At 50.4% G+C, this 58,797-nt stretch overlaps 1 protein-coding gene across 1 annotated transcript; it reads left to right on the top strand.

Moving 5' to 3' along the window:
• The first annotated feature begins 23,330 nt into the window (after window positions 1–23,330).
• RAC2 (Rac family small GTPase 2) lies at window positions 23,331–39,826 on the top strand. Its single transcript, XM_052639964.1, has 7 exons — window positions 23,331–23,454; window positions 25,546–25,617; window positions 33,778–33,895; window positions 34,595–34,657; window positions 34,980–35,139; window positions 38,350–38,482; window positions 39,089–39,826. Exons 1-6 carry the CDS (start codon window positions 23,420–23,422, stop codon window positions 38,478–38,480), a joined length of 579 nt encoding a protein of 192 aa, XP_052495924.1. The 5' UTR covers window positions 23,331–23,419; the 3' UTR covers window positions 38,481–38,482; window positions 39,089–39,826.
• The last annotated feature ends 18,971 nt before the right edge of the window (window positions 39,827–58,797 follow it).

Genomic DNA, 58,797 nt, shown 5'->3' with positions numbered 1-58,797 from the left:
GGATGTACCAGAGTGGAGGGCAGCTGAGGGGGCAGAGCCAGAGGAGTCCCCCAGGCCCCTCAGCTCCCTGCTCTGTAGACTAGGAAACCGGTTCAGAGATGCCTCACCCCCACCTCGCCCCCTGGTCACCACCAGCAGGCAGGGATTCAGCCCAGAGTTTGGTTCTGACTTTTGGGTTACTCTGGTTGAGGTTGGGTCATCTCCCTGGGATATCAGTTCTACTTATTTTGGAGGCCACTCCTCCAAAATAAGTTTCTGTCAGTCTTCAAAAGATGGAAACCCAGTACTTCAGAATGTAAATTTGAGTCAGCCTCAGTCTACCACCGTCTCATTTTTTGCTCAAAAGTCTCATTATAGAGCTTTAATAAAACATTCAGTTTACACATGTCCTCGAGGGTCCCTCAGTCCCCTTTTCTGCAATCCCTGGTCTAGGAAGGTCCCACATGCCATGGGGAAATGAGCCTGTGCACCACATCTACTGGGCCCGAGCTCAGCAGCAAGAGAATTCAGCTCAATGAGAAGCCCGCACACCACAACTGGAGAGGAGCCGCTGCTTGCTGCAGCTAGAGAAATCCCGCGAGCGGCAATGAAGACCCAGCAGAGCCAAAAATAAATAAAAATTTAGAAAAATCAACATATGCTCAGATGCTTGAGACCTCAGCAAGGGAGACATTGTCCTCCTCTCTGAAATGATGTCAAGATATATTCCGGGCTTCAGAGCTCTGGGGTCAGTCTTTAGCAAAGTGGTTATTACAGGAAATAAGGAAACCACTTCTGTGTTTGCTGTTGAAGGCATGATGTCACTCAGTGGTCCTTACATCAGGAGTACACAGAGCTTTCTTCTAGCAGGGTGTTAGGAAAATACAACTCACTGGGGAACTCGTCTGTTTCCGCCTTTCCAGTAAGGAGAACTGAGTAACTTGCCCTGTTTCCCTTTTTACTCCAGCTGCCAGGAAACTCAGGCAAATCTGAAGCTCAGTTTTAGCATCATTTGCCATATTTGCCTTCTTCTTTTCTCCTGAACCTGAGTTTCTACTTTCATATTCCTAGATTTTTGTATACATGGGAGTCTGGGAGATACAGATTCTCAACATGAAAGAAAGGGAAGAAGATGGAATAAAAATCTCAGGCAAAACCCAAGTGTAGTGGTCAGGGGAGACCAAACTTAGTTTTGGCCACCAGCCTGCTGTGTGTCCTTGGGCCACTCACTCACACTCTCTGATTCCTTCTGACCTCCTGACCATCTCTCAGTCTCCTCTGCAGGCTCTCTTTCTCCACGTGTCCTGAAGTGTTTGTTCATACATATTTATGAAGTGCCAGTCTGCTCTGCTGTGTAACAAATCACTCCAAAACCTCCTGGTGGATCTAAATGACATTGATTTTGCTCACACATCTGTAATGTAGGCAGGGTTCAATGGGGACAGCTGGTCTCAACCCCAGGTGGTCTCAACTGGGTCAGCCCAAGACTGGTCCTGGGATATCTGACGACTCTCTATCTTACATGTTTGGTGACAGGTCTGTGGGCTTGAACATCTAGAACTCCTTGGCATCTCTCTCTTGCTCTCTGTGGCCTCTCCACATGGCCCCTCCAACATGGCAGTTCCAGGGTAGCCAGCAGCTTTGGGAGCCAAGGGATGTGGCCCATGGAAGAGCCAGGTGGAAACAGTCGCCTTTTATGAGCTGGCCCTGGAAGTCTCTCTGTGTCACTTCCACCACAGTCACAGGGTCACACTGGGAGAGGATATGTGGGTGGGAGACTGGCGGTGCCCTCTTTGGAAAACACCAGCTGCCACTCTTCCTCATGTCAGTCAACACATCGGGCCCTGCAGACGTGGGCACAGTGGCTTGTAGCAGGCTAGCAACCTTTTCTTTATCGTTCAAGGCCTGCACCCCCACACCGACATTCCGTCCAGTGCTCTGTTCTGACTCCTGACCTACATTTCCAGTTTTCCACCTGACAGCTCCATTTGGGTGCTTTCTCAGCTCAGTGGGTCTCAAAACTGGCTCCTTACATGTTTTCCAGCCCAGCAAAGGGCAACACTGCTTCCCTGCTCCCACCTCACCCCCAGTCACTCAGGTGGGATCCCAAGTGTCAATTTTGACCCCTTCTCTTCCCTCCTCCCTGCCTGGACAATCAATGTTCCCTAGAGCCTGGTGTCTGGAACGACTCTCAGAGCCATGGGCTCCCTATTCAGGAGTGCTGCCTCCTTGCTGCCACCTCTCTATTCGGGCCATCATTGTCCTTCCTCTTGTGACAGGCCAAGTAGGTCCTTTGGCCTCAAGCCTTGCCCCACCCTTACCCTGACCCTTTGCCCTCATAGTACTTAGACTAATTTTTCTAAGACATAAATCTGCTCACACCACTCTTCTGCCTAAGAACCTTTAGTTGGCTCCCTTTCGCCTTCAGGACAATAATATTTGTTTTCATTGCTGGATCATAAACTCTAAGGGGCTGGTTCTAACTCATTAGCCTGAGGAACATGGTGATGTTAAGTATTTGTCGAATGAATAAATAGCTGGGGTGGGTGTCAGGGTTTGACGAAATCTGTTCTCAGGACTTTTTGATCCCCGACCTTCTATGTTTTACAACTGTAAAGTCCCTTCTAACCAAAAGGCAGGTGGCCAGCCGGCACCTCTTCTCCATCTGCTAACCGTGGTTTCAGAGATGGTAATGCTCCCAATGGGGCCCTGGGATGAAATGAGAGCCATTATTTCTCTCTGAGGTTGGTCATCCCCATGTGATCACGGCAGCTTTGGTAACCAGAACCTTCAGTCATCAGGAAGCCAGGCCCCTAGGCCAGGCTGGGCCATAAGACTCATGTCCAGGGATGGTGACATAGATCAGTTTGTGATGGCAACAGGCCTGCAGTCCTGAAATCCCCTCAATCCTGAAATCTGCTCAAAGGCCCCTTATGGTTATAGAGGAAAAAATGGTGGCAGGGCTTTTTATTCTTTATCTCCTGTCCGATTGCCTTGGTTGCCCCTCAGACTCTGCTGTTCGAGTCACCAGGCTGTTGGGAGTGCTGAGAGGAGGCCCCATTTGGTTTCTTCAAGTGACCCCAGGCCCACAGGGCCCTGAGATGGTCCTGGGACAGATGAGGCATGTGAATTGGCTAAAGTCGTCACTGAGTAGGGATGGACAAAGACTTCTGACCCCCACCTGCTAGAACTTTCTCTCTGGGCCCGGGTCTGCAGGCCAGGACAAGGGGCCTCATGGCTGGGGGTCACTCTGGGCAGGGGGTGGAAGGCATGGGATGATACCAGGCAGTCAAGCTTCCCCTGCTTCCTCCGTCCCCCTTGGCTGTGTGACAGGAACTAAAGGCCTTAGTCACATCAGCCTCAGTCTCCAGCTCTATAGAATGGGCTCGTTTGCCCACCCAAGACCAACCCAGAGTGCGCTCTTCGAGGCTCAAGGGCTCTGGGCTCCCAGTAAGTGGTTGGAGCCTGGCAGACACGGCCAGGTCCCCACCAGCTGTGGCCCACTTTCCCTTCCTGGGCCTCTTTTTCCTTCTCTCTAAAACCTGGGATCATGTCAGCACCTCCCACGAGGGAAGGTGTGAGGAATTTCATGAAAGAATCCACAAAAAGCAGCCAATACCCAGCCATGGGGAACCCAGGAGGTTCTGACAACCCTCTTCCCTTCCCTCTACCTTGGGTTCCTCTGAGACCAAAACCGGCCCACGGGCTCCACCCTGTGGTGACTGAGGGGATACCACTCAGAGAAGCCATGGCCTGGAGCTCCTCTGAGGGGTCTGTGTGGGGGTCAGGGTTGGGCGCTGGGAATAACGTGGCAGCGGTGGCCCAAACCTGCGTTCTTTTTCATTCTCCATCACTTCCCTCCCTGACTCTCCATGCTGGCTCAGGGTGGGGATGGGGGTGGTGGTGAAATGATGTCTTGGGGGAGATGGGTGAGGGGTAAGGAGGTGCTGGGATGGTAGCTAAGGTCAGGACCAAGGGAGGCAGATGAGGTCATACAACTGCTGGATGAGATTTAATCTTTATTTCAAAGGTAAAAAACTAACATTACTTTGATATTTTTTTCACCATGACTTCTTGGCACCTGATTTCCAAAGCTATCACCTAAAGGTTAATTTATCTTGATCAGTGACTTTGGCTTCCCTTTAGCACCAGAGATGACTGCCTCAAAGTGTCTCACCCTAGTCCAGCCCCTTTTGGGGGGTAGTGGGGGTAAGTTGGGGGAGGCTGGACTTCAGCAGGAAAAGCCTCACAGGCGGCCTCTTGACTCCATCCAGTGACCAGCCCACCCTCCCGGCCTCCGCCCATCATCCACCATCCTTTCTTTCCTCCATCCCTTCGCCATCTGTCCATCTGCCAGGGTGGTTGAGAACCTGCATTCTCCATTTAGGTGGGCTACATTTGCTTCCTGGCTTCCCATCCTGGGTGACCTATGTGTCCATTCAGCATCTACAGGTCCCATTTGATAGAGTTTTACCTTTAAAAATCATTCCTGTAATACTTGAATACATCGTTAAACAATCCATTGATCCTTGATGTTCACAAACATTCAGTGAAATAGTTATGATTATCCTCATTATACAGATGAGAAACTGAGGTCCCCAGGGTGAAGTGTATTGTCCAGGGTCCCAGGGTCTGTGAGTGGTAGGGATGTGAGATCCCACAACAACCACATCTGTCTTTTCATGTCACTGCCTCTGCTCAAGACAGAGTGAGGTCCAGCCGTGCCCTGGACAGCCAGTCAGATAGGGCAGTCCATCCTCTGATGGTTCTACGGGCAGGTGATGAGTTCTTGGGACAGGTATGCTGGCCATAGCTGTTCCTCATTAATGGATTCTGGGTGCGGATAACCAGTGAAGGGACCAGAGGGGAGGTTATGTGAATTGGCTTGGAGGAGAGAAGGCAGAAGAAGGAGGGGGATCGAGTGGTGGGAACAGCATATGAGGACCACAGAGTGAGGCTGAGCAGGTGACCTCTAGGCACATCTGTAGGTCGGAGCGCAGGCTGTTAGGTGAGAGAATCTGTGCTTGTGGCTTTAGTAGGGGGCGGGGAGATGAGCTTTCAAAGAAAAATGGCTGCTAGACTGTGGGAGGTTTTGCATGCCAGAACACAGCATATATTTCTTATCTTACCCGACTGATAATAGATCAGGAAGGAACCACCCTTGGTAGGAAACCTCTCTTGTGCCAGACACTGTAGAGGGGTGTTCATGTCGTTTGTCTCCAGAGCTCCTCACCACATCCCTTTGAGACAGCTATTGTGATCTTGTTTCATAGATGAGTGAGGCTGAGTACCCTGTGGATCACACAACCTGATGTGAAGAGCTGGGAGCCAAGCCTACTGCTAATTTACAGTTTAGAAAGGTTGCTCTGACAGTTATATATATATATATATATATATATATATATATATTTTTTTTTTTTTTTAAGGACTTGATAAGATAGATTAAAAGTAGACGGACACAAATGATTTTCAACAAAGAGGCCAAGACTGTTCAATAGAGAAAAGTATTATTTTCAACAACAGGTGCTGGGAAAACTGGATATCCACATGCATGAGAATGAAGCTGGTCCTTTACCTAACACCATCTACAAACATTAGCTCAAAATGGATCAAAGGCCTAAATGTAAGATGTAAAACAAGACTCTTCTTTAAAGAAAATATAGAACAGAATTTTCATGGCATTGGATTTGGCAATGCTTTCTTGGATAAGACATCGAAGGCACAGGTGACAAAACAAAAAAATACATAAATTGGAGTTCATGAAAATTTTAAGAATTAGTGCAAAAACACACTATCAACAGAGTAAAAATGCAACCCAGGGAATGGGAGAAAATATTTGCAAATCACATATCTGATAAAGTATTATTGTTGTTCAGTTGCTAAGTCAAGTCCGATTCTGTGACCTCATGGACTGCAGTGCACCAGGCTTCCCTGTCCTTCACCATCTCCCAGAGTTTGCTCAAACTCATGTCCATTGAGTCAATGATGCCATCCAACCGTTTTATCCTCTGTTGTCCCCTTCTCCTCCTTCCTTCAATCTTTTTCATCATCAGGGTCTTTTCCAATGAGCTATCTCTTCGCATTAGGTGGCCAAAGTATTGGAACTTCAGCTTCAGCATCAGTCCTTCCAATGAATATTCAGGGTTGATTTCCTTCAGGATAAGGGATTAGTATACACAATATATACAGAACTTCTAAAACGCAACAACAGATAAACATACAGCCCAATTAAAAAATGGGCAAATGACTTGAACACACATTTTTTCCAAAGAAGTTATACAAATGGCCAGTAAACACATAAAAAGATGCTCAACGTCGCTGATCATCAGAGAAATGAAGAACTACAGTGAGATACAGTCTCGTATCCATTAGGGTGACCATTGTTTTACAAAAGCAGACAAACAGGAAACAACAAGTGTTGGTCAAGATGTGGAGAGATTGGATCCCTTGTGCACTGTTGGTAGGAACGTAAAAGGTACAATTGCTGTAGAAAACGACAGGGAGGTTCCTCAAGAAATTAAAAATGGAATTACCATTTGATCCAGAAATTCCACTTCTGTGTATAGACCCCAAGGATTGAAAACAGCCTCAAAGATACCCACGTTTGTGGCCGCATTATTCACAATAGCTGAAATGTGTAAGCAACCCAAGTAGCCATTGATGGTTGCATGGATAAGCAAAATGTGGTCTATACACGTAATGGAATATGATTCAGCCTTAAAGAAGAGGAAATTCTGCAAAACGAAGAATTTTTTGAAGTAATTCTGCAAAATGAAGAATGTCTGCAAGCTCCATCCACGCTACATGGAACGTGAGGACATTAGATAAGTAAAAAAAGTCCCAAAGGGACAAATACTATGTGATTCCACTTATATGAGGTCCTTTGAGTAGTCAAGATCATAGAGACAGAAAGTAGGACAGCGGTTGCTAGGGGTTGGGGGGAGGGGGCGGGGAGTCACTGTTTAATGGGGACAGAGTTTCAGTTTTACAAGGTGAAAAGAGCTCTGGGGGGTTGCTGGATGCACATTATGAGTGCATTTAATACCACGGAACTGTACACTTTAAGACAGTTAAGACGGTGATTTTTATGTGCATTTGTGGTGTGTATTTACATATTACAAGTGTATGTGTATATTATATGTGTTTATACGTGACATAGTATCGCAGGTTGACACATTTGGAATTCCGCAGCGAGATCTAGCTTGCTGTATGCATCCGGGCATCGTCACCATGCAGATGACCACAGGGTCACGGAACTGTGTGAGGTCACGGTGGCTTTGGAGTGAGAAAAGGACTGAGATCAGATCCCTGTGGAGCACTGTGTTAAAGGTTCCAAGCTGGATGAAGGGCCCAGAGATGAGAATGAGGTTAGACAGGCAGAAGGCCTGCAGGAGAGAGGTCAAGGAAGGCCAGGGCAGGATTTAGAGACATCAGCTGTTCATGTTTACCTGGCATCTGCTCTTCCTTAACCAGAGAGGGTCTTAGCTTTCTTTTGGGACCAGCACACTTCCACGTTCAGTCCAGGTGATTTATGAGGCTGACCTCATCCGTAGCTCCAGGAGGCAGGTGGAGAAGGCATGACCCAGGTGCAGCTAATAATATTCCATCCCCTGGCTGTGGTGACTGGTTCAGCAGTAGTCCCATGACTGAAGTAGGGCCAGTGAGATTCAGTCCTGGGACTTCTGCCAGAACAAGGAGGAAAACAAAACTTTCAGGTGTGATTTCTAGCTGGGTAGATGATACAAATCTGGAGCCTCCTGTACCACCAGAAGGAGCCTGAGAATTAAGCCAAAGCAGAGGGTGGTGAGTGGGGAGGTGCAGAGCAAGAAAGGTTGAATCTGGATGATGTCTTACGAGGGCGCCCAGGTGATGCAATGGTAAAGAAGCCACCTGCCAGTGCAGGAGACACAGACGATGTGGGTTCAATCCCTGGGTCGGGAGGATCCCCTGGAGGCAGAAATGCTCACTCCAGTATTCCTGCCTGGAAAATCCCATGGAGAGAGGAAGCTGACAGGCTACAGACCAAAGGGTCGAAAAGAGTCAGACACGACTGAGGCCGGCCCCACGGATGACATGATATGAGCTTCTGGACCCATCCTTGCCTGAAGCCTGGACAACCATCAATAATTCCCTTTTTGGCTATGGCAAACATTAAAAATTGTCTCACTCAACACTATTCCCAATCCATCTTCCCCTTTCCTTCCTCTGTGACAGAGTCTGGAAAGCTAAATTATTATTTCCGAGCCAAGGGTGGCCATGTGACATTTTATGACCAATAAGGAAGTCCCTGGGGAAGGGTGCTCCTTCCTGAGTAAAAGGAAATTCTCATTAAGAGAATGAATTTGGGGTCCTTTGCCCTTCCGCCTGCTTGCTGCTTGGAATGTGCCTGTCAGGCTAGGGCAGGGGGGTGAGTGTGTGGCCACGATCTGGCAGATACGTGGCAGCAAGCTGGAGATACATGACAAGCGCTAAGGATGATGGGACCAAGACACCGGCAGAGCCGAGGCTCCAGACGGCATCACAGGACTCTTGCTTCAGGCCTGGGTGGCCTCTTCCCGACGTTTTGCTGAATAGGCAATAAGGCCCCCTACCTGATCAAACTGACTCATTGGGAAAGACCCTGATGCTGGGAAAGACTGAAGGCAGGAGGAGAAGGGGATGACAGAGGATGAGATGGTTGGATGGCATCACCGACTCAATGGACATGAGTTTGAGTAAACTCCGGGACTTGCTGATGGACAGGGAGGCCCGTGCTGCGGTCCATGGGGCCGCAAAGAGTCAGACACGACTGAGTGACTGAGCTGACTGACTAACTGACCTGATCAAGCCCCTGCTGCTGGGTTTCTGTTACCTGCAACAGAGTGGAGTCTGCAGACACCTGGAGCTCGGACAAAGGACGCCAAGTAAATGCGAAGCAAGTATGCTTAAAAGGGCAGGGAGTGCAGCCGAGTGATGCAGACAGGCTGGGAGAACGGAGCCTGTGATGGAGTCCTGGGTGAGCCCACTTGCCTTCTCTTACCCTCCCCTCACTGTGCTTTTCTGTCCTGCTCGTGGCCTTGGCTGCAGCTCCCCTTGGTCAGTTCTGCGGTGTTCAAGGAGTCGTTCCTGGAGCCCCACCCACTCACAGAGTACTTCCTGTGATTTTTTAAAGCACCCAATTGTCCACCTTAAATTCCTCTCTACTGGAGATAACTAGGGTGGTTTTAGTTCCTGCACGAAAATATGACTGATACAGGATCAAGACGTGGCCCTTGGGTCTAGGAATCTGGAAGTCCCAAATGACCTTTGAGAGAATGGTTTCAGTGGAGGGGTGGTGAGGGGCAATCTGTCTTGGAGCTCCATTGGTGCCTTTGAAGAACATGGCCTAACACATAGACGCAGGCCGGTCTCCAGAAGTACAGTGCTGCGGGAGAGCCTGAGTGTGCAGACTTAGCTCCCAAGTGCGTCTTTGGCTCACTGGGGTCTCTTGTCTCCAGCCCTTCTAGGCCTAGTCCCTGGACACCTCATCTTTGTGCATTGACGTCTGGGGTCTGGTCTTGCTACAGTTGGGCCACAGAAAAACCAGATTGCAGGGGTGAGGGGTTTCCTAAGAGGTAAGGCCAAGAGATGGCTTGGATAGGGGGGTAGAAGCTTGGGGGAACACAGGCAAAGCCCCAGGGCTGTTCCTGCCTAGGTTGGGAGGCTCAGTGTGGGAAGGGGTGGATGTGGGAAAGCAGCTGGAGATGCTGCAGAAAGAACAGAGCAGCACCCTAGAGGAGAGCAGAGGGACAGACGATGAAGAGGGAGACCTGGCCCGGCGGCCTCAGCCTCCCGGGTATTTAGGAGTGTTTTTTGGCCCTCACATCACTGGCCTCGTGCTCATGGCTCTCTAGCAAGTGAAGGGGGTGGGCGTGACCACACAGCTGACTCCAGGTCCGTGAGTCGGGAGAGAAGGAAGTTGGAGGAGGACCCATCTCTGGCTGGGTTAGAGTGAGATGGGAGTTGAGGTCTACTGAAGGAGAAGGTGTGTGGTTCCTGAACAGGTGATGGTCAGAGGGCCCCGGGCGTGTGTGAAAGAGCACCCTCAAGGGCTCAGTAAGGGGATGGCTGAGACCTCAGTGCCTTGCCAAAACTGAAGTTGAAGTTGCCCCAGTGGACTTTCTCCGACCACTGTGTGCAGCCCATGAATGGGCTGGGTAGGGGGTGGAGGGTAGGGAGGTAGGCAGGCAGCCAGTGTGTGGTTGGGAGAACAAAGTAGGGAGAAATTAAGGGTGCTTTGGGTAACTTGAGCAGGAAGAGCAATCTGAGAATGAGCTGCTGTCTGGGGTGTGGAGAGGAGGACAAGAAGGGGGCCAGGGCAGGAGGCCGAAGCTGGGTGAGGGTGGGTCTGGGAAAGCCTGGAGAGGGGACAGATATCTCTCCCTCTCCCAAGATATTTCATACTCAGTGAGAAGAATATGGTAAGAGGGATTTTCCACGCTTATATTTCTAGTCTGGCTCCTTCCCTTGCTCCAGGCACATCATCCAACTCCATACTTGACATTCTCATGTCCAATAGCCTTCTCAACCGAAATTTCCAGAATGGAAGCCTGAATTCCCCATCCTGCAAACCCTCTCCTCGCACCGTCATTCCCTCCTGGTTAAATGGCACGTCTACCTGCCAAGTTGCTAAGAATGAAACTGGCACCGTCCTTGACTCCATCAGCCTGTAGACCGCACAGCATATATCTTGGGTCTAGCCACTTTGTAACTTCTCCACCACCACCTTGGTGGTCCTAGCCTCAGTCCTGTCTCACCAGGACATTTCTGTGATGACTGAGTCTCCCAGCTTCTGCCCCTGTTCCACAATGCTCTATTCCTCACATGGCCACCGGAGGGCGCCATATTGATGTGGCTCCTGTGGCTTCCCTGTTCACAGATTGCGTGCACAGTCGTGCCTGGCGCCTGTCGGCCTGCTGGCCACTTGGCCTAGTGCACTTCATTCAAGCTCCACGGGCCTTTTTGCTGCCCCTGAGAACACTTCGAGCTCCTCCCCACCTTTGCCCTTGGCAGGTCCCTCCTGCAGTGCTCAGCCTTCGATCTTTGAGAACTCAGCCTGGTTTCTAGTCAGACTAAGTCAGCCTCTGCCCTTCTGTGTCATTCTCTTCTCCCCAGCCTCCTTTGTTATCTTTTCAGGGCACTTTCACCACCTGTATTTCGTTCTACTTATTATATTCTTTATAGTCCGTGTCCCTGACGGCTCTGAGCTCCCCTGGGCAGAGTCTTGGCCTTTGCCACGGCCATATCCCCAGGGCCCGGTGCCCGGCACAGGTTGTTGAATAGGCACTGAGTAGCGCATGTCAGCCTGGAGAGGCACAGGTGACCTGCAGTCCGGGAGGGTCCTCCCCACCCCCCAGGCCAGGGCCTGTTGAAGGTGTCTTCCCTTCCCCTCCCTGCTTAGGGTTAGGGCTCCAGCTCACCCACCTGAGAGCAGGCAGAGCTGGACAACTGACCATAGCAAGGGCACAAGGAAAAAGGTGAGAGTGACGCGGTTCAATGGCTGGGGGTCCGTGTGGGAGGAGGGGACACTGAGAACGGGTGGAGCAGAAGCTGCCCCAAGACTCCTGGCCTCTGGGCTCGGAGCCAAGGGGTCTCTGTGCCTTGGTTTGTCCTGTGTGGCTCATGTGGGGCCTGAAAGCTGACAGGCAGGCCGACTGGAGGATGGGGGTGGTCCCTGCTCCTACCCGCTCACGGTAAAGGCAGGGGCTGTGCTGAGGAGTGGAGAGGTGAGTGGCGGGAGCTGAGGGCGGGGAACACCCAGTGCAGTCTTGGGGAGACATAGCATCTGGCCTGGCGGGAGGAGGAGCAGAGATTTCGGGCAGGGAGAATGGCGGGTGCAAGACCACTCTGAGCTGGCAGTGGAGGGCCTCTGGGGTCTGGCCTGGTGGTGATAGAGGGTGAAGGTGGGTGGGGACCAGCATCAAGACCCTCCTGCCCTAACCAGATGGGAGTGGGCCTTCTCTGGGGGAAACAGGTTCCCACTGACATGCCGGAAACCTCCCCACAGCACTGATACTGACACACCGGAACACCTCTGGAGAGAAACGGTGAGTTCTGAGCCAGGCTGTGAGATGGACTGTGAGAGAAGGAGGGGGAACTATTCAGGAGGGAGAACCCTCAAGGCCCTGGATGCTGGACGGAGAGGAGGGAAAGCCCAGGAATGCTGCCCAGTTCAAGGCTAACTAAACCCATGTATGAAGGTAGCACGAGATGAAGGTCGCTTCAGGCGGCGGGGAGAAGATACACTCTTGGGGTAGATGGTGTTGGTCAAGGGACAGCCATCTAGGACTTTCCTGGTGGTTCAGTGGTTAAGAATCTGCTTTCCAATGCAGGGGACATGGGTTCAATCCCTGGTCGGGAAACTAAGATCCCACATGCTGGAACGACTAAGCCTGTGAGCCACAACTATTGAGCCTGCATGCTCTGGAGCTTGTGTTCTGCAAAGAGAAGACGGCATGCCACAGTGAAGACCCAGCACAGCCAAAAAAAGAAGAAGGAAAGAGGGGGGTAGCCATTTGGAAAGAATAAGGTAGGAGTGGAACCTTATATGGTTCACTGTGACCATATCAGACGTGTCAACTAGCCAAACGTAAAACCGAGATCATGACAGCAAGGAGAAACCAGAGAAGGCTCTAGAAACGCAATTTCAGGAGGGCAGAGGCCCTTCTAAGAATTACAAAGAAACTAGAAGCCAGACAAGAAAAGACAGAGAGACTGAATGACATGCTTCTGAAGAAGTCTGCTTGGTTCAAGCCACTATTAATAACATGGTGACAATCTGGGTAAATGTGGTTGTACCCCATGTGACAAAGAACTAATTTCCCTAAAATGAAAATCAGTGAAAAAGACCAAGCCAGAATAAGAAAATGGGCAAAGGGCATGAAAACACAATGCCCAGAAAAGGGAAATGCAGATGGCTTTCAACGCTATGAAAAAATGCCTGCTCGTGTTAAAAGAAATGCAAATTAAGATGCCATTGCTTTCTCTTTTTTTGGCTTCTTGGAATATAAAACATAAGAAAGGCACCTAAAAGACTATTGATGAGAATGAGGAGAAAAGAGCTTTCATGCCCCGCTGCTGGGAGGCTGGCTGACACAGCCCAGGAGGGGATTTGAGACAAACGGCAGCTCTAGCACCCAGCTGTCTTCAGACGCTCACACCTGACCAAACGGTGTGTGCAGGTTGTAATACGGGCAGCACAGCTGGAGGGTAAACAGGCTGAGGAAAACCAAGCATCCTTCAGTAGGAAGTGATCAGACCAATTCCAGCACGTGAAGCAATGGAATTCTGTTCAGCGGCAAAAGCGAACGAGGAAGCTCTTTATCGGCAATTATGGAACAAACTCGAAGGTAAATAATAAACGGAAACCAGCTACGTGTGAGACACCAGGCCTCGTGTGCTCCCTTTGTGGGTGAGATAAAGGAAATAATGAACGCCTTTTTCTGTCGGGATACTTCTGGAAGGACACAGAGGACATTGGCGATGAAGGTGGTTTTCTAGGAGGAGACTGAGCGGCTGGGCTAGAAGACAGGCTTCTTCGTGACTTGGCGTGGTCAGTTCTTGTGTGCCTTTTGGGTTTTATACCATGTGAATGCATTACTCATTCAGAGGTAATGTCAAAAGATTAAAATAACAAAGTTTAGAAGCTTAACAGTGATGCTGTCTAGGCCCCAGTTTAGGATAGTTGTGTTGTAATGGGATGGGAGACGGGGAAGCTGTGGAGCTGGAGGGACCAGTGGGCCATCTGCGGGGGCAGGGGAGCCCCTCCAGTGGGCAGGGGAGAGAGATCCAGGGGTCCTATTTTTGGACAGTGATAGAACCCAGAGAGGGCTGAGATGACTCCAGGGGGTGTAAGAGAAAGGTCAAGACAGCACCCCAGGAGCAGAAGTGTGAACGAAAGGAGGAGGGTGACCTGGCCGGGGAGCCAGGGCTGGAGGGGCAGTTCTCAGTGACCATCAATCGGAGGTATGCGGGGTATGCGGGGAGGCCTCTGGGGTCTGAGGGCTGGGGAGCAAGAGTGGCCTGGCTGTGCTCGGTCCTGGGTGTGTCTGGGACACAAAACCTGATCCAGGGGCAGAAGAAAAGCACTTGATGAAGAAAGGGGTCCGCGCTCTGCATCCGGGGCTTTACGGGGAATCTCCCACGCAAAATCCCCTCCCTGTGCCCTGGACTTGCCCCCTGGAGGCTGCTGGGCCTCTTCTGGGCTCCTCTAGCAGGAAGGAGGGAGATGACTGGAAGTGGAAAGTGGCCTGAAGTGATCGGCAGAGGCAGCTGGGTTGGGGCCCAGGGGAGCAAACAGCCCTCAGCGGCTGTTTGAACCAAAACTCAAGGAATTTGACTCCAGAGCCCAGTCATTCTGGGAGGACCATGCCAGGCTGGGGGTCAGATTCCATCAATGGGGACTGCCTGGAGCTAGTCACTCCTCCTCATTTTCTTTTTTTTAATTTTTAAATTAAAAAAAAATTTTTTTGCCACACTGCGTGGCGTGTGGGATCTTGGTGCCCTGACTAGGATTCGAACCCATGCCCCCTGCAGTGGAAGTGTAGAAGCTTAAATACCAGACGGCCAGGGACTTCCCTGGACACCCCTTTCTGACATTTCTTGATTGTGATGCTGAGCCTGGGGCTGACCAAGGCAGAGTGAGCCTCCACTCAAATCAGTTCCTAGTGCTGCCTCTAGGGGGCCTGCCAGAGACACACAACGCAACTTTGTCCCACTGTTTTGTTTTGTTTTGTTTTAATTTAAAAATTCTTATTTCTGTAACAATTTACTAAGTTCCATATCAGTGCCAGATATTAGAATACAAGGAAGACTCAGAAAATGTTGGCTGCTATTCTAAGGAAAGGTTAACATTTTTATGAAGATTTAACAATTTTAAAGTTCTATGCATTTGATGATACAGCCCAAAGATTTATAAAGCAAAAGTAAAAAGCAACAGAATTACAAGAACTGAGAAATTCGCCATTATAGTGGGAGAGTTAGCATATCTATACCCTTCTCAGGAGCTGATAGATCAAGAGACAAATGAAAGCAATCTGTAATGATATAAACAATTTAAGCAGACAGTTAACATCTTTGACTCATGAGACACACATGGAACACTGAAGATGTACACATTTATTTTTAAGCTTTTTATTTTGCACTGGGATATAATCAATTAATAATGTTGTGATAGTTTCAGTTGAACAGCAAAGGGACTCAGCCATACACATCCATGTATCCATTCCCCCTCAAACTCCCTTCCCATCCAGGCTGCCACATAACATTGAGCTGAGTTCCGTGTGCTATACAGTAGGTCCTTGTTTGTTATCCATTTGAAATATAGCAGTACGCATTCAAAACTTCCTAACCATCTCTCCCCACTGGGCAATCATATGTTCGTTCTCTAAGCCTGTGTGTCTCTTTCTGTTTCGTAAATAAATTCAATTGTATGAAGAACCTATACATTTGTGAAAAAACAAACCTCATACTAAGTCATACATGAAGCAAGTCTCAGCAAATTTAAATGAATCAGTGAAATACAGTCCTTGCTTTGTGACCACAATACCGTTAGGAAGACAAAACAAAAAACCCCTTTCCCCAGCATTTGAAGATTAATAACACATTTTCAAATGACACAGTCAAAAAATAATAATGAAAACCCTAAGATACTTTGAACTAAAACACAATAAAATATTACACATCAAAAGTGTACCACAATTTTAAAAAAGCTATAAGCTGTAGCTAAAGTAGTATTTGAGAAAAATTTATAGCCTCAAGAGCTTATATGAGGAACAAAACAAGGCTGAAAACTCATGACCTAAGCATTCAAAACTGAGAACTAAAATAAGAACAATAGAATAAACTCAAAGACCAGAAATTAAGTGGAAAAAATTGTATAGTAGAAAGGAAATACAAGGCCAAAAGTTGGTTCTTTGAAAAGACTAATAACGTGAACATATTTGGGAAACAAGAACAAAGTTTGGAGACAAAAATAGTCAACGTAGAATGAAAAGAAGGGATATAACAAAAATTAAAAAGTAGAGATTAAAAAGAAAAAATAATGCTATGAATAGCTTTATATCAGTAATTTGAAAACCCAAGCAAAATAGAAAAATATATTGACTATTTCTAGAAAAATAGACAAAAATTGACTTGAAAAGCAATTGAAATTTTGAATAGCTCTGTATCTATTAAAGAAATTGAATTAGTAGTTTAAAATCTACCACCCCCTCCTCTTACATCATCCCAAACTAGGCACAGATAACTTTACAAATATTACAAAAAATTCAATGAAGAGACAATACAACATTACCCCAACTTCTCTAAAAATGGAAAACAAGATAACTACTGCCAACTCAGTTCATGAAACTAGTATAATTTGGATACCTTCCCCTCAAAAAAAAAAAAAAAAAAAAAGACAATGTGAAAAAGGAAAATTACTGGCAAATCTCACTGATGAAATTGGGGTCCCCCACCAATACTGGCAGTTTGAAGCCAGCAATATATCAAAGACAATCATCATGACTGCATTTCTTAGGGTACAGTTTAAGCTGCTGTAACCAAAAAACCTCCAAACACAGTGGCTTAAAGAAGACAAGGTGTATTTCTCTCTCACATCCAGATGTGAATGGTTCAAATCTACCATCTCCCACACATCCAGGATTGCAGCAGTATTTCTATCAATACTTCCTGTCCAGTGGAGAGGAAAAAAAGATGTACAGGACACATGGCATAGCCTTCAAGGAGATGGTAATACAAACTGCACTCCATTCATACCCTTTTCCTCCCAATGTAATTACGGGACCACATCTTGTTGCCGGGGACACTGAGAGACGCGGACTTCAGCTGGGTATGCTTAGGGTTGGCTACAAATCTTGGAGCTCTGTTCTTAAAAAGAAATGGAGAATGGCTGTTGGGGGATAGTCAGCAGCATTTCCCAGATAGACTAAATTAGGTTTATGCAGGAATAAACCTGACTTCCCTAATTCATTGGTAAGTGAACGTTTGTTTGCTTAGTTGTTACATTATGTCCGACTCTTTTGCAACCCCATGGGCTGTAGCCTGCAAGGCTCCTCTGTCCACAGGATTTCCCACGCAAGAGTACTAGAGTGGGTTGCCATTTCCTTGTCCAAGGGATCTTCTTAAGCCAGGGATCGAACCCATGTCTTCTACATTGCAGGCAGATTCTTTACTGCTGAGCCGCCAGGGAAGCCCCAAGTGAACATCAGGGAATGTATTAATATTATTCTCAGTATCACCATAGATACATAAGAAAAAAAAAGCACTCAAAACTAAACACTTATGATCAAGATAAAGTTGTTATTACTAAGAATAGCAAGGAAGTTTCTTTAACTGATAATAATATACGATAATTATATCTGCCAAGAAGACCCTGCATCACATTCAGTGGTGAAATACTAGAAGCATTCTTTTTTTAAATATAAATTTATTTATTTTAATTGGAGGTTAATTACTTAGAAGCATTCTTTGTAAAATCAGAAATAAGCAAAGATGCCTGCCATCACTGATTCTATTCAACCCAAGGAGTTATGTTATAAAAATTGGGAAGGAAGAAATAAAACTGTCATTTTTCACAGATAAGACTGTCTACAAAAACAGACTCGTTAGTAAGAAACTCTCCATAAATTATAATAAGAATTTCCATCCAGGTTGCCATATATATAAGTGCAATCTACAATGTTTGACATTTTTCTATGTATAAGCAACAAACAGAAAATGACATTTTAAAAAGTGTTAGCTATAATGACACTGAAAGTAATAAGGTATCAAGGGATAAATCTTACTTTAAAAGTGCATGACATTTCTTGGGTGAAATTATAAAATTTTATTGAAAGCTATAAAGAAGAAATATGACATGTTAATGGTAGGAAGATTGAAGGATGTTACCAAGATGTCAATTCTCTCCAAATTCTTCTATAAATTGAACAGAATTCTAATCAAAATCCTGTCATAGTTTTTCTTGGAACTTGACAAGCTGATTCTAAAATTTCTGTGAAAGAGCAAATGGTTAGTGACAACTGTAACAACTTTGAAAAAGTTTGACAGGAGACTTAGCCCTTCTGAATATAATGACCTAACACAGAATTTCAGTAATTAAGGCAGCGTGATGCTGGCTCCAAGGTGGACACATAGACCAGTAGATGGAGAAGCTAGGAACAGACTCACACACTCACAGACACACTTGCTGTGGACAGCTTGGCTGCAGCTCACTGGTGACAAGGCAGGCAGCTGAGCTCATTAACGGTGCTGCTGGGATGTCCCTGGCGGTCCAGTGGTTAAGAATCTGCCTGCCGATGTAGGAGACCTGGGTTTGATCCCTGGTATAGGAAGATCGCACATGCTGCCGAGTGACTAAGCCCAGGCACCACGAGTACTGAAGCCTGTGCTCTGCAACAAGGGAAGCAAGAAGAGTAGCACCCACTTGCCACAACCAGAGAAAGTCCCAGCAATGAAGACCCAGTGCAGCCCAAAATGGAAACAAATAAAAAACGGTGCTGGGGCTTCTCTTGTGGTTCAGGGGTTAAGAATCCACCTGCCAATGCACGAGACACAGGTTCGATCCCTGTTTGGGGAAGACCCCACTTGCTGCTGGGCAAATAAGCCCGTGCATCACAACTACTAAGCTTGTGCTCCGGAGTCCAGGAGTGCAACTAACTGAGCCCGAAGTGCCACAGTTACTGAAACCTGCATGCTCGAGAGCCCTTGGACTGCAAGGAGATCCAACCAGTCTATTCTGAAGGAGATTAGCCCTGGGATTTCTTTGGAAGGAATGATGCTAAAGCTGAAGCTCCAGTACTTTGGCCACCTCATGCCAAGAGTTGACTCATTGGAAAAGACTCTGATGCTGGGAGGGATTGGGGGCAGGAGGAGAAGGGGATGACGGAGGATGAGATGGCTGGATGGGATCACCGACTCGATGGATGTGAGTCTGAGTGAACTCCGGGAGTTGGTGATGGACAGGGAGGCCTGGCGTGCTGCGATTCATGGGGTCGCAAACAGTCGGACACAACTGAGCGACTGAACTGAACTGAACTGAAACAATTATTCTTAAAGTGGTCTGGAGTAATTGGTCATGGCAATGGTGAAATTAAATCCTTAATCTCATGAAAACTGAAGAAATCTTATTTTACCACAGCCTAAAATCCATCCCAAATGTTTAAGGACCTAAATGTAGGAAATGAAACTTTAGAAGCTTTAGAAGAAAATGCGGTAGAATATCTTGATGAAGTTGGGAATAAGGCAGAACTTTGTAAGCAAAACTCACTCTAGAAGCACAAGTTATTAGAAAAGAAATTTAAATCAGACTACATCCAAGTGAAAATTTTATGTATTAAAAGTCATAACTGATTATAAGACATCTCGAAGACTGGAAGAAAGATTTGTAATGCATATAGTAAATTTAAGTTTGAAAATCAGAATATATAAAGAACTTCACCAAATAAGTATCAGAGAGTAGAGATGTGCACAAGAGATATGACAAGAAAATTTATGGAACAGGAGTCATCAGTGTCTGATAAAGATGCTCAGCCTCACTAGAAACAAGTTAGTATAAATTACATCTGCAACAAGATGCTAATTCACACCCATGAAGTTGGCAAAAAGTCTTACAAAGCCAAATGTGGGCGAGTGTGTGGACCATGAGGATCCCTGAAAAATGACTTTTCACTCTGCATTTAGGTGAAAGATGTAGGTGCCCAACAGCTCTGCCGTCCCTCTTCTAGAGAAACCTCACCCACCAACTTCAGGTGTCCATAAATATCCATAGCAGAACTATTTGTAAAGCAAACATCGCAAGCCTCATGCATATCCAGTAACAGGAGATGGGATAAATGCATTTTGATGCAATCATGTCACATGATATTATACACAAGCAAAGATACCTGAACAAGAGCTACAGGTTAAACATTTACCAGTACACTGCTGGGTGCTTCCAGAATGCTAAGGCCTGTGGTGGGGGGAGGAAGCTGACCTGAGCAGCCCCTGGATTAGAACTAGGACCTCTGTGAGCACGATCTAGGGAGGTGAGTTGGGCTGAAAATGAGGAAGGGTTTTCTAACAGGCCCAGCTGCCCAAGGTGGAAGAGACTGTCCCCTAAGGGAATGAGTTCCCCATCATTGGAGGTATGTGAGTTGGACTGGGCAGCTGCTTCGTGGGCCAAGCCTTGGATACCGGAAGTACAGAGGCAGGGCTGGATAAAGATGGCCTCTATGATCCCTCTGTGTGTGCCCAGAGACCCCGTGCTTCTGTGAGTCAGTGAGCTTGCACTGCTCACTAACAAAAGGGGATGGACCATGGGCATACAACAGCTTGGATGGAGCTCAAAAACATGCCGAGGGAAAGAAACCTTTTGCAAGAGGCTGAATACTGTGATTCCGTTTATGGGAAACACTAGAAAATGCATGGTAATCTATAATGATAGAAAGCAGATCAGAGCTTCTCTGTGGGGGTATGGGGGTGGGGGAGTGGATGTGCAGGGGTGAGAAGAAACCTGCCACAAGAGTGGGAAAGTTCTCTGATGTTTGGCGTCTTGACTGTGGTAGAGATTTCATGCATATATGTATCGGGTTGGCCAAATGAACCCAAAGTTCACTTGGGTTTTCTGTAAGATGTTATGGAAAAACTTGAATGAACTTTTGGGCCAAACCAGTATCTGTGAAAATGAATGGAATTGAACACTTTAAATGGATTCATTTAATGTATGTAAACTATGTCTCAATACAGATAATTAAAAACAAAAAAGAAAAAGTGAAGAGGCCTGGAGAGGAGGCCACTGCTGCTGTATCTTGGTCTTGATCACATGCACAGGAGCCTCAGATGCCCCATCTGCAAAACGAGGCTTCCAGTGTAATGGCTGCAAGTGCATCGAGTCACTCTGGGCAAATTCATCAATCACTCTGGGCCTCAGTTTTCTCATCTGTAAAGTGGGGGAATAATAGAGACACCACCAGCCAGGGTTTAGAGCAGTGGTTGCCTCACTGGAGACCCGCAGAGACTGCTACTTCTCCTCTTGCTTTGCAGACACCCGGTGGTCACCCAGGCTGCCCTACTCCCCATTTATTCTCCTGCCATCCCTGCCCTGTCCTCACAGCCATAGGGCTACCTGCAGATTGGGGCCATCCCAAGATAATCTGTGGTCCCCAGGCCTCTGAGTCACTCTCGTTACAGGTTATAGGTTCCTCAGGGGCAGCTTCTCGTCTTCCTGGTTTTGTATCCACTGCAGTGCCAAGCCCAGAGCTAGGTATTCAAGTGGTATATAATGGATATTCGCAGAAGGAAGGAGGGATTCGGGTGGCCCTAAGTCAGGGAAGATTTTGTTGTGTTGTCCTGGAGATTGGCTTTCTCAGCATGGAGGGCAGGTACAAATTTAGGGCCATCATGACCATGTACAGTTGAGTAGATTGTTCCCTGCACAAGGGAGTTCCACCCCAGGGGACAAACGGGGGATGAAACACAGTACATATATCCGCTTCCAAGTCACGTGGCCATTTGCATTGTCTGTGTCTTCCTAAAGAGGTGCATTCTTCTATTTTCTTTTTAAATAAACATTTTATTTTGGAATAAACTTAGATTTACTGAAAAATTGCAAGGACAGTGATAGAATTCACCGTATCCTTCAATCAGTTTTCCCTTATGTTCACAGCATTTATATAACCACAGAATTTAACCTTAGTATAATACTACTATTTAATTTCAAATTTGTCTTGGAGTTTACTGCCTTTTCCATTAATATCCTTTTTTCCCCCGTTGTTTCAGGATCCAATCCAGGATTGCATTGAGTACATTGTTTTCGTTAGAGTAACACAGAGATTACCCTATGGGATCCCAGTGGTTGGGAAAAGAATGTGGATTTGGGGGGAGTAGCCAAAACAAAGTCCTTAGGTGGCCTGTGAGGTGCCCAGTCCGGGTTGTAGGGGGGACCCTTGACCTTCCTGACCCTGGCTGGGTGACATTAAGGCTTTGCATTGTCTCCACTCAGCCCATGCAAAGCACAGAGAAAAGACATCAAAGTTGCTTGGTGAGTTTTAATCATTGGCTGGCCAAGTTTTTTAGAGCAGGTCCTCAGGGAGGACCTTTCCTTTTCTGTGGAAGCCATTTTTGGCAACCCTGTAGCTTGCATGGAAGGTTCAGGAAGGTTCAGCTCCTCGTGTTTGTTGGCGGGAGAGGGGTCATTGACCCAGCACCTGATGTTCCACACTCTCTGGGCAGTCTCCTGGTTTGTCCTGAGTGACCAGTGAGCGACTCTGCCCATTCCTCCCTCCCCTTGTCCCTAGAGCCAGAAGGGTGCTGGGTGTGGGGAGCACTAGCGATGAGAGTAACAGCTAGGTGAACTTGGAGCTCCCTGCGGAAAACCAGTGCCACTGGGATCCTGAGTCTCCTGGAGGCCGAGCGGGCTCACTCCCCTGCCCTACCCAGCTGCAGAACTCAGGTTTTGTCCCCCAGACAGCAGCTGGGGTGAAGAGGAGCTTGGAGTCACCTGACCCTGGGTTTGACTTCAGATTGGGCAGTCCTCGTGAATCAACCTAAGCCCCAGACCTTCAGTTTCAGCATCGTTTAAACGGGCCACAGCTCCTGAGCCAGGGCGCCTGTCCCCGGGCTCCCTCCAGCATAGGGCCCAGCAGGTGTGGCACTACCAGTCACTTCCGTTTCCCCTTCTCCATCAGCTGACTCCCCACCTCTCTTCCTGCCTCATCATATTTCCCCCATCCTTGCACACTCAGGGGCTTCCACACTGGCCCTTGCTCAGGGATGTCTTCCTGTCTTGCCTAGGCAGTCCCCTCTGGAGTGCCCTTTCTCTGGCACCAGCTTTAACGTACCTGCTCAAGTGCCACCCTGAAGGTCCCAGCTCACCCTCTGTGTGACTCTGAGATCCCCTCCCTGCCAGTCCTCTGTGCCCCCATTACTTCCTAGTTTGTTGTATGGACCCCTGTGATGAAGCTGTATCTTCCCACTCACATCCTGGGCTCACGAGTGCTAGCTCCTGTGCTTGGGACACAGCAGGTGCTCATTAAATGCTTATTGCTTAGAACTGAGGTGAACTACACTCTTGGAAGCCTCAGGCTCTTAGAGAACAGCTCTGGCCCTGCCTGTGGAAGTACGTCTCCAGCCCCGAGGGTCCCCAGATCTCCTGCTGGTGCCTCAGAGCAGCGATACCCGTGGGGCTGGCAAGGGCCCAGCCCAGCACCCGAGGGCCACCCTGCCCTGGAGCCGTTCTGCCAGACCAGACCGCACGCTCCGCCTTCTGCAAACGGCCGTGGGGGCAGAGGCTTGGGTAAGTTCCCCTTCCGCTTCCTCCTGCCTCCTGTCCCGCTGCTGCTGCTCCCCATTCAGGACGCCTCTCCAGCTCTCCACACCCCGCGCGCCTGCAGAAACGCTGGGGCTCTGAGCTGTCACCACTACCAGCCCCCAGGCCTCGGACACCATGCAGGCCATCAAGTGTGTGGTGGTGGGAGATGGGTAGGTATCTGGCTGGACTTGTTCACAGCTCCCTCTGGGGGTAGCCCTGGGGCCCTCCCACCCTGGAGTCCCTGGGGAAGCCCCCTGCCTGCAGACAGAGGGGTCCCTAGGAGGCAGCCAGAGGAACTGCTCCCTTTTTCTCCCAGAGCCCAGAGGGAACCCCAGGAGTGGGCTGCACACAGCTTCACTCTCTGCCGCACTCATCCCGGAAACTGCCTGGGTAAAAGACTGCGCTTAGGGGTACCTGGGGCCTCTCGCCTGCACCCTGAGAGCTGGGGCTGGTCTCCTATGGGACTTTGGTCTCTAAATCTGTGGCTGCCGGTGGGGGGTGGGGCCCCAGGCTGACCTGGGCTCTAGTCCCTGACTTGCTTTGCTGTGTGGCCTTTTGCAAGTCACAGTGCCTCTCTGAACCAAAGCTTGGCCATCTGGGAAGAGGTCCATGCCCTCAGGGTTGATGTCGGGTCGCTTGAGCTATTTTGAGTGGTTGTCCTGCACGTATGTGTGCTCGGTAAAGCCTGCCTTCTAAGTCTCAGCCCGCCTGGCTGGGGAGGTGGTGTGGGGGATGTGGGTGAGGAGCAGAGGGGGAGGGGCGTGAGAAGCAGCGCTAGGGCAGGCGGAGGGCGGGGTGGGGGGGACTGCGGGGGACGGCCCAGGCTTGACCTGAAGGCCCTTCTCAGCGGTCGGATCTCTGTGACCTTAGCTTGTCAAGTGCCCTTGCAGGCCTCAGTTTCCTCATCTGTAAAATGACGGGTTTGCTACCCCACCTCTTGGGCCTGCCGGCAGCACTGCCTCAGGGTCCAACACAAAGGTGCGTCCTGAAGCTTTCTGTAGGCCCACCCAACCCCAGCGTATTCCAGCACGCTCTAGCCAGCAGGCCCTCGTCCAGGCCTCCCATGCTACAGAGGGGCAGCCTGAGGCCACTTTCCTGTTCAAGGTGGGGTAGTGGTAGGGGGCTGGTTTATCATGGCAGTAGGGTGGGGATAGTGGGGGTGGGGGCTGGTTTATCAGGCAGCCTTTAGCTGATTGTGATACGCGGCTCTGCCCGCCTGTCCAGTCCTGCTCACTTCTGCTTTGTATCTGATATGACGAGGGGAGGGCGGAAGCCGCAACGTTCCAGTCACTCAGAGGTACCTTGCTGGCAGGCGGGGGGTGGGAGGGGACGAGGAGAGAAAAGGGCGGGTGGCCCCCTTCAGAGCCAGAAGTGACGAAACCAAGTGGAGCAGCGGAAGGCCCAGGGCTACCTGTGGCCCCCCGCCTCCCAGCCCAGCAGATTCAGGGCGCAGACAGCACCAATCATGGCACTCACTACTAACTTTGTGCTTACTGTGTGCAGGCCCTGGGCTTCCTCATGCTCCTCTGTTTTATCCTCCCAACAGCCCTCATATTAGGCCCGTCTTACAGGTTGGAAAACTGTAGCTCAAAGAAGTTAAGTCATTTGCTTAAGACCTCATGGGATTTGAGCCCTGGTCTCTCTGATTCCTGAACTCCACGATCTTAACTGCCACACCCTCTGGTGAGGTGGGAGGGGAAGGAGAGCGGTCAGGCAGTCCCCTACATTTGGCGACTGCTATGCTGTGCCAGGACTGTGCTTCAGTCTTTTACCAGCTTCATCTAATTTACATCTCTGGACTCGTCTCATCCCTGTTTTCTGGAAGGGGGAGCTGAGGCATGGGGAGGTTATGTAGCTTGCCTGAGAGTGCATTCCTGCTGGGTGGGTGATGAAGGATCTGGATCCCAGGGCAGTAATGGCAGAGCCCTAGTCAGGCTTCGGGAACCTCCTGGGGACCCGCTGCTCTTAATCCTCTGTTTCACATCAGAGTCACCTGGGAAAGCCTGTTACAAATTCCCAGATCCACGCCACACCCATGATTCAGAATCTCGGGTAGGACCCCAAAGTCTGTCCTTTAACAAACATCTCAATGTGATAACGCTGATACAGAAATTCTCAGATGGGGACACTGAGGCCCGCGGAGGTGGGGCTTGGGTCTGCCCTGAGGGCTGGGCTAAGGGACCGTGGAGGTCCTCAGAAAACCTCCCTAGGTCTCAGGCAGGGCCCCTGACTGCTGTCCTCTTGAACTTCCTGTCTTTCAGAGCCGTGGGCAAGACCTGCCTGCTCATCAGCTACACCACCAACGCCTTCCCTGGAGAGTACATCCCCACCGTGTGAGTTCTGCACGTGGGTGGGACGCTCAGAGGCTGGGGAGGCACGCATGGACCACCAGGCCCACCCCCCTTTCAGGCACTTCCTGTGTGCCGGGCCTGTGTGGGCACTTGGGGGTCAGGCTCCAGCCAGTCTTGGGCCTGCTGATCCAGACGGGGAGGTAGCCACCTGTGCCAGGATGAGCACCCCGGGCTCCCAGAGCGGAGAGAGGTGCAGGAGGCAACCTAGGGAGCGGGGCCTTCAGGCAGGGAGACATGGAGAGCTGGCCTGAGCAGAGCTGGGTGGAAGGGGACTGGGACAGAGGAGTGGAGTGGGTGCAGGAGGAGGGCCTAAACATGGGGAGACCGGAGACGTCAGGGCACACACGTGTGCAGGGGGAGAGGACAGTGGCACTGGAGACCACTCAGGACCCACCCTTGTATTGGATGTGGAGCAGGGCTGTCACCTGATTTGCAGGTATGGAGGAGTATGTGGGGTGAACGGAAGCACCAGCTCCTCTCTCCTTGATGCTCGGCGGCCCCACTCCCTCACGACAGCCCCTCAGCTCTGCAGCACAGCACCCAAGGCTCTGTGTGGCCTTCTCCAACCTTCCCTTCTGGCTTCACCACCCAGTTCTTCACTTCTTGTTCTGTTTCTGGCCTCCTGGTCACCAAACACACCCTAGACATTTCTACTTCGGGATCTTTGCTCCAGCTCTTCCTTCTGCCTCGAGTGCTTTTCCTTCCCATGCCCATGTGTCTAAGTCCTCCAGGCCAGCTCCAGCATCCCTCCTCCAGAAAGCCTTTCTGACATAGCCTAAAGGGGTCTCTCACTCCCTAGACAGACTTTATCTGATCTTTTCCATGACCAAGAGTCTACAGAGGGCAGGGGGCCATCTCCAGTTCTTTAAGGGACTTAGGGTCTTACATGCAGTATAATCTACACATTATTTTAGAAACGATGTATATATTTTGAGTTGACCTGAATTGAACTTTATGGAGAGGCCCTAGGAGGATAGATCATAGCTATCATCTCTCAAGGGCCTACTGGGTGCCGGTCCCTGGAAATGTCACACATGTGTGTCCTCATCTGATGCTCGCGGGAGGAGTTGGGATTATTTTAGTCCCACAGTGTCTGTGGGGGGAGCTGAGGCTCACAGAAGCTAAGGGACTTGCCCACCCCCCAGGGTCACCAGGTGGCCTAGGATCTCTCTATTTCTCCCTGGCACAAGGGGCCAGGCTCCAGTTGCCTCAGGGACCCCAGCCCAGGCAGCAGGATGGCAGCTAGGAGAGGGCAGAGGGCAGGAAACCTGGGAAAGCAATTTCTAGTCTGGTTCTGTTCCCAATTCCCCATTGGGGCACCAGTGCCCCCCTTCGCATCAACCTGTATCTGCCCACTCACCATCCAACACCAAACGTTTCTCAGCGCCTCCTGGTGCTGAGGATGGTGGGCTCTAGACACGGCAGGGAGGCAGGTGCAGCATTAGGCCAACCAGCTCCTGCAGAAGGTCATTGTCACCAGGACTGTCACTGGCACCACCTACTCTCCTGCCCCTGCCTGTCACAGATGGGCTGAAGGGCCTACTTGCTCAAAGACCTTAGACCCAACGCTTCCCCTTTCTGAGCCTCAGTTTCTCTTTCTTTAAGAAATGGGGCAGGGCTGGGAGGTGCCAAGTTCCCTGCCCATGCACCTTCCCTGTGCAGGGAGATGGGAGGTGAGTTCTCTGACGCAAGGTGGGGGGACCAACAGAGGCCAAGGAAGGGCCAGGTGCTCTCAGCAACCCCTGGTGGCCCCGAGCAGATTCGGTGGTCCTAGACAACTTTACAGGACAGAGAGGATGGACCAGACAGGGTTTACCTTCCTAGGAGTCTGAGGAGCTGGGTCAGAGATCAGGGCCTGCTCCCAGGTGGGCCATCCAGGCAGGCTCACAGCGTCCCACACAGGAGGCTCCTGCACTTCGTTTAATGCTTGGAGGCCCCCATCCCCAAATTCTTAATGTTTGAACAAGGGGACCTATGTTTTCATTTTGTGTTGGGCCCGGCCTGGTATGTAGCCAGACCTGCACCCCTCCCTCTTTGTCTTCCATACGGAGTCACTTGTCTCTGGACAAGCCCCTAGAGGGGCTCCTGCTTCAAAGCCTGCACTCCTGTGACAGAGAGGGGAAAATAAGCCACCCTGAGCCCTTGACACTTGAGGGTGGGGACAGTTGGAGAGAGTAGAGTTGGGGGAAACAGGCAGCCTGAGATCTCCGGCAGAGAGATAAAGGTCAGGAGGGCTCTGGGGCTCAGGGTGGCAGGGTTTGCTGGGGCCAGAGGCCTGTGCCACAAGAATCAGATCAGATAAGAGAGAGAGCGAGTTCAACTTACTGCCTAGGGTTGGGGGATAAGAGCTCGAAGTCAAAGCCACGTCTCACAGATGGGGAGACTGAGGCCTGCTCTGTCGATGGTCAGGTGCTGGGCATTGGAGATACAAAGACGAGGTAGGAAGACCCTGCTATGGGGTGTTTGTGACCTAGAGGATCTCCCCCTTACCCTCTCCTTATGACCACTCTCAAATGGAAACCCAGGTGAGCTTTCAAATGCAAAAACTAGATAGAGGAATACCTTGCTGAAATTCCCCTCTCAAAACCCATTTCCTACCCACTCCATTTTGGTCCTTGGGGACCAGACATGCCAGCCTCCCCCAGGCCTCTGCACCCGCCCCTTCCCATCACTCAGTTCCCTGCTGAAGCAGCCCATCCCTGACCCCGGTCTAAACAATCCCTCCCTCCACCCAGGCCTCCTCCATCCCTCCACACCCTGCTGGATGGTCTCCGCTGCCCATCCTGATCTGACTTCTCCTGCTGGGATGGCAGCTCTGTGAGGACAGGGCCCTGGTCCATCTAGTTCACTAGACCGGCTGCTAGAACAGAGTTGAGCACCTCGCTGGCGCTCTGTAGTGACTGGACCACCCTGGCTGGCAGAGAGGGCGTGCTCCAGTCTGCCCTGAGAGGGTGCTGGAACTCAGCCACCAGCAGGGAGCTCGGCTCTGCGGAGCTTCTCTCTGGGAAGAACACAAGGAGTTAATTCGAGTCAGATGGGCCAGTATTAGGTTTTCACTTTCCTTTGTAAACTGGCAGTCCAGCCTGGATTCCCATAGACAGGAGGGCGCCCAGCCTCCCTAGTGGAGATTCCAGGGGTCGGGCTGAGTTTTCCCACCTGGCCTCGCAATGCCCCCTTGCCCCATACTTCTGCCACCAAGTATGTTAATCCCTCCCTGTATCAAGCTGGCTCAAGCCTGCTCACTGCTCCTACACAGCCTCTGTCCCCTCCCATCCCATCTGGGACACCCATGCCTCTGCGCCTCCTCCAACCACGCACCTCTCTCACTAGTGGCTCTGTCTCCCAGCTTCCCTTCTGACCCTTCTGCAAGATGTTCCCACCCAGTGGCCAAGAGAACCTTTTCCAAATGCAAAGCTGAGCATGTCACCACCGCCTGGTGAAGGCCTTTGGTGGCTCCCTATTGTCCCGTGGACCGGGCCGCGAATCCTCACAGGGGTCCATGCCTCACCTGACATATCAGTGCTCCCTGTTCCCAAATCAGCAGCCATGCGTGCCCCGTGTTCTTTGTGTTCTGTGAGTCCACCTTCCTTTCCCTGGAGGCCTGGGTGGTGGTCAAGTGATGCGCAGGGCTGAGGGCCATTTCATCTGTCCCATGCCCTTCCTTCTCTCCATGGTGGAGGGCTACAGAGCCGAGTGTGTAGCCTAGGGGTGCAGAAAGGGGTCCACATAGACTCTGGGTAAAAGCATACCAGCTGTGTGACCGTGGGCAGGTTACTCTAGGGCTCTGAATCCCAGACACAATGTAGAATCCAGTTCCTGGGTCCACTGAATGATCTAAGTATAAAGGACCTGGAGCAGCATTTGGGACCCCCGGGTGCTCAGCAAGCATGGACGCCCTGCCCTCTGCACAGGTCCGGGTCAGCCCCACGTGCTGTGCTGTGCTTAGTCTCTGAGTCGTGTCCCACTCTTTGCAACCCCATGGACTATAGTCCGCCAAGCTCCTCTGTCCATGGAATTCTCCAGGCAAAAATACTGGAGTGGGTTGCCATGCCTTCCTCCAGGGGATTTTTCTGACCCAGGGATTGAACCCATGTCTCCTGCACTGCAGATACATTCTACACCGTCTGAGCCACCAGGGAAGCCCAAGAATCCTGGAGTGGGTAGCCTTTCCCTTCTCCAGGGGATCTTCCCAACCCAGGGATGGAACCTACATCTCCCACATTGCAAGCGGATTCTTCACCATCTGAGCCGCTAGGGAGCCCCTGCACCTGAGCTCAAACTTCACTGAGCCTCCGGCCATGAACCCACAGTGATGCTTATACCACAGGCTTTTCTGAACTGGGTAACAGGATCTAGTCCTGGCTCTGCCACCAACTGACTGTGAGGTCTTGGGCAAGTCCCTTCCTGTCTGTGAGCCTCAGTTTCCTCATCTGGAAGAAAAGAGTGAGGGTTGGCCACAGTGGTGGTGTATGTTCCGGTGGTCCTGGCTGCCTGTGGGTCTCTGGACTGGGGGACTCAGGGGTTGTAGATCACTGTCTCTGCAGGAATCCCTCAGGCTCTGGGGAGGGGCCAGTGAGGGGGCTGTTTCAGGATGAGGTTGCTCAGCTTCTCAGCATCTCCCCATGGGATGGCTTGAAAGTCCTCTCTGCCTGGATCCTCTTAGTGGCCCTAAAAGATGGGGCTTTTCTTTTTTCACAGTGAAGAAGGTGAGGCTCAGAGAAGCTGGGCTACTCACCCAGGGTCACACAGCCAGGACAAGGCTTCACAAGGAACTTTCTGCTCCCTTCCCACTCTGGGGGCGGGGGGCTGTCCCCAGGCAAATCCACCCTCCTATGGAGCATTAGTCTACTCTCTCTCACTCACAAATGAGTGCTCAGAAGGAGACCAGATCAAATCCCAGCTCCTGTGCTCCTGAGCTGGCTGACTTTGGATAAGTTATTTGACTTCTTGGAGCCTTGATTTCCTCAACTGTCTAAAGAGAATAATTTGAGGTTCTTTTGCCTTGGGTCACATGGGAATTCAAAACCTGAGGTATGAAGGTCCCTAGCCCTCTGCCTGGCCCCAGAGCAAGTGCTTAGTCCTGTGACAGGTCCTACAAATCAGCTCTTTCCCCATCACCGTGGCCCCTGAGATCCTAGAGCTGGTTCAGAGAAGATAGATATCCTTGGCTCAAGGAATCTTGGGGGAATTTTTGGTGTCAGAATTTCAGACTAGACATTAGAGGAGATAAAGTCCCTATATCCTAAGCTCACCCCAAAGGAGTGTTTCTGGCCAAAGCCAAAGAAAACACAGGGACTTCTTTTCCCATCACACCCTGCGGTGTCTCCCTGAATAGTGCCTTTGGCCTGAAATCCCACAGCGGTAATGGGTGGTACCCAGAGCAGACACAGGGCAACTGTTGCTGTTGTCATTTAGCCGCTCAGTCGTGTCTGACTCTTTTGAGACCCCATGGACTGTAGCCCGCCAGGCTCCTCTGTGCACGGGATTTCCCGGGCAAGAATACTGGAATGCGTTGCCATTTCCTTCTCCAGGAGATCCTCCCAAACCAGTGACTGAACCTCGGTCTCCTGCACTGGCAGGAGGATTCTTTACCGCTGAGCCACTAGGTGCCAAATACGATGCTGGCGTCAGGGCAGCAAGGAGCAAGCCAAGCCTGATGCCTTTGGGTGCTGAGTTCACCACAGATTACTGAGTAGGGGTGGGGTGGGGGCCCCGACCTGGCTGGGGCTCAGGGAAGGCTTCCTGGAGGAGGTGACCTTGAGATGGGGCTGGAAAGAGGATGAGTAAGAGTCAGACTGGCACCAGGAAAGAAAAGGAGGAAGCCAGGGGAAGAGCATTTGCAGGAACTTTCCAGGCAGGAGGGAGCAGGGCCATCTGAGGAAGTGAAGGCTGGACAAGCACAGGGTATTAAAAGCATCAAGTGGCCCACTGTTTTGGTGGAGGGTGCCTGTCACAAGACAAATGTCTTTGAGTTGCTCTGAAGCACTAGGGCTTCTGCAGCCTGTCACTGAGCATGTTCTTGGAGGACTTCATGGAGGAGGTGGCTTCCCAAGTGCTTTGGTTCAGTTTAACTCTGTTCTACCTGCACTTACTAGGTGCCAGTCCTGAGATTTCAGAGATAAAGAGACATGGACCCTGCCCCCATGGAGCCCCAGCTACATGGCAGGAGAGACACATTAATGCCAGCTCATAGTCTAGGCAAAGCAGCTGCCTGAGGGAGGGGATGACAAAATCTTTCCAGGTGGGGGACAAGGAAAGAGGTGGCCGGGATGTTTCCCCACAGAGGAGGAACTGCCTGGGCAGGGCTTCGAAGCATGAATGGGAGACGGAGTGCTGAGGGCACAGAGGAGTATTCCCAAGAGAGGCATGGGCAGACAGGGGCACAGGCTGGAGAGCAGGGTGGACCGTGCGGCCTGGGAGTGAGGAAACACCTTCGACAAGGAGAGGGTGAGAGGGCATTCCAGGCAGGGGGGCACAGCGTGAACAGACTCAAGGAGGCAGGAAGCCTGAGTCTTGCCAGAAACGGAAACGGCTTGGCTGATATGTGAAGGGAGACAAGCTGGAGGAGCCTGAGGTCTCAGTGGGCCAGGTCAGGGGACAGGAAGCAGGCCCTGTGTGGGTGACCTCAATGCAGAGAGAGAGGTGGTGGTCCCTCGCCCTCAGGGAGGCTGCGGAAGCAGCTGTGGCATGGGGTAGTGAACACTGGACGTGGAATCAGAACTGGCTTCACACCTGGTTGGGTCACTTGCTCACTGGCTGTGCGGCTAGGGTCAGTCACTCTATCTCTCTGATCCCAGTTTCTTTTTGCATAGCATTAGAGACCAGCTGCTGCCTCTCAGGAATGTGTGTAACGAGAAATACTATTGAACTGAACCTTTAAAAAAATCTGGAAGCTCGTGTGATTGTCCCAGAGGCCTGTCTGGCATTGGCAGGGAGTTTAGCATGTGCATATCCTTTAGCACGTGCCTTTCCAGTGTGTGCCCATGGCATTTCCTGAAATCTCCGGTGACTGGCAGCTTTTGGGGTGGGCTGGAAGGCCAGTGAATTAATACCCCAGGATATCCCTCTGCCAGTGGGAGGTGGAGAAGGTGGATAAATACCCCAGCTCTCTGCCTCCTCAGGGGGATGCTCTGAGCTCAGAGGTCCCAGCAAGATGGAGTCCCAGTTCCACCTGCCCCCCAGTAACACCTCAATAGCTTCTGCCCCCTCCCTTGGCTCCTGGAATCACTTCCCAAGTAAACTTTCATCTCAGGGTTTGCTTCTGGGGGGACCCAAACTAAGATGGAAATGAGCATTCATTCAACAAATAATGGGTACCCGCAGGACTTCCCTGAGGGTCCAGTGATAAAGGCTTTGCCTTCCAATGCAGGGGGTGCATGTTCGATCACTGGTTGGGGAACTAAGAGCCCATAAACCTCTAGGCCAAAAAAAACACAGTATAAGACAGAAGCAATACTGTTAACAAATTCAATAAAGACTTTAAAAATGGTCCACATAAAAAAATAACTTAAAAAAAATTGGTTGCCCAGCTGCAGCGTTCAGCCTCAGAGGAGGGTAAAGTTTATTCTGATTGTGCCTTTGAGACAATGTCACACAGTCTCGAAAAATCATCTCTTCAAAGGATGTGTGCTGTGCTGTGCTTAGTCGCTCCGTCGTGTCCAGCTCTCTGTGACCCCGTGGACTGCAGCCCGCCAGGCTCCTCTGTCCATGGGATTCTCCAGGCAAGAACACCAGAGTGGGTTGCCATGCCCTCGCCCAGGGGGTCTTCCCAATCCAGGGATGGCACCCAGGTCTCCTGAATTGCAGGCAGATTTTTTACCAGCTGAGCCATGAGGAAAGTCCAAGAATACTGGAGTGGGCAGTTTATCCCTTCTCCAGGGGATCTTCCCAACCCAGAAAGGATAGACAGGGCAGAAAAAGAGTAGAGACAATGTTTTCTTCTTTACGCTCTCCTGTGTTTACCATTCTTTTAATATAATGGACTGGCATTAAAAAATTAAAAATTAACCCCAACTGCAGGGTGAAGTGTGACTTGGGTCCCATTGTAGCTCCTCTCTGGGTCTTGGCCTCTGTCATGGAACCAGGGACTGCAAGTCCGCGGACTCTGGGGCTGGAGATGGACCCTCTGTCTTGTTCCCACAGGTTTGACAACTATTCAGCCAATGTGATGGTGGACAGCAAGCCTGTGAACCTGGGGCTGTGGGACACGGCTGGGCAGGAGGACTATGACCGGCTTCGGCCACTCTCCTACCCGCAGACGGTACATCGTCCCACCCTCCTCGTGGTCCTGGCCTTCACGTCCCTGTTTCCTCCGCCTGGAGTGCCAGCTCGGCCTGGTGAACCCTGACCCTCCCCTTGAGGCCCAGCTCAAGGAGTCCCCGCCCTCCATTCGCCTCTGTCTGTCTTCACTGTGCCTTCCCGTTCTCCCGTGGGCTCTGGCTCCACCTCGTGCCCAGTGGGTGGGGCAGGCAGACCCTGGACAGGGCTCCAAAGGAAGCTCGGGCAGATCAGCCTCCGGGGGGTGTGGCGGGGGGCAGGGAGACAAGGGCACAGCAGCAGGTGGCTCTGTGGCTTCTGGGCTCTCCCTCCAGGGTGGCAGAGGAAGGGCTGGGACCCGCAAACCGACAGAGAGGTAGTAAGAGCACAGACTCTGGAATTCCAGAAGGCACACCCTTTAATCCTTGTAAACCTCACTTTCCCTGTCTGTAGAATGGGGTAGCAATGGCATCGCTACAGCGTGATGTGAGGATTACCCACTTGGAAGAAACCCCGGCCTTTAGGAAGTGTTGGATAAACAAGCAGCAGCCTGCTGTACAGAAGGGAAGCCCTGCTATGCCAGATCCTAAAAGCCCAGCATCCCCTGGGCTGCTCCAGCCCTCAGTAGCTGCCCAGGTGTGGAGGGCCCAGGCTGGACGCCTCCAGGCCTCCCCTCACCAGTAACCCTTACTTGATTCCCCAGGACGTCTTCCTCATCTGCTTCTCCCTTGTCAGCCCAGCCTCCTATGAGAACGTCCGGGCCAAGGTGAGTGGGATGGAGCAGGACCTTAGGGGTTAGGGCAGGCGACCCTGAAGAGGGGAGCATGGCAGGGAGGGACTGGAGACTTTGGCCTGCCTCTGGGCAGCAGAGGATGTGGGCAGAGAGGGTTCCCAGTGCCAACCATGGCTGGTGGGCGGGGATGGGGGAACTCGGGTCTCAGAGACATTTGGGATAGTTAACTTTACTCTCTGACCTTGCCCTCTCCTTTCCACACACCCTTATGCCCCCTTCTTCTCCTCTCCCAACTTGGTGCCCCTCATCTCTTCCAACTCCTTGCATGACCTCCTGCCCCTGCCCGCTGGCCCAGTGGTTCCCCGAGGTGCGACATCACTGTCCGAGCACACCGATCATCCTGGTAGGCACCAAGTTGGACCTGAGGGACGACAAGGACACCATCGAGAAGCTGAAGGAGAAGAAGCTGGCACCCATCACCTACCCGCAGGGCCTGGCACTGGCCAAGGAGATTGGTAGGGGGCTCGGCTCAGAGAGGGGAACTCTGACACAGCCTTGTGGTGATTGCGAACATAGCCTCCAGGGCCAGACTGCATTCCAACCCTGGCTGTGCTGGGTACTAGCTGTGTGGCCCAGGACGAGTCACTTAGCCTCTCTGCCTGTGTTTTCTTATCAGTGAAATATGGCAATAGAAGTGGTTCTGAGTGGTTAGGAGAATTCAGTGAATTCACACCCGTGAAGCCTCCAGAGAAGCACCAAGCGCTCTGTGTCGATCACTGTTGGTACCAGTGCAATCCATAAGCAGATTCTGACATGACAGAGCAGGGTTGGAGTGGGATGTGCTGTGGTTTCTCAGAGGAGGAGCAGTCAACTCAAGCTTGGGTTTTCTGGGAAGGCTTCCTGGAGGGGTTGTTTCAGCTTGGATTTGAAGGGTGATGCCTTCCCTTCTGCCTCCTTCTCACCCCCCGTTCCCCACCCTCCTGGCTTCTCAGCCCAACTCCTCTTTGCTTCCCGGTCACTGGGCCTGAGAAGTGAAGTGACTTCTCAGGGTCCCACAGCTGGTAGGTGGCAGAAGCAGGATTTGAACACAGAACCGCAAGGCACTGGCGTGGGGCCCTCCTCATGGTGGCCCAGGGCTGTCTGCACCAGCTATGACTGGTGTGTCTGGCCTCTTCCATGGTGTCCAGTTCTGCTGTCTTTCAGGCCCTGACCTGCCTGCCGCCTGGAGACAGGGCACTTGCCCAAGAGCCTGGGACCACCAGCAGGCTTTGGCCACTATGAGTTGCAATCCAGCTACCCAGGGCTCTCTGGGTCACCCAGGGTTTGGCCCCTGAACTGATGGGGCCTCCTCCAGCCCCTCCCTCCCTCAACCCTAACCCTCTTCCTTCCGCCGGAACTGGGAGGGCCCTGGGGACTCACATCTCTCCACAGGAAGAGAAACCGCAGCCTCCACCTCCCCTTTCTCATGACTTGCTCAGAGACAAGGCCATCTTTCCCAGGGGGCCTCTGCTGCCGCTTAAACACTGGGTCCTACGTCCCATCCTGGGGGCTCTGACTCCCAGGCTCTCTGGTCTTTCCTCAGGGATACTGGGGATTGACCCTGCCTTCTCTTCTTTCTGATCAGCCTGCCCCCTGGATTCCTTCCACCCAAGACAGTGCCTCTGAGCTGGAAACCCTTTCCATTTTAAAGCAGAGGCTTTGGGATAAGATGGGGCCTGGAAACCTGGATTCTGGTACTAGCTCTGGCACTGTCTGTGTGACCTCAGACCAGGGGCTCCCCTCCTCTGGACCTCAGTTTTTCCATCTGTACAAGCCAGCCTGCACACTCCTTAAAGGTCCTTTCTCTGCCAGAAGGAGATGACTTGGGGGTCCTGCTTTGGCCTCTAGCCGATTTTTCTTGGAGCTGATCCCAGATGGGGTAGAGGCAGTGACTTATGACTTTGGACTTGCCTCGGACTGGCCCAGGCCAAGGGGGAGGCCTGGGGAGCCTTCAGGGCTGGTGAGGCAGTGGCGGCCTCTGCCCACCAGTCCAGTGTGCTGACTTGTGGTGCAGCTGCCAATTCCAGCTGCCATGGGTTGAGCACTTCCTGGGTGCTGGGCCTGAGCATTCTCCTGCTTCATCATCATAGCAACTATGAAGGAGGAACTCTCATCACCCCACTTTACAGAGGATGAAACTGAGGCTCAGGTAGAAGTCAAGAGCTCAAGGTCACCCAGCTGGGATGTGGCAGAGCTAAGACTGGAACCCGGGCTGCGTGGCTCCCTCAGTCATGATCAAGGTGGGAGACTGGGGTGCAGAGCAAGGCCAGGCCCCCAGTCAGGACTCTTTCTCTGGATACTCCTAGCCAAGAAGTAGGAGGGTGGCAGGTGCCAGGGAGGACACAGTTGGTGGGTGTGAAAGGAAGAAGTGGACATTGGCCACCATCCCTCACAGTCCCTTGCAAGGAGAAGTGGCCAAATGCTCAGGGAGACTCTTCTGGGCACAGAAGTTTACGTGAGACTCCCAGACTTAAGTCCTGGTGTTGTGTGCCTGCCAGCCTGGCCCTGGGACCACTGCCCATGCTCCCTGCTGGGACAATGCTCCCATATGCAAGGGCGATGGGCGAGTCCCAAGTGTGGCTTTAGACAAATGACATCCTCTCTGAGCTTCAGTGTCCTTGTTCCTGCCCCATCCTTTCTTTCCCTCATCCTGGGTTGCCCCTCCTGAGATCCTGGCTCCCCTCTCCAAGCTGTGTGTCTCTGGGCCTGGGGCATCCCCTCTCTGGGCCCGTTTCCTCACCCAGGAAGTGGGGACTCACAGAATTTCTTCACAGGGTTGTCAGAAGCACCCAGCTCAGCGCCTAGCAGGGAGCAGGTGCCGATCAGTGTCATTCTGCTTCCTCCTCGCAGAGGAGTGGGCTCTAGGGAGGAGGCAGATTTCCATGCTCCCGCCCCTCTCCTCCTCTGGTTCCTAAAATTGGCCCCCAGGCTTCTCTCAGGGAGAACTTGTCAATTGCTCACTTCAGGGAGACAGCTTGGGTTGTTGTGAACACAGAAACTCACACAGGTTCCTTCCAGAAGGTCATGAACACTGCCCCGGGCGTGGGGCTCAGCCTGCCTTCCTCACTGTGCCCTGGGCTCCAGCCCCGAGTGGTCACATGGGAGAAGGACAGTCCCCTCACAGGTGAACAAGGCTCCCCATTTCTCATTCCTCTTGCTGAGAGTTCTCAGCAGCCCCTAGGGGACGGGAAATGTCTAGTGTGTGACTCTGGACTAGCGACTTTTCTGAGCCTCAGCTTTCTCATCTGTAAAATGGGGTAATCTGAAGGACCAGTTCAATGATATTTGGAAGGTCCTGGTGAGCAGCCCATGGGTTCTTCAGGCCTCCTACGGGAAGGTGGAGGCAGGAATGTGGCAGTCTTCTGAAAGAAAGTGAAGTGCTGAGAGATTTGGTCACTGTAGCGTGAGCTCCTTTCTTCCCAGGAAGGTATAAAAATTCCTGCCGCCTTCCGCAAATTACGGACTTATGTGTTCGAGAAAGACACAAACCTGCTGTCGTGGGTCTTAACCTTTTCCTCTGAATAAAGTTCCTCCTTTCAGATATGAGGAAACTGAGGCACAGAGGGGGTAAATGTGTGAGGGACACAGCCCAGGGGGCCCCCACAGCCTGGTGTGGTTGTATGACTTGGGAGGGGGTTTTGCCCAGCCCTGACCTAGGCCTCTGTTCTCTTGATGCCCTGACCCAGACTCAGTGAAATACCTGGAGTGCTCGGCCCTCACCCAGCGAGGCCTGAAAACTGTCTTTGATGAGGCGATCCGAGCCGTCCTGTGCCCGCAGCCCACACGGCCACAGAAGCGCCCCTGCAGCATCCTCTAGGGGTAAGAGTCCCACCCACATGGCTTCACGACACTCCCTCCCCCCCTTCCCCCACTCCCCACACACAGCAGGCTGTGGCTGGGAGGGAGGTGTTCAGCCACTGCTTGGTAGCCCTAGGTTTCACCAGGAGCGGCATTTAGGCGAGGACAGAAGGGGGACCATTGAAGGGGCCTCAGTTTGCTCATTTGCCTGAGCTGGGCCTGCTCTGTGAGCCCGGTTCCCAGAAGGAGGGTTCAAAGTATCAGAAAAAATGCCAGGTAACAGGAGCCAAGCGTGGTGTCACTGAGCTCCCAATGTGCGGTCCCTGCAGGAGGGCGGAGAGGACCAGGGCGAAGAGATACTTCAGCTCCTGTCCCTCAGGAGAGCCCAGTTGAGCCAGGGAGACCCGATACTCACATATAGGGTAGAGGCAGGGCAGACTAGCTCCAAGGCTGTTAGGGCAGAAGAGGGATGGGTGGGGGTGGGAGGCGCCCACAAGGATAGAGAGGACTTGGCCAACTTTGAGCACAAGCTGGGAGCTGGACTGAGCTGGGAACCAGGAGAGTTGGGAGCGGGCTGTGGGTTCTGCTTGGCCCCAAGTTCTCACCCCCTGTTTGTCTTCCTTCCAGGATGCACCCAGCCTTCCCAGCCAGATGGTTCTGATTCTCCAAGGGCCCCACCCAACGCCCAGTGGCCCCCTGGCTGGCCATGCTGTTCCCTTCCTGTGGCGTTTCTTAGCAAGATGGCTGCAGAGCTTGGTTGACCGTCTTCTCTGTGCTGAAGTCCCCCTGAGGGCCCAAAGAGTGTAAATTCGTAGGTGCTGCGCCCCCATCCCCTCATGCTCCAGCCTTCTCAAGGGCCAAAAGGAGGTCCCAGCACCCAGTAAGCCACCCCTGTGTTGCTGTGTTCAGATGCCACACATGGCTTCATCTACCCCGTTACTCTTCCCTTCACCCCCAGTGCCTGAATCCCCTCTGCGAACTTCAGGCCAGATGGTTGCTGGCCACCACTTATATACCTTCAGAGATGGATCTCTCCTTCCCTTCTGGGGCAGTGGTATACTCCAGTACTGATGGTCTTGCTTATTGAGACTTCTTCTGAGGAGTTAAATTAAGTGTCTCAGAAGGTTTGTTCCTCTGGTCTTAGTCCTCCTTTGGGGACAACATACATTCAGATTTTCTAAATCTCTGTGAGTACCTGCCCAGTCAGCCAAAAAAGAGGGTCCTGCTGACTCCTGCCATCTCTCAAGTCTTTCTGCTCCACTCACAGGACCCTGAGCTGCATTTATCTGTGAGAGTCTTAAAACTTTCAGACCTTGCCAGTCAGGACTTTTGCCATTGCAAATAGAAACCCTGCTTAAGCAGAAAATAAATTTATTGACTCAAGATTGGAAATATCATGACTTCAGGTACAGCTTGATCAAGGGGGCTCAAATGAAGTCATCAGGGCTCACTTTCCTATACTTTCCGCTGTCTGGTTCATTCTTAGGCACAGTGACTCTCAGGGCTTCACCCTTCCAGTTTCAAGTTCAGCAAAAAAGAGCAAGTGTCTGCCCCAGGCAAAGTTCTGATTAAGGTTTACTCTGATTGGTCCAGCTTAGATCTTCCCCCTTTCAACCAATCACATTTGTCAGGAGAATCCTGTGCTCTGATTGGCGAAACCTAGACTACTCGACAAGTTAGAGCAACGGGAGTAGGCCGCCGTTTTCAAAACGGCACCCACTAGGGTGGAGGTGGGGGGATTTGGTTCTCAAAAGGAGGCTGAGAGCCTTGTCAGAATTTGGGAATATGGGTGTCGAGCAGCCAGAAACCCCAGTCTCCAATATTGGCGGTCCCAGGAAAGTGTCCAAACAGTGTAAGGAACCAATGCCGGTCCCAGCAGGCACTAAGCACAGGGAAGTTTAAGAGAGGCTGCTGTCAGGATTAACAAAGCTCATCTTTAAAGCGCCACTGAAGGGTATGGAGCCAATCTCCCCTCAGTGTTTGCTGATTCACGAATGCTAGACTTTCCAATCCTGTGGATGATCCTGCTTCTATTTATCTGAGCTTAATCCATCCATTCAACACAAATTTACTAAGCACCTACTCTGTTCAAGGCACTGTTGTGTGGTCCTGCGATTCACTCAAGTTATTGCCCTCAGGGGCTGACAGTCTAGAGAAGCTAAAATAAAGGATTTTTACAAAGAGATATGAGACACTGTGCTGACAACCCAGAAGTCTCTCAATTCGCAGCCAGTGAAATGCTTTGAATTTCCATTTCTGGCTCCCCCAGGGCTCCTGGCCACTTCCACTGCCCCGAGACCTGAAGTTCTGATGCAAGATCTCACCTCACTGTCCTTCCCTCTTGAAAGCCCCACCATCTAGAAAGGGATGGGGTGTAGGCAGGGAAGCCCCATGTCCTTTCTCAGTTTCAGCTCAGACAAGGTTGTTATGTTTTTAAAGTTACCTCTCTTCTGAAACAACCTCAAAAACCATTAACACTGTTACCTCACCCCACCCCCGGCACACACGACACAAACACAGATATGTGTGGGTCAGAACCCACACTCTAAGAGGTCCAAGGTTTAGAAGCCATGAGAAGGCTTTTCCCAGCAGGCCAGAGTCGAGAAGAACCTCTTTCTCTTCCCTGCCCTTCCGGGGCCTTGGGATAAATCCAGGACCATCCTGGTGGCCGCGAGCCTGGCCACACCCTGCCTTCCTCTCTCCTGTGCTCACACCTCCTCTGCCAGGTACCTCTTCTACCAAGCCTACCCCAGTGAATACAGTCCTTGTTTTATACCAGTAATAAAGTCAGGAAACAAATACTCTCACCATTGTGTGGTTTCACCTAGCACATATGATCTCATTTAATTCTCCTGGTAGCCCCCCAATGTAGTACTAGCAACTCTGTTTTGCAAAGAAGTGAACAGAGACGTAGGAGTTAGGGCTCAATTCACTAAGGCAGACACTGTACTTTTCAACCCACTACCACCACTTGCATCCTCCTTGCTAATAGAATCCTAGCTGTGTTCAGAACAGCAATGTATCTAGCCCTAGACAAAAATACTTGTTCCCAGCCTGCTTTGGAGCTGGAGTTCCAAGTTCATACAGTTCCAGCCAATAAGACATAAAATGAAAGTAATTGGAGAGGCAGCCTGTGTGAAAGTTTTGATTTTTCTCCATTAAAAAAATGATAGAACCAACCAACACTGCCCTGTGTCCTGGCTCCTTCTCTAGTGAACTCTGATGAGATGTCTGGAGCTGCAGCAGCCATCTTATGAACCTGAAACCACAAACAGAAAAATACAACCTAACATTCTAAGAATGAAGAAGCAGAAAGATAAAAAAGCCTGGATCCCTCAAAACTTTGGTCAGCAGTTGAACTACTGCCAATGGCTGCCTTGTTAAGGGAACAGAGCAAAAATGAAACCACTTATTTGTTTATGCTGCTGTTGGTCATGCCTTCTATTACTATTAGCTTGAGGTCTTAGGACTCCTAGCTCTATGCTCCTTCCTCTGTATCATTGTGTCCAGAACTTGCTGGACATTGGGTGAATCACTTGTTTCTGCTTTGCAAATTGGCTGAGGACCAGAAGGCCTTCAGAAAGGAAAGAGAAACCTTGAGGAAAGTCAGTGAAGAATTTTGAAATAGGAAGAACTGTTAGTTATGGGCAAGAGCTGACAACATGGTGATGTTCACTCATTTGACAGCACCCACTCCCAAGCACCCTGCTACTGTCAGGCTTGGACTGGGTATCAGGGATCGGCCCCTTGCAATGAAATCATCACCTGATGGGCAGGAGAGCACCTGCCAGATAAGCCTACTTCATTTGGGGCTCTCTGTCTTGGAGTCTGGCTTATCCTTGTGTCTTCTTCTAAAACAGAGGCCAGGGGCCCCCTTGGCTTTTCCCATTCTGTGCTCCTAGCATTCACTGGTTACCAAGACTGGAAAATTCAGCTTCCCAATATCTGTTAAACCTACCCTGTCATCTGGCCCATCATCGCTTCCTGCTCTAGGCCTTGCAATCATCCCCTGGACAGTAGTTATGCCTTCTCACAAGCTTTCCTGCCTGCACTCTCCCTAACCTCCAGCAGGCATCCTGGGAGATCATCTTCATTTACAAATGTAATTATGCCACTCAGAATCCTCGATGTAGGGTCACCATGATCCTAGCAAGTACCTGACATCTAGTGGATGCTGGATAAGCCTCTGTTGTTTATATAAATGAACAAGCAGACAAAAAAAAAATGGACTTTAAAGGAGAGAGAGACCCAATCCTTCTAGTGTCCCAGCTGAGCCCAGCCTTCCAGCACCCTCATCAAGGCATCAGTCATGTGTGGGAGCCATCTCGGATGTCTGCCCAGTTGAGTCCCCAGATGACTGCCACCCCAGCCAACATCCTGTGGAACAGAAGAGCCAGACGACGGAGCCCAGCCATCTCACAGGATCATGAGAGATAACATGATTGTATACTGAAACAATGCCTCTTCTGGGGCCAAAGTCCCTGCTGACTCTTCCTTTGATCTCTTAACTCTCCTCCCTACCCTCTTAACTCCTCCACTGCCCAAGAAATAGTCACCACTGGGGCCAATCGACGCCATCTAGGTAGGCCTCATGGGATGTGGGAGGCAGGGCAGAGTGGGCTGCAGGGAGTGAAACAGAGATCTAGGATAGTTCCAGAAGACTTTGGGAGGCTTTGAGAAAGTGAAATGATGAGCAGTCATCCATGTAGTCTGAAGTTCAGTTCAATTCAGTTCCCATATGCTAACAATACACTCTGTGCCAAGTGCTGGGAGCTGGAGGGGCCAAAAGGGGTGAGACCCAGCCGCTTGCTCCCCAGAGGCTCAGAAGACAGACGTGTAACTCAACATCTGCCACGGGGTTTGATCAACATACCACAAATATGCATTCAACAGAAAAAGGAAGAGACCTTGGTTTCAAGGTGCCAGGTAGAGATGCTTCCACCCCCTCACCCCTGGCCAAAAGCAGCCTGACAACAAGGAGAACATGAAACAGAAACACAAAACTCTCATCTTCAAAGAAACCAGGAGACACCTGTGGCCCCAAACCGCAGCACATAAGCATGAAGAGCAGATGCAGGGGTGGTAAATGATTTAACAGAGCCCAGGAAAGACAAATCTAAGTGCCTGCTCTTCCATGGCGGAGTGGGGTAGGGGGGTTGAAGACAGGAGAGATGCAACCAACTGGCCTTACGGAACTGTGAGGGGGCTCCAAAGTGGCAGACCCAGGTACCACAGATGGTGAGGCCGGAGGCTGAAAACAGGGGGTTGTTTAGAAGTCTATATAAGTAGTTAGACTCCCTGGTCCTCTCCTCTGCACTATGCACCCAGCAATCACCCCTCCCTAACCCAGGCAGGGAAATCCAACCAGAGAGTTCTGGACCTGAGGACACTAGCCACAAAGCAGATGGGGTGAGGCCCCAGACCTATTACTGAGGATGTGGCAAATTTGATTACACTTAGCAGATAAGCACTCGCTCCTTCCTTTCCCTCTGGGGGAGGGGTGTGCTTCCCTACTCCACTGATGCTGCCTCGGCTGTGTGACTTGCTTTTGGCCCATGGGATGTTAACATATGCCTCAAAAGGAGAGGCTTGCTGTGCTTGCACCATGTTCTCTTGTGCTGATGAAAGAAATCCCAGGAAGCCTGCCATTTCCAAGAGTACATAAGAAACAGGGAGCAGGAGTGTCCAGATGACCTGCAGACCTACAGCTCAAAGCAGATCAGCCTATCTAAGCCCTGCCTAGATCAACCAATCCCAGCTAAACTGAAGGTGTGTAGTGAAATAAAAGCTTATTGTTGTGCACCACAGAGGATTTTTGTGGTCGTTTGTTACACAGTAGTAGCTGACTGATAAGAGAGGATTCAGTGAAAGTCTGAAGACTTAACAGAGAAGACCCCAGCCTCCTTCTCTTAGCCAGTTTAGGAATGCAAGCACCCAGGCATACATTCATCCCAAATAGTAAACCATGGACAGGCTTTGACCATCCCAGTGAAAAGCCTTATAGATGGTGACAGCTGGTGACATCTGGATGTTCCTGACAAAACATCCAGCTATTCCTACAGAGATGTTCACTATTTTGCAAGTCCTGCCTTCCTACATTGGAGAAGGAAATGGCAACCCACTCCAGTATTCTTGCCTGGAGAATCCCATGGACAGAGGAGCTTGGTAGGCTACAGTCCATGGGGTCACAAAGAGTCGGACACGACTGAGTTTCCAGTCCAATTTTTAATGCTTTATTCTGCAAAATGAATGGATAACCAAAGATGACTAGTTAATTGAGGAAAGTTCTAACGTGAAAGGGATCCAATCAAACAAATAGAAAAAAAGAAACTAGCATGAAATAGAGACATAGTAGTGATCAGAAGAAAACGTCAGAGGATTTACTATTGCTATCTTAGAGAGAAAAGGAAATGTGTTATGTCCACAAATAAATATAGAATGCCAAACAAAGCAATAATCAGGAAACAGAACTCTTAGAAATTAAAAATGTGCTGATGAAAATTTTTAAAATTAGAAGAGTTGGAAGATAAAATAAACTAAAAAAAAAAGAGAGAATCCCTCAGAAGATAGAAGATATGATAAAAGCAAACAACAAGAAAACTAAAGGATTAATCTATGAGACCAGTAGTAAAATAATAAAAGTTCCAGCAGGAAATAATAAAAAAAAAATCTTTCCTAGAACTTAAGAATATACATCTTCAGATTAAAATGGTTCACTGAGTGCCCCCAAACACTTGGGATTGGTGAGGACACAACCTTAACATTATAAAATTTCAGAAATTTAGGGATAAAACAAAGATCCTAGAGGCTTCCAGAATGATATTTTAAAAGTTACCTAAAGTTATACACAAAGGATTGAACATAAGAAAAAAAGAATATAGCTTGAAGCTAGAGACCTGGACAACTGCCCTTTGCCAATCGGGAGTCAGTCTAGATTTTCAGCCTAGAATTCTAAGCACAGCTGGGCCATCAACAAGGGTAGGAGGAGAATGAATGGTTTTCAAGCCTGCATCCTTCCTCAGGAAGTTACTGGACGATGTAGCCGACAAAATAAGGGAGTAAACCATTAAAGAGGAAGACATCGGATTCAAGAAACAGGATCCAATACAGGAAAAAAAAGAAGGAAATCCCAGATATGATGGTGGAGAAAGTATTCCGGGATGTCAGAGAGGAGGAGTTTAGGAGTCTCCAAGAAAAAATGATCACTGAGATTAAATCCTGGAAACTCCACTGTGTGGTTTTTATGGAGCTTCAGGAGTGTATGGAAAAGCTTAGTCCAAGAAAACTAAGATTTAAAAACCCCCAATTGCACTCCTCTCACATGCTAGTAAAGTAATGCTCAAAATTCTCCAAGCCAGGCTTCAGCAATATGTGAACTGTGAACTTCCTGATGTTCAAGCTGGTTTTAGAAAAGGCAGAGGAACCAGAGATCAAATTGCCAACATCCACTGGATCATGGAAAAAGCAAGAGAGTTCCAGAAAAACATCTACTTCTGTTTTATTGACTATGCCAAAGCCTTTGACTGTGTGGATCACAATAAACTGTGGACAATTCTGAAAGAGATGGGAATACCAGACCACTTGACCTGTCTCTTGAGAAATCTGTATGCAGGTCAGGAAGCAACAGTTAGAACTGGACATGGAACAACAGACTGGTTCCAAACAGGAAAAGGAGTATGTCAAGGCTTTATATTGTCACTCTGCTTATTTAACTTATATGCAGAGTACGTCATGAGAAACGCTGGGCTGGAAGGAGTACAAGCTGGAATCAAGATCACCAGGAGAAATATCAATAACCTCAGATATACAGATGACACCACCCTTATGGCAGAAAGCGAAGAGGAACTAAAAACCCTCTTGATGAAAGTGAAAGTGGAGGGTGAAAAAGTTGGCTTAAAGCTCAACATTCAGAAAACGAAGGTCATGGCATCCGGTCCCATCACTTCATGGGAAATAGATGGGGAAACAGTATCAGTCTTTATTTTGGGGGGCTCCAAAATCACTGCAGATGGTGACTGCAGCCATGAAATTAAAAGACACTTACTCCTTGGAAGAAAAGTTATGACCAACCTAGATAGCATATTCAAAAGCAGAGACATTACTTTGCCGACTAAGGTCCATCTAGTCAAGGCTATGATTTTTCCAGTAGTCATGTATGGATGTGAGAGTTGGACTGTGAAGAAGGCTGAGCGCTGAAGAATTGATGCTTTTGAACTGTGGTGTTGGAGAAGACTCTTGAGAGTCCCTTGGACTACAAGGAGATCCAACCAGTCCATTCTGAAGGAGATCAGCCCTGGGATTTCTTTGGAAGGAATGATGCTAAAGCTGAAACTCCAGCACTTTGGCCACCTCATGCGAAGAGTTGACTCATTGGAAAAGACTTTGATGCTGGGAGGGATTGGGGGCAAGAGGAGAAGGGGACGACAGAGGATGAGATGGCTGGATGGCATCACTGACTGGATGGACGCGAGTCTGAGTGAACTCCGGGAGTTGGTGATGGACAGGGAGGCCTGGCATGCTGCGATTCATGGGGTCGCAAAGAGTCAGACACGACTGAGCGACTGAACTGAACTGAATTGAACTGAAGGAAATGAAGGCTTTCTTATCTCTCTTTACTATTCTTTGGAACTCTGCGTTCAGATGGATATATCATTCTTTTTCTCCTTTGCCTTTCGCTTCTCTTCCTTTCATAGCTATTTGTAAGGCCTCCTCAGACAACCACTTTGCCTTTTTGCATTTCTTTTTCTTGGGGATGGTCTTGATCACTGCCTCCTGTACAATGTCATGAATTCCAGTCCATAGTTCTTCAGGCACTCTGTCTATCAGATCTAATCCCTTCAATCTATTTCTCACTTCCACTGTATAATCGTAAGGGATTTGATTTAGGTTATACCTGAATGGTCTAGTGGTTTTCTCTACTTTCTTCAGTTTAAGTCTGAATTTGGCAATCAGGAGCTCATGATCTGAGCCACGGTCATCTCCAGTCTTGTTTTTGCTGCCTGTATAGAGTTTCTCCATCATTGGCTGCAATCTGATTTTGATATTGACCATCTGGTGATGTCCATGTGTAGAGTCTTCTCTTGTTTTGTTGGAAGACGGTGTTTGCTATGACCAGTGCATTCTTTTGGCGAAACTCTGTTAGCCTTTGCCTTTGTACTTCAAGGCCAAATTTGCCTGTTACTCCAGGTATTTCTTGACTTCCTACTTTTGCATTCCAGTCCCCTATAATGAAAAGGGCATCTTTTTTGGGTGTTAGTTCTGGAAGGTCTTGTAGGTCTTCATAGCATCATTCAACTTCAGCTTCTTCAGCATTACTGGTCAGGGCATAGACTTGGATTACTGTGATATTGAATGGTTTGCCTTGGAAACAAACAGAGATTATTCTGTCGCCTTGAGATTGTAGCCAAGTACTGCATCTCAGACTCTTATGTTGACTATGATGGCTACTCCATTTCTTCTAAGGGATTCTTGCCCACAGTAGTAGATATAATGGTCATCTGAGTTAAATTCACCCATTCCAGTCCATTTTAGTTTGCTGATTCCTATAATTCCTAACAGAAGCAGAAGATATTAAGAAGAGGTGGCAAGAATACACAGAAGAACTGTACAAAAAAGATCTTCACAACCCAGATAATCAAGGTGGTGTGATCACTCACCTAGAGCCAGACACCCAGGAATGCAAAGTCAAGTGGGCTTTAGGAAGCATCACTACAAACAAAGCTAGTGGAGGTGATGGAATTCCAGTTGAGCTATTTCAAATCCTGAAAGATGATGCTGTGAAAGTGCTGCATTCAATGTGCCACCAAATTTGGAAAACTCAGCAGTGGCCACAGGACTGGAAAAGGTCAGTTTTCATTCCAATCCCAAAGAAAGGCATTGCCAAAGAATGCTCAAACTACCGCACAATTGCAGTCGTCTCACACACCAGCAAAGTAATGCTCAAAATTCTCCAAGCCAGGCTTCAGCAATATGTGAACTATGAACTTCCAGATGCTCAAATTGGATTTAGAAAAGGCCAAGGAACCAGAGATCAAATTGCCAACATCTGTTAGATCATCGAAAAAGCAAGAGAGTTCCAGAAAAACATCTACTTCTGTTTTATTGACTATGCCAAAGTCTTTGACTGTGTGGGTCACAATAAACTGTGGAAAATTTTGAAAGAGATGGGAATACCAGACCACCTGACCTGCCTCCTGAGAAATCTGTATGCAGGTCAGGAAGCAACAGTTAGAACTGGACATGGAACAACAGATTGTTCCCAAATTGGGAAAAGAGTACTTCAAGGCTATATGTTGTCACCCTGCTTATTTAACTTATATGCAAAGTACATCATGAGAAATGCTGGACTGGATGAAGCACAAGTTGGAAACAAGTTTGCCAGGAGAAATATCAATAACCTCAGATATTCAGATGACACCACCCTTACGGCAGAAAGTGAAGAAGGAGTAAAGAGCCTCTAGTTGAAAGTGAAAGGGGAGAGTGTAAAAATTGGCTTAAAGCTCAACATTCAGAAAACTAAGATCATGGCATCTGGTCTCATCACTTCATGGCAAATAGATAGGGAAACAGTGCAAACAGTGGCTGGCTTTATTATTCTGGACTCCAAAATCACTGCAGGTGGTGATTGCAGCCATGAAATTAAAAGACGCTTACTCCTTGGAAGAAAAGTTATGACCAACCTAGACAGCATATTAAAAAGCAGAGACATTACTTTGCCAACAAAGGTCTGTCTAGTCAAAGCTATGGTGTTTCCAGTAGTCATGTACGGATGTAAGAGTTGGACTATAAAGAAAGCTGAGTGCTGAAGAATTGATGTGGTGTTGGAGAAGACCCTTGTGAGTCCCTTGGACAGCAAGGAGATTCAACCAGTACATCCTAAAGGAAATCAGTCCTGAATATTCATTGGAAGGACTGATGTTGAAGCTGAAACTCCAATACTTTGGCCACCTGATGCAAAGAACTGACTCATTTGAAAAGACACTGATGCTGGGGAAGATTGAAGACAGGAGGAGAAGGGGACGACAGAGGATGAGATGGTTGGATGGCATTACCAACTCAATGGACATGAGTTTGAGTAAACTCCAGGAGTTGGTGATGGACAGGGAAGGCTGTCATGCTGCAGTCCCTGGGGTCACAAAGAGTCAGAAATGACAGAGTGGCTGAGCTGAACTGAACTGAAACAAATGAAAAAATGAGACACTTATTAATTCCTGGCTGAGCAGGGAATAATATTTATATTAAATTAATAACAGAGACACTGAATATGCATTTAACAGAAAGTTTGTTGTGTTGAGAGGATGGGGAAAAGAGACTAGAGTGTGCAAGAAGCCTAAAATCTTTTTACCATAATATGAAGTCAGTATGGATGGGCAAAACTGGGGATTAAAGTGATAGAAAAATAAATGGGGTATTTAACAAAACAGAGATAAATACAAGGAGAAATAGCTAATGGGGTGAAATTTCCTCTGGGATAGAGAATGGATCAGGGCCAAAGGAGAACTTTTTTTTTTTTTTTGCTGTTACAAATCTGTTTAGCACCATTGGTTTTTAACATATACTTGCTAACAGTACTTTGATAAAAGCAAATTTAAAATAATTGCATTACAAATAAAAAGGAAGCACAGAGGAGCAAGTTCAGAGGATAGAAAGGCTTCAGAGAAGGCTTCTCTGAGCATCTGACACCCTGAACCTGTTGAAGGATGGTGAGAGAGCCTGGGAACAGCTTGTGCAAAGGGCCTGGGGCATATATGTTTTCTCTGAAGGCCATGTCTCTTAGAAAGAGAGGACGGGTGAGTGGGAAGAGACACAGGCAGAGGCAGCTTAAATGGGTACCCAGCCATGGTGGGGACCGTGGCTTCCATTCTCCAGTTACAGGTAGCCTTACAACGGTCTCAAGGCGGAAGCAACTGACATGACTTGTTTTTAACAGACTCTTTCTCCTTGGTGAGGAGGGGATGAGGGCAGAAGCAGGAGAACCAATAAGAGGTGATGGTGATCTGGCCCAGAAGGGAGCTTTCCGAGATGGAGAGCAGGGACAGGTAGAAAGATGAGAGGTTCAAGTAAAAGCAATAAGGCTTGGTGCCGGGAGGGGCAGAGACAAGCTGACAGGCATTTCCTTCATTTGACCTTTGCATGAAACTTTGGGGCTGGGTGGGAGGTGGGGGCATATGCTACTGAAGAAGAAGGTTTGCAGACAAGTTTCTCAAAGTCGTGCTGCTTCACTGAAGCAGATCAGGGACTCAAACTCACCAGCCCAGTCTGCTAACCCATCTTTTTTGACTGTAGGAAGTGTCCCTGGGAACTGTTGCTGGGTAAAAGAGTTAACTAATTCTCATTCCCTGTGATCTTGTGCAGTAGATGTTTAAGATGATGCACTGCGGTTCAGAGAGGTTAAGTCACATATCTAAGGTCATACAGTCAATAAGTGGCAAAGCTGAGATTCAACCCCAGGAGGACACAGCAGGGGCTGAGGAACCAGAAAAGAAAGTGAAAGTGAAGTTGCTCAGTTGTGTGCAACTCTTTGTGACCCGATGTAGCCTACCAGGCTTCTTGGTCCATGGGATTTTCCATGCAAGATTACCAGAGTGGGTTACCATTTCCTTCTCCAGGGGATCTTCCCGACCCAGGGATCGAACCTGGGTCTTCTGTATTGCGGGCAGACACTTTACCCTCTGAGCCAGGACACCCTTAATAGGGACTCCAGTGACAACAAAACCCAGGGCCTGGGCGGGGAAGGGGTTTTGGCTAATTTCTTCTTATTTGAGAGGACAGATCTCAGTAGCTGCCCAGTGGCCAGCTCTAACCTGCGCATTGTGGAGAAGGAGGAAGAGGATCTATCCTGCTTCTCAGGAATAGGAGGAGTCTGGGCCCCAGTTTTTGGAAAACCACCCGTCTGATGGCAGAGACACAGTCAGTCTTGGGGAGCCCTCTAGGCTGAGGCTGGAGGCATGACCCTAGGTTTGAGGAGGTCAGAGTCTGACGGGGGAGACATAACATTGTTCTGTTTTGGGGAGATGGGCTTGATAGCCCCTCCAGGACACCAGGTAGACGTGACAGACCAAGGTGCCAGGTTCAGGCCCAGGTTAGAGGTGCACCATGGACCTCGGTGCCAAGCAGGGCAGGGCCACTCCGCAGCTCCCAGACACAGCGTCCCAGCTCCCCAGAGCTCACAGGTGTGGAGTTGCAGTTCCTTCTGCCTTGCCATCCCCAGAAGGAGGGGCTGATGAGGGGTTCCAGGGCCACTTCTGTTGAGGGAAGACTCCCTGAGTGGAATTAATGTCTGACTCAGGTCACACTTCCCTTAACCTGGTGCCCGGGATCCCTCACCACCTCTTCAACCTCCAGCTAGTGTTCAGCAGATCGGTCTCCCCTTCTTCGTTTCACTGCAGCCACCCATTCATCCATCCATTCATCCATCCATCCATTCTCTCCTCATTGAATGTGCAGTGCCAGGCTGGTGCCATGTCTGGGGACACCACAGGGACACACACAGAGTCTGCTCTTCTGGAGCTCACAGCCCAGCACAGAAGACACGGAGAGTATCCAAACAAGGGGCACAGCCTGTGAAAAAGCCCACCCGAAAGTATTAGGATGACTAATATTTTCTCACCGGTTCTGGACTGGTGAGCCTTTGAAAACCATACTCCAGATCACAAGACTCCTCTGCTCATGTCCTGCAAGACTCGCAACACATTCGGCCTGAGATGACAAGGCCCCGTGTGTTCTGGCCTCTGCGGCCTCCCTGCCTCCCTCTTCTCCAGCTATGCTGGTCTCCTCCTGGTCCCTCAAACATGCAAGCAGGTCCTTACCTCAGCACAGAGCACAGCCCTTCCCGCCCCATCTCCCTCACCAGCGGAAGGCTTTCCGAGATCACCTGTCTGACGAATGAATGGAGGACAGAGCAGAAGAGTGGCTGAAACAGGCCGGGTGTGCATAACCCTCAGGAAGGTGAAGGAGATCAGCAGAGGAGACTCAGGCAGGCAGCAAGGCCAGGAGGGTGAAAGCCTGCTTGGCTGCAGGGGCTAGGCTTTATTGTGAGCTTCTGAGAAGTTGCTGGAGGGCCTTGGGTGAGAGAGGGACAGGGTCTCTGATGTCACCCCTCATTCCTAGGAGTCTCAGAGCCTACCTGCCCCTTTTGACCTTGTGCACACAGATCACTGATGTCTGGAGGGAGGGCCTTGTTGGGGAATGGGCTCTAGGCAGAAGTGCTGTGTCCCCCATAGTCCTACTCTGTGCTGACTACCACCTCTGCAGGCATTGTCTTGCTGGCTCTCTGAGGGTCTATAACACACGAGCGCTGGGGACCTAGCCACAGAGTCAGTCCAGCCCTGGTCCTGAGGAATGGCCCAGTGTGGAAAGGGGCTTGGTGCATAGCAGGTGTTCAATAAAGATTCCTTCCCTTTTTCCCTCCCTTTCTGGCTTTTACCTCCCCTTGCCTTCTGAGAAGGGGTCAGGCCACCCAAACGGCCAAGGTACTTAAGAAGATGTCTTTGGCACCAAGTCACTTTGCCTCTCCACTCACCAGCTGTGTGATCTGAGCAAACTGCTTGCCCTCCCTGACCCTGGCTTCTCCATCTGGAAACTGGATATGCTAACACTGCTCACCACTGGCGGTGTGGTAGCCACGAGGCTCGGTGATGCAGCCAGTTGGGGATGCACGTTTCATAAAAGAAATGAAAGTGAAAGTCACTCAGTCGTGCCCTACTCTTTGTAACCCCATGGACTACACAGTCCATGCAATTCTCTAGGCCAGAATGCTGGAGTAGATTGCTGTTCCCTTCTCCAGGGGGTCTTCCCAAGCCAGGGATCCAACCCAGGTCTCCTGCATTGCAGGCAGATTCTTCACCAGCTGAGCCACCAGGGAAGCCCAAAAGGCTGTTGTTACTACCTGCTACTGATGCACTTATGATGCTCTTGTTGAAAGAGGAACTTAGGAATGACTGAGTCCCATCTGCCCAGAATCTGGAATCAAGATTGCCAGGAGAAATACCAGCAACCTCACATATGCAGATGATACCATTTTAATGGCAGAAAGAGAAGAGGAACTAAAGAGCCTCTTGATGAAGGTGAAAGAGGAGAGTGAAAAAGCTGGTTTAAAACTCAACATTCAAAAAACGAAGGTCACGGCATCCGGTCCCATCATTTCGTGGCAAATAGAAGGGGAAAAAGTGGGAGCAGTGACAGATTTTATTTTATTGGGTTCCAAAATCACTGTGAATGGTGACTGCAGCCATGAAATTAAAAGGCACTTGTTCCTTGGAAGAAAAGCTGTGATAAACCTGGACAGCATATTAAAAAGCAGAGATATCACTTTGCTGACAAACATAAGTCAAAGCTATGGTTTTTCCAGTAGTTGTGTACGATTGTGAAAGCGGGACCATAAAGAAGGCTGAGTGCCAAAGAATTGATACTTTCAAACTGTGTTGCTGGAGAAGACTCTTGAGAGTCCCTTGGACAGGAGATCAAACTAGTCAGTCTTAAAAGAAAGCAACCCTCGATAGTCATTGGAAGCACTGATGCTGAAGCTGAAGCTCCAATACTTTTGCTACCTGATGTGAAGACCCAACTCACTGGAAAAGACCCTGATGCTGGGAAAGATTGAGGGCAGGAGGAGAAGGGGGCAACAAAGGACGAGTTGGCATCATCGACTCAATGGACATGAGTTTGAGCAAACTCTGGGAGATGGTGAAGGTCAGGGAAGCCTGGCGTGCTGCAGTTCATGGGCTCACAAAGAGTTAGACACGATGTAGCAAGTGAACAACAATCTCGCCATGGTCTGGATGAGGAAACCCTCATGGCCGAGAGAGGGGACAACTTACCTATGGTCACATGGTTGGTTGGCATGAGCTGGGGCAGGGCATCCAGGGGCAATCAGGCCTGTGCTCAAGCTCCAGACAGAAATCTTAAGGGTTGGCAAATATGGTCCAGGGGCCAAGTCTGGCTCACTGCCTGCCTTTTTTTTTTTTTTTTTTTTACAGCCTGCCAGCTAAGGATGGGTTTTACAGAAGACCATTTGCAACTGATTTGAGGAAAGGAGATACTAACTTTGAACTCCAATGAAGCAAAATATTACCCTTCTCCAAAAAAAAGGGGGGGAAAAGAATTCTACTCTTCTCAGTAGTAGAGAAGAGTATCACCAAAAACAAAAAAAAAGTCCTCGATAGCTATTATTATATTTGAAATGTTGTCAGTTGACAGAGTGGGAATTTGTGTTCTCCTGTATACCAGCTTTCATGTTGTCTCTTGGCCCCCAAAGCCTGAAGTAGTTATTCTTTACCCCACCTTTCTATTCCTCACCCTGCCTGGCTGCTCCCCAGACTCAACCAGTCTCAGGGCTGAGAGCCCCCACCCAGCCTCCCGCTGTGGCTGGGGGACCCAGACCATAGCACTGTGGACTCCCCACCCAGTGCTCACCCCACGCTCCCAGCCCTCCTTGCAGCACTGACCTTGGAACCCAGCTGTCGCCCTGGGGGATGTGTGCACCGTGGCCTCGGAGGCGTCCCGCCACTGGCTCTCGGCCCCCAGCTCCCCTGAGTACCACACTCTCCCTTCCAACCCCTTGCAAGAGCCAAGGCCAGCGTGGGTGGCTGAAATCTCCCCGGTAACAAGATCTGTCCCCCCTTCCAGCCTCCTCCCCTAACCTGCTGCCCCTCCTCCCTCATCCGCACCTGCGCTCTGGCCCCTCCTCCCGGCCCCTCCTCCCGGCCCCTCCCGCACCCCCACTGCTGCCCCCTCCTTGCCTGGCTCTCCATGTCACCATCTGTGGCACAATCCTTCTCTGTCACTCTCCCTGCCACCCCCTCCTTCCCCTCCCTCCTTCCCCGCGCTCTCTCCCTGCATCTCTCTCTGCATCCCTCCCTCTGGCCCCTTCTCTGCTCTTTCCTCCTCGTTCTCTTCTCCTGTCACGCATTTCTCATCACTCCCCCTCATTCTGGCTCGCCACCCACTCGCAGTCTTTTCTCTCTGTCTCTCCCTGTCTTTCCACCTCCGACCGACCCCCGTTTCCCCTCTCTTTCTATTGGTTTCTTATAGTCCTCTGTTCCTCATTGCTCTTCTTTTCCTTGGGAGGTTTCTCCCTGCACTCCACCCCCAGCCTCCTGCCTGCAGACCCCCATCTGTGTCCCTTCCCCCCACCACCCAGGACGTGTCCTGCAGTTGGGGGGTGACGCACCAGGCGGTGGGAAGTCAGGGCCGGAGACCAGATGGGAGCGGCTCTGTGGGCAGACGTGGCCGTGGCCGCTGCAGGCCTAGGAGGGGGCCCGGTCCCTCCAGCAGTCTAGAAGTGGGCACTGTGTGGGGATCCCAGCTCAGGGGTGCTCAGGGACGCCTGGGGACTGGGCAGGGAGAGGGGACAGCAGAATGATAACCAGCCTGGCCGCAAGGAGGGAAGCCCTCGCCCCATGGGCAGGTAAGGAGGCTGGGGCCTGGACGGGGTCCCAGAGGGGGGGGTGCTGGAGCCCACCTTCTGCCCAGGATGAACTTGGGAGGCTGGAGCTGGGGGCTGGGAGAGGGTAGGAAGGTCTAGGGAGGAAGGAGGACTTCCTGTGGCTTTCTTGATGGACAGAAGGGTCCTGGGGCCTGGGGGATGGGCATTAATCTTGGAATCTCATATCATGACTCCAGAATCTCGGAATCACAAAACAGCAGTGTCGGAGCTGGACAAACCAGATGCCTCATGGCATTTAGCTTAAGTGCCAGCTTTCCTGAGCTCCCCTTCTGGACTGGGCACTGTGCTCAGCACACTCCCATTTAATCTTTACAACAACCCTGGAAGGTGGGTACACTCATCTTCATTTTAATAGGAGGAAATTGAGGTCCAGAGGTGGGAAGTGAGTTGTCCAAGGTCACACAGAAATTTGGCATCGTTCCTTTGTGGCAGACCCTAAGTCCCCAACCTAAGGGCTGTGGGCTTGTAGGCTGTACTCCTGGGGGTCAGGTCTGAAGTGGGCACAGACCATCGGAGCCTCTTCCTGAGGGGCAGGCCCAGGGGAGCAGAGAGCAAGCAGAATGCGGAGTCAGCCAGGGACCATCAGGCTGCATTGTCCAGGGCTGTCTCAGTCCTTGTTATCTCTCAGCCCAAGGCCTTCAGGGAAGTGCAAAACCAGGAGGCACAGACGGTTTAGTAATACGCAGAGCTGGGCTCAACTTCTGGCCTCCCACTTACCAGATGCGTGACCTTGTACAACTTACAGAACTTCTCTGAGCCTCAACTTTCTCCTCTCTAAAAACCCTCCCTCTTGGGCTTGGCGAGGATCTCATGATGTGTGTTTGAGGCCTATCCCAGGAGCATCCTCCCACCTGGCTTTAAGTTCTACTTGCTGAACTTCTTGGTCTGTTCACATCTGTGATGCTCTGGGTGCTGCCCTGGGTGCTGTGCTGGGTGCTAAGGTTACAGGTACAAATAACTCCGGGTCCAGTGCCTAAATGCCAGCAATCTAGAAGGGAAGAGGGTGGGATATAGACAAATGGAGAATGATCTGGCATCCATGAGGGCCGTTCTGAATTGCTGTGGGGCTCAGGGCAGCCACTCACCCTCTCTGGACCCTTGTTCCCTCTGGAAAAGTCTTCCAAGGAGTCTGTCCCCAGTTTTCAGGCAAGCTTGTGCCAAAGATAAACCAGACAGGGAGAAAAAGGCCCTTCTCTCCAAAGGATGAACCAGATCATGCACAGTACCCCACCTCCTTAAAAGGCAGCATCTAAATTGCAGGTCTGACTTACACCCGAGGAAAGGTATAATTTCCTCGCTTCTGGCACTCTGGCCTGTTAAACTTTGACAGGGAAGATGCACCCAGATAAAGGCGGAGGCAAGGAGTCTTCCAGGGGCGCCAGGGGCTCTGGGAGGGGCTATTTAATTCTCCTGCAGGAAGACAGGGCCTGGCTGGTACACTGTGTTCCTGCCAAGGCTGTGTGTTAGCACGTGTGCGTGTGTGTGTGGGTGCACAGGTGTGTGTCTGGGCAGGAGACGCCATCCTCAGAGCTCACTCTCAAGCTTCCCCCAGGGGATCTGTCCCTGCAGCCTGGAAATTAGGTTTGCCTGGCTCACTGCTCCTCTCTTAGGAGACTCCCTCCTCCAGCCCTGGGCTGTGATTGGCCACCTGACAGGGATGCTATAAAGAGGATCTGCACACAAGGAGGCGAGGTGGATGGATTGGTGACGTAGAGCTCCCCAGCCAAGGAGGTGTGGACTCTTAAGTTCCCAGATTCACAATTCTGGGTCTAAGGGCTGATTCCAGCATTCAGGAAATCTGAACTTCTCCAATTCAAAGACACAGAGTCTAAAAATCTATGACTCTACAAGTCAGTTCTAAGACTCTAAAATTCAATTTTTAAGTCTCTAAGGGTCTAGGGATTTGGATCCATGATCTTAATAGTTCAAGAGCCTAAGGAGCAGTAAGGAGAGTTCTGAATATGCTAGTAAGAAAGCTGAATGCCAGCTGGTTTCCCTGACCAGTTATGATCCTAAAATAAGTGCCTTCTCTAGGCCTGACCTCAGTTTGCCGGCCTGTGAAATGGATGGGTCGGGAGTTGGTATAATGAATCCTCCCAGCTTTGCCCCTTCCCAACTGTGTGAGCTGAGCGCACAGCCTCATTTGGTCCCTGTGTGTACTGTGGGGACAACCTAGTGCCTTCTTCATAAGACCCTATACGATGCTGCACGTCACTGCTGAGCCTGGAGCCTGGAGTCGGTGCTCAGTCCCCAGGGACTGGCAGTACTGTTAAGATCCTATGAACCCACCATTCAGACTGCCCCTCAACTAGGGCCTGGGGTGACGGGAGGTTGAGGGCTATCCTGAGGCTTGGAGGAGCAAGGAGCGGGTGCTCTGAGCCCAGTCAGCCTGGGGAAGCATCAGGAGGAGCCCGGGCGAAAGGGGTTCTTACCCATTTTTGGCATTGCCCTGCCTGCTCAGAGTCCTTGGAAAATCCAGGTCACTGGGCAAGGGCAATCAGACATGCTCACCCTCCTAGAGGCGTCTGCTCTGAGTTGGGGTGCCTCCCCTTTGAAGGAGCTTCACATCTGAAAAGCCATGTCAGGACAGGGCAGTGAAGACCATAGGTCCTGCTGAAGGCATTTCAGGTCCAGGGCTGGGCAGGCAGGGGGACACTGGAGGAAGTTTCCCCTGAGAGCTTTCTTTCTCCTTTGGGGTTTCCCTAGGGAGTCAGGGAAGCCAGCAGCCGAGGGACTTGGGGAGGAGGCATCATTTGGAAAAGGGAGAAAGTCCAGTCCCAGAGGAGGCTCTGGCCTTCAGTCCTGGCCTATAACTGGGTCTCCAGAGAGCCAGGGAGTCCTGCTGAGGAGGCGAGGGCATCCTAGGCCAGGGGCCCTTCCCCAGCAGGGC

The sequence above is a fragment of the Budorcas taxicolor genome, chromosome 5 (assembly GCF_023091745.1).
Source record: "Budorcas taxicolor isolate Tak-1 chromosome 5, Takin1.1, whole genome shotgun sequence".
In the NCBI taxonomy this organism is placed as follows: domain Eukaryota; kingdom Metazoa; phylum Chordata; class Mammalia; order Artiodactyla; family Bovidae; genus Budorcas; species Budorcas taxicolor.
This window is presented reverse-complemented; position numbering and strand designations above follow the sequence as displayed.

Excerpts from the sequence above, each read along its gene's own strand:
- RAC2 (XM_052639964.1), top strand. The coding sequence starts at position 23,420 with ATGCAGGCCATCAAGTGTGTGGTGGTGGGAGATGG. Across the intron at positions 33,896-34,594 it reads CACTCTCCTACCCGCAGACG|GACGTCTTCCTCATCTGCTT; the intron begins GTACATCGTCCC and ends TTGATTCCCCAG. Across the intron at positions 34,658-34,979 it reads ATGAGAACGTCCGGGCCAAG|TGGTTCCCCGAGGTGCGACA; the intron begins GTGAGTGGGATG and ends CCGCTGGCCCAG.